This window comes from Oncorhynchus mykiss, chromosome 2 (genome assembly GCF_057628025.1).
Source record: "Oncorhynchus mykiss isolate SJ-2025 chromosome 2, ASM5762802v1, whole genome shotgun sequence".
NCBI classification, from domain to species: domain Eukaryota; kingdom Metazoa; phylum Chordata; class Actinopteri; order Salmoniformes; family Salmonidae; genus Oncorhynchus; species Oncorhynchus mykiss.
Genome location: NC_143023.1, coordinates 45,201,921 through 45,269,798, shown reverse-complemented (window position 1 = coordinate 45,269,798; position 67,878 = coordinate 45,201,921). Strand labels below are relative to the sequence as shown.

Genomic DNA, 67,878 nt, shown 5'->3' with positions numbered 1-67,878 from the left:
TACTACCAGAGGTTAATCCGGGGTTTTGGCCAAGTGGCGGCCAAGTTACCTCACTGCGGAAGGGGAGGCTGGTGTGTTTACGGTGGTCGGCCGGGGCAGATGGAACTTTCAACCAGTTGAAGGCGCTGTTTACTGACGCGCCCGTGTTGGCGCATCCGGACCCTTCGTTAGCATTCATAGTGGAGGTGGATGCGTCCGAGGCTGGGTTTGGAGCCGTGCTGTCACAGCGCTCGGGCACGCCACCGAAGCTCCGCCCCTGCGCTTTCTTTTCTAAGAAGCTGGGTCCAGCGGAGTGGAACTATGATATGGGGGACCGGGAGTTGCTACCTATGGTAAAAGCCCTGAAGGTGTGGAGACACTGGCTTGAGGGGGCTAAACACCCTTTCCTCATCTGGACTGACCACCGCAATCTGGAGTATATCCGGGCGGCGAGGAGACTGAATCCGCGTCAGGCTAGGTGACACTGAGGACCGGTCCATCGATCCTACTCCCATCCTTCCAGCTTCTAGGCTGGTGGCTCCGGTGGTATGGGAGGTGGACGCGGACATTGAGCGGGCGTTGCGGTTGGAACCTACGCTTTCACAGTGTCCGGCCGGTCTCAGGTACGTGCCGCTCTGTGTCCGTGATCAATTGATTCGGTGGGCTCACACACTACCTTATTCAGTTCATCCGGGGATTGCGAGGACAGTGTGGGGTCCTTAGCCAAGGACGCGAGGCTCTATGTCTCCTCTTGTTCGGTGTGAGCTGTTTTATGGCAGTAGTAAAATACACTGCCTCTATGTTCTGTGGTGTTCGAGATTGGAACACAGAGAGACACTTGGACAATCAAAAGTTTGAATAATTAAACAATGTTTCTATTTTTGAGAATGTGGGAATAGTCCGTGGGTATTTAAAGAACAATCCTGCCAAAGTTGTTTCATTTGGTGATCTCATGAAAGACAGGAAACACACATTGCTGTATCTCTGTTCGTGTACACTTTTCAATTATCAGATTTACATCTAGATGTTGGATAAAATGAATGAGTAAATGTTAGCCTTCTAAATGAGAGTATGGATTTTCATATAAAGTTTAACTAGTCAGTGGCCACGCCCCCTTGAGGCCAGACATTACATCAGGCATCATGGAATTGCCCATTTTTCCATAGAGTATAAAACCACTTCCTTCAAAATGTACATTAAGTCAGAGAATGTCGGGACGGATTCCCCACGTTGAAATGGCTACAATTCTATAGGCCATCATAGCTACATGTTTTCTAGTCTAATGGCCTATATCGTCAGCTGCATGATTTCTCGTCTATGTTTAAGTGACTAGGGGCAGTATTTTCATTTTTATGAATATTTTGTCAGGACAATATGCTAGAATATGCATATAATTGACAGATTAGGATAGAAAACACTCTAAAGTTTCCAAAACTGTAAAAATATTGTCTGTGAGTATAACAGAACTGATGTTGCAGGCGAAAGCCCGAGAAAAATCCAATCCGGAAGTGCCTCATGTTTTGAAAGCGCTGCGTTCCAATGCGTCCCTATTGAGCAGTGAATGGGCTATCAACCAGATTACTCTTTCTCCGTATTCCCCAAGGTGTCTACAGCATTGTGACGTAGTTTTACGCATTTATGTTGAAGAATAAGCGGCTACATTGCGCAAGTGGTCACCTGATGGCTCCCAGAGTGACTCTCGCGTAAAATACAGAGGTAGCCATTATTCCAATCGGTCCTACTGATAAACTAATTGTCCCGGGGGATATATTATCGAATAGATATTTGAAGAACACCTTGAGGATTGATTCTAAACAATGTTTGCCATGTTTCTGTCAATATTATGGAGCTAATTTTGAATATTTTTTGGCGTTTTCGTGACTGCAATTTCCGGGCGATTTCTCAGCCAAACGTGTAGAACAAACGGAGCTATTTCGCCTACAAAAATAATATTTTGGGAAAAAAGGAACATTTGCTATCTAACTGTGAGTCTCGTGAGTGAAAACATCCGAAGCTCATCAAAGGTAAACGATTTAATTTGATTGCTTTTCTGATTTCCGTGACCAAGTTTACCTGCTGCTAGCTGGACAAAATGCTATGCTAGGCTATCGATAAACTTACACAAATGCTTGTCTAGCTTTGGCTGTAAAGCATATTTTGAAAATCTGAGATGACAGGGTGATTAACAAAAGGCTAAGCTGTGTCTCAATATATTTAATTTGTGATTTTCATGAATAGGAATATTTTCTAGGAATATTTATGTCCGTTGCTTATGCTAATTAGTGTCAGTCGATGATTACGCTCCCTCATGCGGGATAGGAGGTCGCTAGAAGTTTTTAACCTCTTTGGGATAGGGGGCAGCATTTTCACTTTTGGATAAATAGCGTGCCCAATTTCAACTTCCTGCTACTCATGCCAAGAATATAAGACATGCATATTATTAGTAGATTGGTATACTTACGTACTACTGTTTGTACAGATGAACATGATACCTTCAGGCGTTTGGAAATTGTTCCCAAGGATGAACCAGACTTGTGAAGGTCTACAATTTATTTTCTGAGGTCTGATTTCTTTTCCCATGATTTCAAGCAAAGAGACATTGAGTTTGAAGGTAGGCCTTGAAATACATCCACAGGCACACCTCCAATTGACTCAAATTATGTCAATTAGCCTATCAGAAGGTTCTTAAAATAAAGTGGTGAACCTAACTGACCTAAGATAGGGAATTTTTACTTGGATTAAATGTCAGGAATTGTGAAAAACTGAGTTTAAATGTTTTTGGCTAAGGAGTATGTAAACTTCTGACTTCAACTTTATATGGGAAAGGTAATCAGGGAAGTGATGGAGTCCAGGTGAGTCTGATGATTCGCAGGTGCGTGTAACGCTGGTGACAGGTATGCTCCATAATGAGCAGCCTGGTGACCAAGAGGATGAAGAGGGAGTACACATGACAGTAACTCCTCCCCTACACGCAACTCCAGCCGCAGGACGCCAACCAAAATGACGATCCCGGGGATCATGAGCAGACCGGTCACCTCTGCTGAGGCGTGGGAAACCTGTCAGTCCAGCTGAGATGCGGGAGCTTGACGACCTAGAATGCATACATGAAGGTACCCCCTTCACGGTTTATTTTGGCTCCAGCCGCAGGACGCCAACCAAAGGGACGATCCCTGGGATCAGGAGCAGACCAGTTACCCCTGCTAATGCGCAGAATCTGTCTGGGGCATGGGAACCTGACAGACCGGCTGAGGCAGGGGAGCCTACCGATCCAGCTAAGGCATGAGAGCCTAATGAGCCGGTGGAAGCAGGGAAGCCTGGTGATCCGGCGAAGGCATGAAAGCCCGACGAGCCAGCTGAGGCAGGGGAACCTGGCAATCCGGCTGAGGCATGAAAGCCTGACAAACCGACGGAGGCAGATGAGCCTGGCGATCTGTCTGAGGCATGAGAGCCTGTAGCAGCTCCCTGACCCGACGCCATTCCCACCAACAAAAAAAAAAAAACACTCCCTGATGCTTCCCTTAGGGCAGGCGTTTTTCTGTAACAATGTGCACTGAGAGTCAGGAAGCAAATTCAGGGAGTTAGTGTTTTAATAACAAAACACAACATAATACAAAATAAGAGACACGAACAATGCACAGACATGACACAGGAACAGTAAAGTAGTGTGTGTGGCCTCCACGTGCCTGTATGACCTCCCTACAATGCCTGGGCAGGCACCTGATGAGGTGGCGGATGGTCTCCTCCCAGTCCTGGACTAAAGTATCCGCCAACTCCTGGACAGTCTGCGGTGGATGGAGCGAGACATGATGTCCCAGATGTGCTCAATTGGATTCAGGTCTGGGGAACGGGCCTGCCGGTCCATAGCATCAATGCCTTCCTCTTGCAGGAACTGCTGACACACTCCAGCCACATGAGGTCTAGCATTGTCTTGCATTAGGAGGAACCCAGGGCCAACCACACCAGCATATGGTCTCACAAGGGGTCTGAGGATCTCATCTCGGTACCTAATGGCAGTCAGGCTACCTCTGGCGAGCACATGGAGGGCTGTGCGGCCCCCCAAAGAAATGCCACCCCACACCATGACTGACCCACCGCCAAACCGGTCATGCTGGAGGATGTTGCAGGCAGCAGAACGTTCTCCACGGCGTCTCCAGACTGACTCTGTCACGTCTGTCACGTGCTCAGTGTGAACCTGCTTTCATCTGTGAAGAGCACAGGGCGCTAGTGGTGAATTTGCCAATCTTGGTTTTCTCTGGCAAATGCCAAACGACCTGCACGGTGTTGGGCTGTAAGCACAACCCCTACCTGTGGACGTTGGGCCCTCATTCCACCCTCATGGAGTCTGTTTCTGACCATTTGAGCAGACACATGCACATTTGTGGCCTGCTGGAGGTCATTTTTCAGGGATCTGGGAGTGCTCCTCCTGCTCCTCCTTGCACAAAGGCGGAGGTAGCGGTCCTGCTGCTGGGTTGTTGCCCTCTTACGGCCTCCTCCACGTCTCCTGATGTACTGGTCTGTCTCCTGGTAGCGCCTCCATGCTCTGGACACTACACTGACAGGCACAGCAAACCTTCTTGCCACAGCTCGCATTGATGTGTCATCCTGGATGAGCTGCACTACCTGAGCCACTTGTGTGGGTTGTAGACTCCGTCTCATGCTACCACTAGAGTGAAAGCACCGCCAGCATTCAAAAGTGACCAAAACATTAGCCAGGAAGCTTAGGAACTGAGAAGTGGTCTGTGGTCACCACCTTCAGAACCACTCTTTTATTGGAGGTGTCTTGCTAATTGCCTATAATTTCCACCTGTTGTCTATTCCATTTGCACAACAGCACGTGAAATTTATTGTCAATCAGTGTTGCTTCCTAAGTGGACAGTTTGATTTCACAGAAGTGTGATTGACTTGGAGTTACATTGTGTTGTTTAAGTGTTCCCTTTATTTTTTGAGCATTGTATATATCTAAACTTAATGTAGTGGAGTAAAAGTTGGTAAAATATAAATAGTAAAGTAAATTACAGATACACAAAAAAATTACTAAGGTCGTACTTTAAAGTTGTTTTACTTAAGTAATTTACATCACTGGACTTGAAAGCAACATTGTTACATATGAGGTCATTCTGAACCTGGTGTAAAAACATTGAAACTGTGCTGATACCTAGTGGACATCCAGAGGAACTACACCACACACACACACACACACACACACACACTAACCTTAAAACAGATGCATGCTTTAAATACATTGCTCTTTTTATTAGACATTATTAGATATTTCCATTCAAGAGACATTCAAAAGTACAAGTTCGAATGTGAAGTCGGAATGTAAAGCACAAACAACTGGACAGTTCTTTCAAAGCAGCTTTAGTGAGTCAAACATCAAGGTTATGTGAAATTGGTCAAAGCGTATATTAAATTGAACTCAATAACATCGTCAACACAGACACAAGTTACCTGCTATATTTGGGCAACAAGATTAACACAGAGAGGACTTGGCAAAATACAATGTATGTTTCTATAGTACCAGTATCAAATCAAATACAATTTTATTGGTCAAACACACATATTTAGCAGATGTTATTGCGGGTGTAGTGAAATGCTTGTGTTCCTCGTGCAGTACTTTCTAACAATTCACAACAATACACACAAACCTAAAAGTAAAAGAATGGAGTTTAAAAATATATACATTTTAGGACTAGCATTTTAGGACTAGCTTTGGAGTGGCATTGACTAAAATACAGTGGAATAGAATACAGTATATACATATGAAAATACTAAAAAAGTATGTAAACATTATTAAAGTGACTTGTGATCCATTATTAAAGTGACCAGTGATTTAATGTCTATGTATATAGAGAAACAGCCTCTAAGGTGCAAGGTTGAGTAACTGGGTGGTAAACGGCTAGTGATGACTATTTAACAGATGGACTTGAGATAGAAGCTGTTTTTCTGTCTCTCTGTCCAAGCTTTGATGTACATGTACTGACCTCGCCTTCAGGATGGTAGCGGGGTGAACAGGCGTGGCTCGGGTGGCTGATGTCCTTGATGATCTTTTTGGCCTTCCTGTGACATCGAGTGCTGAAGGTGTCCTAGAGGGCAGGCAGTGTGCCCCCAGTGATGCGTTGGGCAGACCGCACCACCTTTTGGAGAGCCCTGTGATTGTGGGCAGTGCAGTTGCCATACCAGGAGATTGTGCATCTGTAAAAGTTTGTGAGGGTCTTAGGGTCCAAGTCAAATTTCTTCTGCCTCCTGTTGCAACTTCTTCACCACATTGTCTGTATGGGTGGACTATTTCACAGAGTAACATGAAGCTTTTCACCTTCTCCACTGCGGTCCCGTCGATGTGAATAGGGGTGTGCTCTCTCTGCTCTTTCCTGAAGTCCACGATCAGCTCCTTTGTTTTGTTGACGTTGAGGGACAGGCTATTTTCCTGGCACCACTCCGCCAGGGCCCTCACCCCCTGTCTCGTCATTGTTGGTAATCAGGCCTACAACTGTTGTGTTGTCTGCAAACTTGATGATTGAGTTAGAGGCATGCATGGCCACACAGTAATGTGTGAACAGGGAGTACAGGAGGGGGATGAGCAGCACCCTTGTGGGGCACCCTATGTTGAGGATCAGCGAGGTGGAGGTGTTGTTTCCTACCTTCAACACCTGTGGGTGGCCCATCAGGAATTCCAGGACCCGGTTGCACAGGGCGGGGTTCAGACCCAGGGCCCCTAGTCCAGATGGGATAGGGCAGTGTGCAGTGCAATGGCGATTGCATCGTCTGTCGATCTATTGGGGCGGTATGCAAATTGAAGTGGGTCTAGGGTGTCAGGTAAGGTAGAGGTGATATGATGCTTAAAACTTGTTGGGGATAGGGGGCAATATTTTCACTTTGGATGAATTGCGTGCCCATAGTTAACTTCTCCTCTGTCCTAGATTGCTATGCATATTATTATTACTATTGGATAGAAAACACTCTGAAGTTTCTAAAACTGTTTGAATTATGTCTGTGAGTATAACAGAACTCATAGGGCAGGCAATCTTCCAAACAAGAAGTGAAATTCTGAATGTGGGTCAAATTTGACGTCATCGCCCCTTCCCTTCCAAATAATATGTGAATCTGGTAGCACTTCCGATGCCTTCCACTAGATGTCCTCATTCAGTAGAACGTGGAATGGAGCCTCTGGTGTGACCGAATGGGAGGGGAAATAGTCACTGTCTTAGCAGAATGCCATTTCCCTGTGGCACATTTGTCTGTGGGTGTCACCGTCATTCCATTTGACTGCAGATGAAGACGTATGATCCGGTTGGAAGGTTATTGGATATATATGAAAATAACATCCTGAAGATTGATTCTCTACTTAGTTTGACCAGTTTATTCGACCTGGAATATATAGTTTTGAAGTTTTCGTCCGAGTTCTCCTGGACCAGTGTCAGCTTTTGGGCACATGAGCTGAAAGTGCTAGCAAATGCAGCTTATTGGACACTAGTATTGGACATTATGGAACAAAACAACGATTTATTGTGGAACTAGGACTCCTTGCACTGCACTCTGATGAAAGATCATCAAAGGTAAGGGAATATTTATGATGTAATTTCGTATTTCTGTTGACTCCAACATGGCGGAGAAACATATTTACGTCTGAGCGCTGTTTCAGATTATTGCATGGTAGGCTTTTTTTGTAACGTTTTAAAAAAATCTGACACAGCGGTTGCATTAACAACCAGTGTATCTTTAATTATATGTAGAACATATATCTTTAAAACCTGTTATGGCAAGGCGATCCCCTAGGGGAACGTCCCCCCCATTCAGCTGAAAAGGTGGCGCAGGGAATTAAAAAATATTCTTTAGAAATATTTAACTTTCACACATTAACAAGTCCAATACAGCAAATGAAAGATGAACATCTTGTTCATCTACCCATCATGTCCGATTTTAAAAATGTTTTATAGCGAAAACACAACATGTATTTACCACCAAATCAACAAAAAAACACAGCCATTTTTCCCAGCCAAAGATAGTGTCACAAAAGTAGGATTAGAGATAAAATGAATCACTAACCTTTTGAAAATCTTCATCAGATGACACTCATATGACATGTTACACAATACATTTATGTTTTGTTCGATAATATGCATATTTATATCCACAAATCTCAGTTTACATTGACGCCATGTTCAGAAATGCCTCCAAAATATCCGGAGGAATTATAGAATGCTACACCAGATAACAGAAATACTCATCATAAACTTTGATTTTAACTAGCCTCTCAAAGCACTATATGATGACAGAAGTGAGTGCTATGGGGCGGGCGATAGTCATTTAGTTCAGTTACCTTTGCTTTCTTGGGTACAGGAACAATGGTGGACATATTGAAGCAAGTGGTGACAGCAGACAGGGATAGGGAGAGATTGAATATGTCCATAAACACTCCAGCCAGCTGGTCTGTGCGTGCTCTGAGGACGCGGCTAGGGATGCCATCTAGGCCGGCAGCCTCGTCAGGTTTAACACGTTTAAATGTCGGACGCGGAGAGCGAGAGCCCACAGTCCTTGGGAGCGGACCCTGTCGGTGGCACTGTGCTATCCTCAAAGCGGGTGAAGAAGATGTTTAGCTTGTCCGGGAGCAAATCAAATCAAATCACATTTTATTTGTCACATACACATGGTTAGCAGATGTTAATGCGAGTGTAGCGAAATGCTTGTGCTTCTAGTTCCGACAATGCAGTAATAACCAACAAGTAATCTAGCTAACAATTCCAAAACTACTACCTTAGAGACCTTAGAGACCTTAGAGTGCAGTATATACAGTGCCTTGCGAAAGTATTCGTCACCCTTAAGTTAATACTTTGTAGCGCCACCGTTTGCTGCGATTACAGCTGTAAGTCGCTTGGGGTATGTCTCTATCAGTTTTGCACATCGAGAGACTGACATTTTTTCCCATTCCTCCTTGCAAAACAGCTCGAGCTCAGTGAGGTTGGATGGAGAGCATTTGTGAACAGCAGTTTTCAGTTATTTCCACAGATTCTCGATTGGATTCAGGTCTGGACTTTAACTTGGCCATTCTAACACCTGGATATGTTTATTTTTGAACCATTCCATTGTAGATTTTGCTTTATGTTTTGGATCATTGTCTTGTTGGAAGACAAATCTCCGTCCCAGTCTCAGGTCTTTTGCAGACTCCATCAGGTTTTCTTCCAGAATGGTCCTGTATTTGGCTCCATCCATCTTCCCATCAATTTTAACCATCTTTGTCATGTATTGTCATGTTGTGTCTTTCTGTCCTTTCCTTTCACCCTGTCTCCCTCTGCTGGTCGTACTAGGTTACCGTTTCTGTCCCTCTTTCCCCCAGCTGTTCCTTGTCTTCTCTGACTACCTCATTCACCCCTTTTCCCACCTGTTCCCTTTTTCCCTCTGATTAGGTCCCTATATCTCTCTCTGTTTCTGCTCCTGTCTTTGTCGGATTCTTGTTTGTGTGTCTCATGCCTGAACCAGACTATCATCGTGTTTGCTGCAACCTTGTCCTGTCCTGTCGGAATCTACCTGTCCATCTGAGCCCACGTGTGTTCATCATTAAAGAAACTCTGTTTGTTAATTCGCTTTTGGGCCCTCATTCACGCACCTGACAGAAGAATCCGACCAAGAATGGACCCAGCGACTTCGGATCCTCTCCACTCAGCCGTCGAGATCCAGGGAGCGATGCTAGGCAGACACGAGCAGGAATTGTCTGCTGCTCGACATGCCGTTGAGACCCTGGCCACCCAAGTCTCCAACCTCACAGAACAGGTTCACCATCTCCGCCTCGATCCACCGGCCACTTCCAGGGCTTTCGAATCTCCGGAGCCCAGAATCAATAACCCGCCGTGTTACTCTGGGGACCCCACTGAATGCCGCTCGTTCCTCACCTAGTGTGATATTGTGTTTTCTCTCCAGCCCAACACTTACGCCAGGAGCACTGCTCGTGTCGCCTACGTCATATCTCTCCTTACTGGACGGGCTCGTGAGTGGGGCACGGCAATCTGGGAGGCAAGGGCTGAGTGTACTAACCAGTATCAGGACTTTAAGGAGGAGATGATACGGGTTTTTGATCGATCTGTTTTTGGGGAGGAGGCTTCCAGGGCCCTGTCTTCCCTATGTCAAGGCAATCGATCCATAACAGACTACTCTATTGAGTTTCGCACTCTTGCTGCCTCCAGTGGCTGGAACGAGCCGGCTTTGCTCGCTCGTCTTCTGGAGGGTCTCCGCGCAGAGGTAAAGGATGAGATTCTCTCCCGGGAGGTTCCTTCCAGCGTGGATTCCTTGATTGAACTCGCTATTCGCATTGAGCGACGGGTTGATCTTCGTCACCGAGCTCGTGGAAAGGAGCTCGCGTTCTCCGTTGCCCCCCTCTCCGCATCACTACCATCTTCCTCTGCCGGCTCGGGAGCTGAGCCTATGCAGCTGGGAGGTATCCACATCTCGAACGGAGAATCACCAACCGCCTCTGTCTCTATTGCGGTTCTGCTGGTCATTTTGTCACTTCATGTCCAGTAAAAGCCAGAGCTCATCAGTAAGCGGAGGGCTACTGGTGAGCGCTACTACTCCTGTCTCTCCTTCAAGATCCTGCACTACCTTGTCGGTCCATCTACGCTGGACCGGTTCGTCAGCTTCCTGCAGTGCCTTAATAGACTCTGGGGCGGAGGGCTGTTTTATGGACGAGACCTGGGCTCGGGAACATGACATTCCTCTCAGACAGTTAAGGGAGTCCACGGCCTTGTTCGCCCTGGATGGTAGTCCTCTCCCCAGGATTCAGCGTGAGACGCTACCTTTAACCCTCACTGTTTCTGGTAATCATAGCGAAACCATTTCTTTTTTAATTTTTCGTTCACCTTTTACACCTGTTGTTTTGGGCCATCCCTGGCTAGTTTGTCATAATCCTTCCATTAATTGGTCTAGTAATTCTATCCTCTCCTGGAACGTCTCTTGTCATGTGAAATGTTTAATGTCTGCTATCCCTCCTGTTTCCTCTGTCTCTTCTTCACAGGAGGAGCCTGGTGATTTGACAGGGGTGCCGGAGGAATATCACGATCTGCGCACGGTGTTCAGTCGGTCCAGGGCCACCTCTCTTCCTCCACACCGGTCGTATGATTGTAGTATTGATCTCCTTCCGGGAACCACCCCCCCCCGGGGTAGACTATACTCTCTGTCGGCTCCCGAACGTAAGGCTCTCGAGGATTATTTGTCTGTAGCTCTTGACGCCGGTACCATAGTCCCCTCCTCCTCTCCCGCCGGAGCGGGGTTTTTTTTTTGTCAAGAAGAAGGACGGGTCTCTGCGCCCCTGCATAGATTATCGAGGGCTGAATGACATAACAGTGAAGAATCGTTATCCTCTTCCTCTTATGTCTTCAGCCTTCGAGATCCTGCAGGGAGCCAGGTTTTTCACTAAGTTGGACCTTCGTAACGCTTACCATCTCGTGCGCATCAGGGAGGGGGACGAGTGGAAGACGGCGTTTAACACTCCGTTAGGGCACTTTGAATACCGGGTTCTTCCTTTCGGCCTCGCTAACGCTCCAGCTGTCTTTCAGGCATTAGTCAATGATGTCCTGAGAGACATGCTGAACATCTTTGTTTTCGTTTACCTTGACGATATCCTGATTTTTTCACCGTCACTCCAGATTCATGTTCAGCACGTTCGACGTGTCCTCCAGCGCCTTTTAGAGAATTGTCTTTTTGTGAAGGCTGAGAAGTGCACTTTTCATGCCTCCTCCGTCACATTTCTCGGTTCTGTTATTTCCGCTGAAGGCATTAAGATGGATCCCGCTAAGGTCCAAGCTGTCATTGATTGGCCCGCCCCTAAGTCACGCGTCGAGCTGCAGCGCTTTCTCGGCTTCGCGAACTTCTATCGTCGTTTCATCCGTAATTTCGGTCAGGTGGCAGCTCCTCTCACAGCCCTTACTTCTGTCAAGACGTGCTTTAAGTGGTCCGTTTCCGCCCAGGGAGCTTTTGATCTCCTCAAGAATCGTTTTACATCCGCTCCTATCCTTGTTACACCTGACGTCTCTAGACAGTTCGTTGTCGAGGTTGACGCGTCAGAGGTGGGCGTGGGAGCCATTCTTTCTCAGCGCTCCCTCTCTGACGACAAGGTCCACCCATGCGCGTATTTTTCTCATCGCCTGTCGCCGTCGGAACGTAACTATGATGTAGGAAACCGCGAACTGCTCGCCATCCGGTTAGCCCTAGGCGAATGGCGACAGTGGTTGGAGGGGGCGACCGTTCCTTTTGTCGTTTGGACTGACCATAGGAACCTTGAGTACATCCGTTCTGCCAAACGACTTAATGCGCGTCAGGCGCGTTGGGCGCTGTTTTTCGCTCGTTTCGACTTCGTGATTTCTTATCGTCCGGGCTCTAAGAACACCAAGCCTGATGCTTTATCTCGTCTCTTCAGTTCTTCAGTAGCCTCCACTGACCCCGAGGGGATTCTCCCTGAGGGGCGTGTTGTCGGGTTGACTGTCTGGGGAATTGAGAGGCAGGTAAAGCAAGCACTCACTCACACTCCGTCGCCGCGCGCTTGTCCTAGGAACCTTCTTTTCGTTCCCGTTCCTACTCGTCTGGCCGTTCTTCAGTGGGCTCACTCTGCCAAGTTAGCCGGCCACCCTGGCGTTCGGGGTACGCTTGCTTCCATTCGCCAGCGTTTTTGGTGGCCCACCCGGGAGCATGACACGCGTCGTTTCGTGGCTGCTTGTTCGGTCTGCGCGCAGACTAAGTCCGGTAACTCCCCTCCTGCCGGCCGTCTCAGGCCGCTTCCCATTCCCTCTCGACCGTGGTCTCACATCGCCTTAGATTTTGTCACCGGACTGCCTTCGTCAGCGGGGAAGACTGTTATTCTTACGGTTGTCGATAGGTTCTCTAAGGCGGCTCATTTCATTCCCCTTGCTAAGCTTCCTTCTGCTAAAGAGACGGCACAAATCATCATCGAGAATGTTTTCAGAATTCATGGCCTTCCGTCAGACGTCGTTTCGGACAGAGGTCCGCAATTCACGTCTCAATTTTGGAGGGAGTTTTGCCGTTTGATTGGGGCTTCCGTCAGTCTCTCTTCCGGCTTTCACCCCCAGTCTAACGGTCAAGCAGAACGGGCCAATCAGACTATTGGTCGCATCTTACGCAGTCTTTCTTTTCGCAACCCTGCGTCTTGGTCAGAACAGCTCCCCTGGGCAGAATACGCCCACAACTCGCTTCCTTCGTCTGCGACCGGGCTATCTCCTTTTCAGAGTAGCCTCGGGTACCAGCCTCCGCTGTTCTCATCTCAGTTCGCCGAGTCCAGCGTCCCCTCCGCTCAGGCTTTTGTCCAACGCTGCGAGCGCACCTGGAAGAGGGTCAGGTCTGCACTTTGCCGTTATAGGACGCAGACTATGAGGGCTGCTAATAAGCGTAGAACTAAGAGTCCTAGATATTGTCACGGTCAGAGAGTTTGGCTCTCCACTCAGAACCTTCCCCTTAAGACGGCTTCTCGCAAGTTGACCCCGCGGTTCATTGGTCCGTTCCGTATTTCTCGGGTCATTAATCCTGTCGCAGTTCGACTTCTTCTTCCGCGATACCTTCGTCGCGTCCACCCGGTCTTCCATGTCTCCTGTATCAAGCCCGTTCTTCGCGCCCCCGCTCGTCTCCCCCCCCCCCCCCCCCATCCTTGTCGAGGGCGCACCCATCTACAGGGTCCGTAGGATTTTGGACATGCGTCCTCGGGGCCGTGGTCACCAGTACCTCGTAGATTGGGAGGGGTACGGTCCTGAGGAGAGGAGTTGGGTTCCCTCTCGGGACGTGCTGGACCGTGCGCTGATCGAGGATTTCCTCCGTTGCCGCCAGGTTTCCTCCTCGAGTGCGCCAGGAGGCGCTCGGTGAGTGGGGGGGTACTGTCATGTATTGTCATGTTGTGTCTTTCTGTCCTTTCCTTTCACCCTGTCTCCCTCTGCTGGTCGTACTAGGTTACCGTTTCTGTCCCTCTTTCCCCCAGCTGTTCCTTGTCTTCTCTGACTACCTCATTCACCCCTTTTCCCACCTGTTCCCTTTTTCCCTCTGATTAGGTCCCTATATCTCTCTCTGTTTCTGCTCCTGTCTTTGTCGGATTCTTGTTTGTGTGTCTCATGCCTGAACCAGACTATCATCGTGTTTGCTGCAACCTTGTCCTGTCCTGTCGGAATCTACCTGTCCATCTGAGCCCACGTGTGTTCATCATTAAAGAAACTCTGTTTGTTAATTCGCTTTTGGGTCCTCATTCACGCACCTGACAATCTTCCCTGTCCCTGCTGAAGAAAAGCAGGCCCAAACCATGATGCTGCCACCACCATGTTTGACAGTGGGGATGGTGTGTTCAGGGTGATGAGCTGTGTTGATTTTACGCCAAACATAACGTCTTGCATTGTTGCCAAAAAGTTCAATTTTGGTTTCATCTGACCAGAGCACCATCTTCCACATGTTTGGTGTGTCTCCCAGGTGGCTTGTGGCAAACTTTAAACGACACTTTTTATGGATATCTTTAAGAAATGGCTTTCTTCTTGCCACTCTTCCATAAAGGCCAGATTTGTGCAATATACGACTGATTGTTGTCCCATGGACAGAGTCTCCCACCTCAGCTGTAGATCTCTGCAGTTCATCCAGAGTGATCATGGGCCTCTTGGCTGCATCTCTGATCAGTCTTCTCCTTGTATGAGCTGAAAGTTTAGAGGGACGGCCAGGTCTTGGTAGATTTGCAGTGGTCTGATACTCCTTACATTTCAATATTATCGCTTGCACAGTGCTCCTTGGGATGTTTAAAGCTTGGGAAATCTTTTTGTATCCAATTCCGGCTTTAAACTTCTTCACAACAGTATCTCGGACCTGCCTGGTGTGTTCCTTGTTCTTCATGATGCTCTCTGCGCTTTTAACGGACCTCTGAGACTATCACAGTGCAGGTGCATTTATACGGAGACTTGATTACACACAGGTGGATTGTATTTATCATCATTAGTCATTTAGGTCAACATTGGATCATTCAGAGATCCTCACTGAACTTCTGGAGAGAGTTTGCTGCACTGAAAGTAAAGGGGCTGAATAATTTTGCACACCCAATTTTTCAGTTTTTGATTTGTTAAAAAAGTTTGAAATATCCAATAAATGTTGTTCCACTTCATGGTTGTGTCCCACTTGTTGTTGATTCTTCACAAATACAGTTTTATATCTTTATGTTTGAAGCCTGAAATGTGGCAAAAGGTCGCAAAGTTCAAGGGGACCGAATACTTTCGCAAGGCACTGTATAAAGCCCTTTTCACATCAGCCAATTTCATAAAGTGCTGTATAGAAACGCAGCCAAAAACCCCAAACAGAAAGCAATGCAGATATAGAAGCACAGTGGCTTCAAAAAACTCCATAGAAGGGCCAGAACCTAGTAAGAAACCTAGAGAGGAACCAGTCTATGAGGGGTGGCCTCTTCTGGCTGTGCCAGGTGGAGATTATAACCGAACATGGCCAAGATGTTCAAACGTTCATAGATGACCAGTAGGGCCAGATAATAATAATCACATTGGTTGTAGAGGGTGAAACAGGTCAACACCTCAGGAGTAAATGTAATTTGGCTTTTCATAGCCGATCATTCAGAGACAGAGAAGGCAGGTGCGGTAGAGAGAGAGTCCAAAACAGCAAGTCAGGGACAAGGTAGCACATCCAGTGAACAGGTCAGGGTTCTATAGTCGCAGGCAGAACAGTTGAAACTGGAACAGCAGCATGACCATGTGGACTGGGGACAGCAAGGAGTCATCTGGCCAGGTAGTCTTGAGGCATGGTCCTAGGGCTCAGGTCCTCCGGGAGAAGAGAGAGAGAAAGAGAGAAAAGAGAGACAGAGAATTAGAGGGAGCATACTTAAATTCACACAGGACACTGGATAAGACAGAAAAAATACTCCAGATATAACAGACTGACCCTAGCCCCCAGACACATACTACTGCAGCATAAATACTGGAGGCTGAGATAGGAGGGGTCAGGGGACACTGTGGCCCCGTCTGACAATACCCACGGAGAGGGCCAAACAGGCAGGATATAACCCCACCCACGTTGCCAAAGCACAGCCCTCACAGCATTTGAGGGATATCTTCAACCACGAACCTACCATCATGAGACAAGGCTGAGTATAGCCCACGGCACAAACCCGAGGGGGGCACCAACCGGGGCAGGAAGATCACGTCAGTACCTCAACCCACTCAGCTACCCTCAACCCTTCCCATCTATATCTGAAGACTATCCAGTTTTGATATCTATTTGCCATATATTTATAACTGTGCTCATTCCCAAAAGGTCTTAAAATATATACATGTTAAGGACACAGTATATTTCACATTAGTTATGTTGTTTTTAGTCACACCCTTCAGTTCCACTCAACCTCCCATCAATCTCTGAACACCATCCAGTTTTGATTTCTGTTTGGACTATATTTTTCGACTCTGCTGTGATGTTTCACAAATGTTCTGAACATTTCTATTTTCCTAGTTTATACAGATTGTAAATGAAAGACAATTTTTTTTACTAAAAGTATTATTATATTTTTTATCGATTGACCTAAACTTTTTAAATCACCCAGTAGTGCTATTTGCAGAGTTAGCTCCAGGGAAAGGTTGAAATTCCATAGGCATTCCTGAACCTGCAACCAAAAACAAGCTACTTATAGACAGTACCAAAACCAGTTTGATTGATTGATTCTAATGATTGTCTCAGCAGGAAAATCTACAGAGCTGGGATGGATGTATCCCATACTGTGGGGAGAACAAGTATTTGATACACTGCCGATTTTGCAGGTTTTCCTACTTACAAAGCATGTAGAGGTCTGTAATTTGTATCATAGGTACACTTCAACTGTGAGAGACGGAATCTAAAACAAAAATTCAGAAAATCACATTGTATGATTTTTAACTAATTAATTTCCATTTTATTGCATGACATAAGTATTTGATCACCTACCAACCAGTAACAATTCCGGCTCTCACTGACCTGTTAGTTTTTCTTTAAGAAGCCCTCCTGTTCTCCACTCATTACCTGTATTAACTGCACCTGTTTGAACTCGTTACCTGTATAAAAGACACCTGTCCACACACTCCATCAAACAGACTCCAACCTCGCCACAATGGCCAAGACCAGAGAGCTGTTCAAGGACATCGGGGATAAAATTGTAGACCTGCACAAGGCTGGGATAGGCTACAAGACAATAGGCAAGCAGCTTGGTGAGAAGGCAACAACTGTTGGTGCAATTATTGGAAAATGGAAGAAATTCAAGATGACGGTCAATCACCCTCGGTCTGGGGCTCCATGCAAGATCTCACCTCGTGGGGCATCAATGATCATGAGGAAGGTGAGGGATCAGCCCAGAACTACACGGCAGGACCTGGTCAATGACCTGAAGAGAGCTGGGACCACAGTCTCAAAGAAAACCATTAGTAACACACTACGCCGTCATGGATTAAAATCTTGCAGCTCACGAAAGGTCCCCCTGTTCAAGCCAGCGCATGTCCAGGCCCGTCTGACGTTTGCCAATGACCATCTGGATGATTCAGAGGAGGAATGGGAGAAGGTCATGTGGTCTGATGAGAAAAAAATTTAGCTTTCTGGCCTAAACTTCACTCACCGTGTTTGGAGGAAGAAGAAGGATGAGTACAACTCCAAGAACAACATCCCAACCGTGAAGCATGGAGGTGGGAACATCATTCTTTGGGGATGCTTTTCTGCAAAGGGGACAGGACGACTGGCTGGGTCTTCCAGCATGACAACGACCCGAAACACACAGCCAGGGCAACTAAGTAGTGGCTCCGTAAGAAACATCTCAAGGTCCTGGAGTGGCCTAGCCAGTCTCCAGACCTGAACCCAATAGGAAATCTTTGGAGGGAGCTGAAAGTCAGTATTGCCCAGCGACAGCCCCGAAACCTGAAGGATCTGGAGAAGGTCTGTATGGAGGAGTGGGTCAAAATCCCTGCTGCAGTGTGTGCAAACCTGGTCAAGAACTACAGGAAATGTATGATCTCTGTAATTGCAAACAAAGGTTTCTGTACCAAATATTAACTTCTTCGATATAGGGGGCGCTCTTTTAATTTTTGGATAAAAAAACGTTCCCATTTTGAACAAGATATTTTGTCACGAAAAGATGCTCGACTATGCATATAATTGACAGCTTTGGAAGGAAAACACTATTATCTGTGAGTGCCACAGAACTGATGCTACAGGCGAAACCAAGATGAAATTTCAAACAGGAAATGCACCATATTTTGAAGGCGCTGTGTTCCAATGTCTCCTTATATGGCTGTGAATGCGCCAGGAATGAGCTTACACTTTCTGTCGTTTCCCCAAGGTGTCTGCAGCATTGTGACGTATTTGTAGGCATATTATTGGAAGATTGACCATTTTACACTACATCTACCAGGTGCTCGCTTGGTGTCCTCCGTCGCAAATATTGCGTAATCTCCAGCTGCGTGTATTTTTCCATTTGCTTCCGAGGAGAAACCCAACTGCCACGAATGATTTATCATTGAATAGATATGTGAAAAACACCTCGAGGATTGATTCTAAACAACGTTTGCCATGTTTCTGTCGATATTATGGAGTTAATTTGGAAAAAAGTTTGGCGTTGTAATGACTGAATTTTCTGGGTTTTTTCTTAGCCAAAACGGAGCGATTTCTCCTACACAAGTAATCTTTTTGGAAACTGAACATTTGCTATCTAACTGAGAGTCTCCTCATTGAAAACATCCGAAGTTCTTCAAAGGTAAATTATTTTATTTGAATGCTTTTCTTGTTTTTGTGAAACTGTTGCCTGCTGAACGCTAGGCTTAATGCTATGCTAGCTATCAATACTCTTACACAAATGCTTGTGTAGCTATGGTTGAAAAGCATATTTTGAAAATCTGAGATGACAGTGTTGTTAACAAAAGGCTAAGCTTGTGAGTGAATATATTCCTTTCATTTCCTTTGCGATTTTCATTGATAGTTAACGTTGCGTTATGGTAATGAGCTTGAGGCTATGATTACGCTCCCGGATACGGGATTGCTCGACGCAAGAAGTTAAGTTCTGCTTTTCTGATGTATCAAATAATTATGTCATGCAATAAAATGCTAATTAATTACTTAAAAATCATACAATGTGATTTTCTGGATTTTTAAAATATTTTTAGATTCCGTCTCTCACAGTTGAAGTGTACCTATGATAAAAACTACAGACCTCTACATGCTTTGTAAAAAGGAAAACCTGCAAAATCGGCAGTGTATCAAATACTTGTTCTCCCCACTGTATATACAGTTGAAGTCGGATGTTTACATACACCTTAGCCAAATACATATAAACTCAGTTTTTTCACAATTGCTGAAATTTAATCCTAGTAATCAATCCCTTTCTTAGGTCAGTTAGGATCACCACTTTATTTTAAGAATGTGAAATGTCAGAATAATAGTAGATAATGATTTATTTCAGCTTTTATTTCTTTCATCACATTCCCAGTGGGTCAGAAGTTTACATACACTCAATTAGTATTTGGTATCATTAACTTTCAATAATTTAATTTGGGTCAAACGTTTTGGGAAGCCTTCCACAAGCTTCATTCAATAAGTTGGGTGAATTTTGGCCCATTCCTCCTGACAGAGCTGGTGTAACTGAGTCAGGTTTGTAGGCCTCCTTGCTCGCACACACTTTTTCAGTTCTGCCCACAAATTTTCTACAGTATTGAGGTCAGGGCGTTGTGATGGCCACTCCAATACCTTAACTGTGTTGTTCTTAAGCCATTTTGGCACAACTTTGGAAGTATGCTTGGGGTCATTGTCCATTTAGAAGGCCCATTTGAAACCAAGTATTAACTTCCTGACTGATGTCTTGAGATGTTGCTTCAATATGTCCACATAATTTTCCCTCATTATCATGCCATCTATTTTGTGAAGCGCACCAGTCTCTCCTGCAGCAAAGCACCCCCACAATATGATGCTGGGATAGTGTTCCTCAGCGTGCAACCCTCCCTCCCCCTTTTTCCTCCAAACATAACGATGGTCATTATGGCCAAACCGTTCTATTTTTGTTTCATCAGACCAGAGGACATTTCTCCAAAATGTACAATCTTTGTCCCCATGTGTAGTTGCAAACTGTAGTCTGGATTTTTTGGGGCGTGTTTGGAGCAAAGGTTTCTTCCTTTGCCTAGCGGCCTTTCAGGTTATGACGATATTGGACTCGTTTTGCTGTGGATATAGATACTTTTGTACCTGTTTCCTCCAGCATCTTCACAAGGTCCTTTGCTGTTGTTCTGAGATATATTTGCACTCTTCACACCAAAGTACATTCATCTCTAGGAGACAGAACGCGTCTCCATCCTGAGCGGTATGACGGCTGTGTGGTCCTATGCTGTTTATACTTGTGTAATATTGTTTGTACAGATGAATGTGCTCAGGCGTTTAGAAATTGCTCCCAAGGATGGGCCAGACTTGTGGAAGTCAAAACATTTTTTTCCTGAGGTCTTGGCTGATTTCTTTTGATTTTCCCATGATGTCAAGCGAAGAGGCACAGAGTTTGAAGGTAGGCCTTGAAATAGATCGACAAGTACATCTCCAATTGACTCAAATGATGTCAATTAGCCTATCAGAAGCTTCTAAAGCCATGACCTAATTTTCTGGAATTTTCCAAGCTGTTTAAAGGCACAGTCAACTTAGCGAATGTAAACGTCTGACCTACTGGAAGTGTGATAGTGAAATAATCTGTCTGTAAACAATTGTTGTAAAAATTATTTGTGTCATGCACAAAGTAGATGTCCTAACCGACTTGCCAAAACTATAGTTTGTTAGCAGAAATTTGTGGAGTTATTGAAAAACAAGTTTTAATGACTCCAACCTAACTGTATGTAAACTTCTGACTTCAACTATATATATATATATGTATATATATATATATATATATGTGTGTATATATATATATATATATGTGTGTAACATTCTATTTGTTGCAAAAATAATTGTAATTGGAAAATTCTAATGTTTGAATTCCTGGAAATCTACACATTTTGCCATGAGATTGAAAGAAAAATGTGTTTTAAGTTTTAAAGCTAATTTCCTACAATTCCTTTTGCAATGGGTTATGCTATGTTTCTAGTCATTTAGCATACGTTCTCACCCAGAGCGCCTTAAAGGAGCAATTAGGGTTAAGTGCCTTGATCGAGGGCACATCAACAGAATATTCACCTAGTCGGCTCAGAGATTCGACCCAGCGACCCACTGGCCCAATGCTCTTAATCACTAGTTCATAAACCATGTGCCATGGAATTGGTTCATCAAATCTTTTCCATCTATTTTGCAATCTATATGGCACAACTGTCAATGTCTTGGTCCATAATTAAATTAAACTGGTATACTTTTTTATTTACCACAATTTTCTTTAACCAATGTTGGTCTTTAATGCAGGGCTGACAGACAGGTTCCTTACTTTTTCCCCCTTCCACTTGCAGATAAGAGATAAAGCAACACCTCTTGGCACAATGCCTCTCCCCCATTTGACCTAGATAGTTTGTGTGTATGCATTGATATGTAGGCTACGTGTACCTTTTTAAAGAATGTATGCAGTTCTGTCCTTGAGCTGTTCTTGTTTATGGATGTTCTGTATTATGCAATTCTGTATTATGTTTCATGTTTTGTTTGGACCCCAGGAAGAGTAGCTGCTGCTTTTGCAACAGCTAATGGGGATCCTAATAAAATATCAACTACCAAATTTGTACAATAGTAATAGAAAAAAAATGAAGTGGTACCGGGAGACCTTCAGAAGATTCCTAGAGAAAATCAACCGACATGTATGTGTTTGTGAGAGTCTCACCTTTCCACAAAGGGGACATATTAGTGTGTAGCCCAAACTGTTCGGACGCTACAGACAGAAGTTCAGCAGTACCGACTATAGACAAGTCCCAAGACGCTTGTGGGGGTAGTACAGCAAAACGGTGAACACCATTTTATTTGTGAGAGTCTCATTGTTCCATAGAAGAGTCATAATAGTTTGTTGGCTTAACCTACAAACTATCGGACGCAACAAACAATATCAGAAGACCAATTTGTGTTCGCACTGGGGGACCGGGTCTGGCTCTCGACCCGAAACCTGCCCCTCCGCCTGCCCTGCACCTGGGGCCGCAGTGTGTTGGGCCATTTAAAGTCCTGAGGAGGATAAACAAGGTGTGTTATAGGTTACAACTTTCTACTTGTTATCGTATTAACCCCTCGTTTCATGTGTCTCTCCTCAGGCCAGTGGTGGCTGGTCCCCTACAAGAAGGTGAGGTGCCTGAGGTCCCTCCGCCCCCTCTGGACATCGAGGGGTCCCTGGTGTACACAGTACGTGCCATTCTGGACTCGAGATGCCGGGCGAGGGGCCTACAGTACCTCATGGACTGGGAGGGGTACGGTCCGGAGGAGAGGTGCTGGGTACCGGTGGGGGACATTTTGGACCCTTCACTCTTGAGGGACTTCCACCGCCTCCACCCGGATCGCCTGGCACCTCACCTCCCAGGTCGCCCTCGAGGCCGGTGGAGGCGCGCTGCGGGAGCCGCGAGTCAGGGGGTGGTACTGTCACAACTCCCGCCGAAGTTGGCTCCCCTGCCTGTTAGAGCGGTGCTCGGCGGTCATCGTCACCGGCCACTAGCCGCCACCGATCCCTTTTCCCTTTTCTGTTAGTTTAGTCTTTTGAGTTGCACCTGTTCCTATTTGTGTTTTCTTGATTTGCTTACCTATTTAAGCTTGTGAAGCCCGTCCTTGTTTGTGTGGGATTATTTTTGTGTTCACGTTTTGAATCGGAGGTGTTATTGTGCTCTGGACCGTGTTACCCTGTGTTTTGGATTGGTCAGTGTTTTCCGCCCTGTGTTTTGGGCATGACCATTTTGTGCCGGAATAAAGTGCTTTTTTCCGTGAACCCTCTGCTCTCTGCACCTGATTCCTACTTCCACTCCTAGTCATCCGTGACACACAGATTCTCAATTGGATTGAGGACTGGGCTTTGACTAGGCCATTCCAATACATTTAAATATTTCCGCTTCAACTACTCAAGTGTTGCTTTAGCAGTATGCTTAGGGTCCTTGTTCTGCTGGAAGGTGAACCTCCGTCCCAGTCTCAAATCTCTGGAAGACTGAAACAGGTTTCCCTCAAGAATTTCCCTGTATTTAGCGCCATCCATCATTCCATCAATTCTGACAGTTTCCCTGTCCCTGCGATGAAAACCATCCCCACAGCATGATGCTGCCACCACCATGCTTCACTGTAGGGATGGGTTTGCGCCAGACAATGTTGTCCTTGATGGCCCAAAATGTTTGTCTCTTCCATATGTTTGGGGAGTCTCCCACATGCCTTTTGCCGAACACCAAACGTGTTTGCTTATTTTTTTCTTTAAGCAAGGATTTTTTTCTGGACACTATTTCGTAAAGCCCAGCTCTGTGGGGTGTACAACTTAAAGTCGTCCTATGGACAGATAATCCAATCTCCGCTGTGGAGCTTTGCAGCTCCTTCAGAGTTATCTTTGGTCTCTTTGTTGCCTCTCTTGAGTAATGCCCTCCTTGCCTGGTCCGTGAGTTTTGGTGGGCGACCCTCTCTTGGCAGGTTTGTTGTGGTGCCATATTCTTTCCATTTTTAATAATGGATTTAATGGTGCTCCATGGGATGTTCAAAGTTTCAGATATTTTTTTATAACCCAACCCTGATCTGTACTTCTCCACAACTTTGTCCCTGACCTGTTTGGAGAGATCATTGGTCTTCATAGTGCTTGCTTGGTGGTTCCCCTTGCTTAGTGGTATTGCAGACTCTAGAAAGAGGAGTGGGAGGCAAGTACATTAGAGTGGACCTGTGAGGCGTCTGTTTCTCAAACTATACACTAGTGTACTTGTCCTCTTGCTCAGTTGTACACTGGGGCCTCCCACTCCTCTTTCTATTCCGGTTAGAGACAGTTTGCTCTGTTCTGTGAAGGGAGTAGTACACAGTGTTGTCCGAGCGCTTCAGTTTCTTGGCAATTTCTCACATGGAATAGCCTACATTTCTCAGAACAAGAATAGACTAACGAGTTTCAGAAGAAAAGTCTTTGTTTCTGGCCATTTTGAGCCTGTAATTGAACCCACAAATTCTGATGCTCCAGATACTCAACTAGTCTAAAGAAGGCCAGTTTTATAGCTTCTTTAATCAGAACACCAGTTTTCAGCTGTGCTAACAATTGTAAAAGGGTTTTCTTAATGATCAAATGATTTTAAAATTATAAACCTGGATTAGCTAACACAAGAGTGATGATTGATTGGAACACAAGAGTAATGGTTGCTGATAATGGGCCTCTGTATGCCTATGTAGATATAGATATAAAAAATCTGTTTCCAGCTACAATAGTAATTTACAACATTAACAATGTCTACACTGTATTTCTGATCAACTTGATGTTATTTTAATGGACAAAATTAGCTTTTCTTTGAAAAACAAGGACATTTCTAAGTGACCCCAAACTTTTGAACGGTAGTGTCGATCAAGGACTAGATAAAGTGCATTTTTGCTACTACTTTCCCACATTTAGTCTTGAAATCTTTGGTTGTTTACTACACTACCTTACTCACTCTATTTAGCATATGGCCTCACGTTAATCCTTAAAGAGATAGGTAGGGCTAAGGCTTAAGAGGGTGTGAATTAGGCTGAATGGGTGTAGACAAAGAGCTTTCAGTATCAAAACATTCAAAGGTGTTCCAAAAAAAGTGGGGTTACAAGTTTATCAACTTTCAAAGCAGAATTACTTTCCCATTGTTCCTCAAACGCAATGTCTGGTATACCATTTTCTAGCTCTGAATCTCTTATCCAATGTAAAACAAAATGCTGCATAGGAGCCGGTCCGTCAAATATTTCCACACTATGAGGTATAATGCTGGAATAATACTGTGAACTTGTGAATGAGGATAATGCCCTTTTAGTGTAAGAGTGTTTGAAAACATCACATGAAATTCCAAACTATTTTGGTGGGATGGAATTTGACCTGCCTGGTGACATCACCAGGCATTACATCTGTTAATAGACCAATAAGAAAGATAGTTCCAAACCTCTGTCAATAGCAGCTAGTTTTCCCTTCCCAACTCAGACCACTCACAGACTGTCACGGTTGTCATAAGAACTGGACCAAGGCGCAACATACGTAGAGTTCCACATCTTTAATATAAAGTGAAACTTAAGCAAAACGAACAACGAAACGTGGCTATGTGGTGCAAAAACACAAAATAATATCCCACAAAACAGGTGAGAACAAGGAACCCTTAAGTATGATCCACAATTAGAGACAACGATAATCAGTTGCCTCTAATTGGGAACCATACTCAATCCCAAAACATAGAAACAAAATGACTAGAACACGCCCCTAGTCACGCTCTGACCTAAACACCATAGAGAACCAAGGGCTCTCTATGGTCAGGGCGTGACACAGACAGTCCTAGCAGTTTTTTTGAGAACAATCACAGTAAGGTACTTAACCGTTACCTGGAAATTATTTGAAATTGAGATAAAAACAGTTGCATTACATATCAATCCATGGGGTGGAGAGAAAAACTTGCAGTTTTAAAGCAAATTTACTACAATTCTACACATTTTACCATGATTTATGCCATGTTAATATGATACTTCTATAAGAGTGAAAGTGACTAACAAATCAATGGGGGCACCCTGGAAACAGGGCCCCTGGGCACGTGCCCGGTCGGTATTCGGCCATGATTATAACAAGTTTATATAGCTGGCTAGACAAACTTGTTCGCTGATATGGTTAGTTGAGTGCCTGTCAGTCACTCACATAACAAGAGGAAAACTGCTGATACACAACCAAATTTCAAGTTTGCACCCCATGTATTCTTCTATTCTAACTCTGAACAGTAAGTTGGTTGAGAACCTCTGACATATCCCGACCCACCGTTAACATGTCTGCCACACACTTTGGGTCTCAACCCAAACTTTAAGAAAGGCTGGACTACTGAGATCTGATTTTGACATAATGACAGTGTTTTGATGATTGATTTATAAGCGACAGTGGGCCACATCATGAACAATTTAGTTTACATTGTGACCATTGAGAAAACTGAACTGTAAAGATGCCATAATGTGTAGCTGCATTGACTTTATTCATATTGAATTCATTGTTGAGTATTGTGTGTGTTTGTCTACGCCCATACCAGACATTAACACTTCCTTAAAAATATTATTACAGTAACAGTGCTATTACAGAAATCTTAAAATATCCTATTACAAGTACATTTACTATAAGTATTATAAGAGAGCATTCCCACTGGGCACACATGGTTTCCATGTCATTTAAATGACTTTGAACCAATGTGGAATAGACGTTGAATTGACGTCTGTGCCCCGTGGGTTTATTACTATGGTTGTAGTAGTTGTAGTAGGCTAGTATAAGTAGCAGTAGTATAGCAGCAGCAGCTGTTGTTGCTGTTGTTGTTGTAGCAGCACTAGTAGTAGTAGTATAAAGGCAGTAGTAGTTGTAGTAGTGTATGTGAACAGCAGAGATACACTCCCTTCTACTTGACTAAACACAGACCATTAAGTCTCTGTGCCTGTGTGTCTGAGTGTGTATGTATTCTGCCTATTGGAGGCAAGTCAGACAACTGACATTCAATGCTTGTTTTGCTCTTAGACTACTGCAATAGCATAATAATACATGGAAAAAGCTTGCAGTGGGGGGCAAACAAAATAAACAATTTGATGCCATTTATAAGTGATGCTTTCGCTTTAAATTTGTGTGTGATCAGTCTCAGCTGGTCTATGCGCTCTGAGCGATCTGGTGGTGCAGACTACCGCATCCTTTCATTTTTACTTTCCATCCCTCCTCTACGAACCTGAATTGGAAGCATTAATCTCCCCTCCTCCAGACTTCACATCCGGGTCACCCACTAGTAGCCTATCTCCTGTGTCTTGCCTGTGTGTGTGTGACAGCGTAGTTCTCCACCCAACTGTACTGCAGACCTCTACCCTAATACGCTGCATGCTAGACGGATACTATGCCTGGCATGTGTTGGTGATGGAGCTACCGGTGGCGCTCTGAGCTGGTGAGAGCCGAGACCTGCACGACACACACAGGCAGGGATGAGACATAGACTATCGGATAGGCACCCCGGATTGATAATACTAGCTCAATGATGTCCAATAGCCTGAAGAAGAAAAATCACTGGACCAACAAAGTCCACGAAGCGGTTGTCATCAGGAGCAAAGAAGGGGAATTTGGCTTCGAGCTGAAGGGGGGCGCGGAGATTGGGCAGTTCCCCTACTTCGGCGAGGTGAAACAAGGCAAAGCGGCTGTCCAGAGCGGAAAGCTGGCTCAGAGTGAGTTGCTGCTGGAGGTCAACAACACAGCGGTGGCTGGGCTCACCACCCGAGATGTTCTGGCCATCATCAAACACTGCAAAGACCCGGTCCGCTTCAAGTGTGTCAAACAAGGTGAGGTATGCCAGACAGTGGGCTAAAGGCGCAAAAGCTAAACATTGAACAAGTGTGAGTGTGCCGCCGCCACCTTCAATATATAAGGACCTGCCTGTCTGGTTGTAGCCTATTTTATGTCTGTCTGCTCATCAGAAATAACCTATCTCTATGTCATCAATGGGTGGGGCTATTGTAAACTATGTCACTCAAAACTGCAAGGATGAAATCGTGGTGTAGATATTGGGGAGGGGTATTTTGAGTGGCATATGGAGGGATATTTGAAAACACATTATAAGTGGAAGGATATGTTGTCACCATCATTAATTAAGGCATTTCTAGGCAAATATTAAGAAGACAAAATATGAAGACTGAGTTGTATTATAATGATACAGATGCATATCTATTCATATTAAGAAGACATAGATGAAGACTCCGTTTTATTATAATGATGCACAAAAATATTTACATATAAAATAGTTCCTGCAATTCTACAGTTTGACATGACTTTATGGTATAAAAACACTATAAGTGGAAGGATAAGTCACCGTCAATGAAAGTATTTCAAGGCAAATATTAAGAAGACAGAAAAGATGAAGACTGAGTATAATGATGGACATGAATATGTATATAGGATATAATTGACTAAAATTATCATACATTTGAGTATCAAGTTTTGTAGTTTACATAGATTGCAGGTGGAAAACATACACTTGAGGGGCTGAGCTAAAATATACCTTCCAGTTTATTTAGAGTTTTGATATTCAGTCTAACAAACTGATGTCATTTAAGACAATAGTTAAAGTGGCTTCAAGATATTTCACTTAGGGTTCAGGGTGGTCTGAGTTTAACTAAGGAGAGAGCGAGACCATTGTATATACATGCTTTTTGTACTTTAACAATTTGCACATCGTAAAACACTGTACATTGCCTTAATATGAAATTAGAACATTAGTGTGTGTGTGCCAGAGGAGTGTCTCCATTGAAGCTGTAAATAAGTCCAGGAGTAATATTTAATGTACTATTACTGAAGCTTGAGGGTTGATGTAGTCTGAAGGTGTCTGACAGAGCCTGGACTTGACCTTTCTAGGAGGCAGACAGTGGCTGGGCTCTGAATGTGGTTTACTGTTCTGGACTTTGATGGCGGCAGACATTTTCTGGGCTCTGAATGCAGCTGACAGAGACTGGACTGGAGTTTTCTAGAAGACAGACAGCTGGACTCTGAAGATGGCTGACAGAGCCTGGACTGGACTAAACTTGGAAGAAGGCAGGCAGTGGCTGGGCTCTGGGGGTGGCTGACAGAGACTGGATATCTCTAGGAGGCAGACAGTAGCTGGACTCTGAAGATGGCTGACAGAGACTGCACTAAACTTGGCTGGTTGAATTTGACGGAGGCAGACATTATTTGTTTCCATCTTCAACATCAGTAAAATATACACATTGACAGGGACCACAGTTTTGTGTTTTTTTTTTTAGATAATTAACTTCTTTGGAAGAGGGGGCAGCATTTTCACGTCCGGATGAAAAGTGTGCCCAGAGTAAACTGCCTGCTACTCAGGCCCAGATGCTAGGATATGCATATTAGTAGTAGAATTGGAAAGAAAACACTCCGAAGCTTCTAAAACTGTTTGATTGATGTCTGTGAGTATAACAGAACTCACATGGCAGGCAAAAACCTGAGAAAAAATCCAACCAGGAAGTGGGAAATCTGAGGGTTGTAGGTTTTCAAGTTTTAGCCTATCCAATATACAGTGTCTGTGGGGTCATATTGCACTTCCGAAGGCTTCCACTAGATGTCGACAGTCTTTCGAACCTTGTTTCCGGCTTCAACTGTGAAGTGGGAGAGAATGAGAGCTGATTGAGTCATGGGTCTGTCAGAAGGCCATGTGCTCAGTCAGGCGCGCGCCCGTGAGAGTTAGCTTTGTTCCCTTTCATTTCTAAAGACAAAGGAATTCTCTGGTTGAAACATTATTGAAGATTTATGATAAAAACATCCTAAAGATTGATTATATACATCGTTTGACATGTTTCTACAAACTGTAGTATAACTTTTTTGACTTTGTCTGGACCTAGTGCCTGCGCATTTGGATTATTGTACTAAATGCACGATCAAAAAGGAGGTATTTGGACATAAATTATGGACTTTATCGAACAAAACTAACATTTATTGTGGAACTGGGATTCATGGGAGTGCATTCTGATGAAGATCATCAAAGGTAAGTGAATATTTTCAAGATATACCTTCACAGGGACCACACAGTTTTGTGACAGTTTATTTTCACTTTAGGGGATAAATAATCTCAGTCACCTGTAGATCAACACTGCTGCTGCCCCTGCTTGCACTGACATCATTCTCTTCACTGTCACTTGCTCCCGATCACAGCAGACATGGATATATACAGTGACCCAGACAGAGACAGTGAACAATGAAGTTTACTTTACAGGACACATTTACTGTGAGTTCAGCAATCACATTTAACTAGGACTACATTTTTTTATTTAACCAGGCAAGTCAGTTAAGACCCATACAGCCTGGAATCAAATTAAGGTCTGTAGTGACGCCTCTAGCACTGAGATGCAGTAACTTAGACTGCTACGCCACATGAATCTTTCAAGATTGTAAATGACATGACCAAACAGTTTCCATCCCCCTCTGAACTTCTGTCTTCCACTGAGTTCACAGTGTGCACTGCTCAGTGAGACAGAAGTTCCAGCTCAGTGGGACAGAAATTCTGAGGGGGGATGGTCATGCTGCTAACTTTTCTTTTAGGTTGATGCCCAAAGACAATGCGGATACCTGGTCCCTTTCTTTTACCTGGCGGTGGCATGTCGAGTCAGACTAGGCTGAGACTCACTACTCACTCACACTGTGAATAAATTAATGTAGCTAGTAACCTTGTCCCAAGGCTCGAAATCCTGGCACATAGAGCATGGTAACACTATGCCTACAGCCCTGCACAGCGATAAAATCTGACTGTAGTTTTAACACAGCCAGATCAACAGTCGGGGCAATAGCATATACAGTGCCTTCAAAAAGCATCCAGACCCCTTGACTTTTTCCATTTTTTGTTAGGTTACAGCGTTATTCAAAAATAGATTCAATTGTTTTATTCCTTCATCAGTCTACACACAATACCCCATAATGACAAAGCAAAAACAGGTTTTTATAAATTGAGCTAAAAATGGAATTATCACTCCTTTCGGGAAAGTAGGCATATGTCGTGTGTCACTTCTTGACAGCAGAGCCATTTAAACGTAAACCTATTTTTATTTATTTAAAAAAGTCTATGCGTTTTTTGGCATAAATGCCTTCTGGAACATGTGAACTTTCATGTGCCTTAATAACAAACGTGTATGCTGTCTGTAAACATGAATACAATTGTTAAATTAGGTGCCCAGTTGGTTTATCCAAGGACAAAGTGAGCAACCTTTCTGCTAGCCTAGATTGATTGAGATAATGAGTGGGCTGGACATGCCGAGAGATGGTTTGGATTGGTCTGCCATCAGGCAGGCTGCTGTTTATAACATGAGCAGTATGTGTAGGTAATCCTTTCTAACGTGGCTTTTTTGAAAGATATGAAGTAGTAAAACTGCATAAGTGTTGCTCTCCACTTTCTGGTGGACCGCATTTTGATATCAGTGGAATTATATCAGGCTAAGATGGAGAAAATTCTGCCATTTGATTGTGAATATGCAGACGAAGTCGAAAAGAGAACACACAGAAGGCTGTTGTATAAAACACCTGTCTCTGGATTACATCTTCAAACTAAGGGCAACCATGGCATCCGTGACAGGGAGGGAGAAGCGTCCATTTTCAGATATTACACGTTCCAATTTTTGGCAGAAAGTCATTTTCATTTCAAGTTAAAGTGTACTGTTAGCTAGCTAGCTAATGTTACGTGTATGTAGTAATATTATTCATATCTCAGAGACAGCTAGCTAACATTGAACCTGGTTGGTTAGCTACCTGCAGATACATGCAGGGTAGTAATGTTATGAGTTGTGATTATGGTTTATTGTTTACCTAGCTAGCTAAATGTCTGAACAAAAGACTTCACTGTGCAAGTAACTATTTCAATAGAATGTTTATTATGTCACTGCTACAACTGTCGATAGACGTAGCTGGTAAATTCACTCTGGCTATCTACTCCGATTTCAGAGCACTCTCTAAATTGTTGCCAGCAGCACAGTTGCAGTCACCAATGCTCTGGATAAAATAACATAGCCTAACCAGCTCTGCTAGCGTGTGTAAAATGGTCAGTGAGCTGTTCTCTCATTTGTGTCTGGAAGTAGCTAGCAAGCTAGCCAACGTTAGCCAGTTAGCTTGGGTGCTTGACTGCTGTTGTTAAGGCCAGAATGCTACTCCTCGGCCAGAGCACCCAGTGTATGCTCTGAACGCTTCGAGTGAAAGGCTCTGAATTTACGAATGGACAATCTGACAACATTCTCAGTTTATGAATGCATAGAGCACGCTCTGGCACTCCAGATTAAATTTACGAACACACCTGTAGTATAAACCAGTGTTTAGTCTTGATATCTTTGGTTGTTTAGTTCATGGCCTCACATGTGAATCCTTAAAGCTTAAGAGGGTGTGAACAATGCTGAATGGTTGTAGACAAAAAAAATTCTCAAAAGTGAGGTTACAAGTGTATCAACTTTCAGAGCAAAATTACTTTCCCACTGTTCCTCAACTGTAGTGTATGATATACCATTTTCTAGCTCTGAGTCTTTACTTTCATCTAATGTAAAATAAACCATTTAAAATTTTGCTACATGAGACCGATCGAGCCGGTCAATCACATCTCATTTTAGTGGCTAAAGCTCATCAATAAGCTCATTAACAACTAAGTGGTTACTGTAATAGTGTGGTGCTTATGTGTAAAACCTGATTGGTTTACATTCAAAATATTTTTCTCAGATAAGAAAGAGAAAAGTTGTACATTTACCAACGATTCAAGAATTAGCCCAAATAGAAGTTTTGACTATCATTTCTTGGATCATTCAGCAAATTGACCCAATCAGCATCCAGCCCAATATAACTGTAAATAGGCTTAGAAGTTATTTTAAAAATGCATGTAATCATAAAATGGTGATTACATGCATCAATTATGACAATTTTTGCGTAATGTGGCCACTGGCTGAATTAATTTGTTGTGGCATAGAGGAGGACACAGAACCCTTCATGGATGTGAGATGCATAACATGTTTAGCATCTCCAGGTCTCCGCACATACAAGCCATTGATGAGCGCCTTTAGAACATCTACATTTCAAGATGTCTAATAAATCAATTTAATATACACAATCACAATAAATCCATTATTTATTTTAGGCAGGTTTAAAGAAGCATTATGATATGGAGAAAATGTATTTCAGAAACACAGAATATGAATTGGCCTACTGTATGTTGTCATGACCGGCCTGTGAGGATCAGGTTACAGTGGATCACAGTTCTAGAGGTATCTCTCCCTCCCACAGAAGGGGAGAGGAATAGAGGGATTGATGGGGGAGGGGTGGGGGTTATGACCTCACGCCCATCATAAATTATAAGACAGCAGCCGTGGTCTCTAGTGTGAGAGACTGGAATGTCTGTGTGCCCAAGGAAGAGATTACAGCCCAAAACTACAAAACATCAAATAAATTGACTTTGGGACATTATATTTTATCAGCCAAAATGGTGGTAGCAATGATAGATGGAATATGAAAATAAATGTCGATTTTGTGATGTCATAAAGTTAGATAAAGACGTTATAACAAAAACATTGTAACTTGAAGAGTTTTCATAATGTGCACAGTGGGGCAAAAAAGTATTTAGTCAGCCACCAATTGTGCAAGTTCTCCCACTTAAAAATATGAGAGAGGCCTGTAATTTTCATCATAGGTACACACAATCCAGAAAATCACATTGTAGGATTTTTAATGAATTTATTTGCAAATTATGGTGGAAAATAAGTGTTACTGAGTTAGTTGTTACATGATTAATTTAGTCGCGTAATAATGAACATAGTTATTATTCGATAAATAGTATGTCATCACATTAACGACAACATTGTCATGACGTTGCTATCTGGCTATGCGCCATGCCATAGGCTTTTCCACATTTTCACTCATCCCCGGTAGGCTACTCCAGATATTTCACTCCACACATCAACCATTGTTTGAGGAACATGCAGCCTCTTGCTCCAGGTGATATTCTGCCCGAACTCTGTATGCCATGGCCTTTCCAACCCTGTTTCTGCAGCTACCCAGCACTTCATTTGGGAAACCAAGTGAACTCTGTTTGGAAACATTGATGGTAACATGTTTCCACAACAAAACATATTTAATTAAAATGTTGACAGCCCCTGTGCGTGCTCGCGGAAGGAATTAAGGAAATAGGGGAGGAGATGGAAATGCACAGGGGTGACATACTCTGAAGCTAAAGGTAATGTATCAGCCTATTAATTATGAAAATATAGGCAATTCAAAACCAAATTCCCTATAATTGTAGGCTTACTCTGTTAGACGCCCACCCTGCACAGTCAATGAACCATCAATGAAGCATCGCCTAGGCCTATACATTCTCTCCCAGACTCGTGGATATGAAGTTTGGAGCATAGAATAAGGTAACCAGTCCATCCGGTATGCATAATAATAGTCAACACTCAGAGGTGATTACTAGAATTTGTTCAATTTTGCTATATAGGCTAGACCAATTATGTACCAAAGATCTTAAATCAGGTTTTTTTAAATGTTTTTCTACCATGCGTAATAGGCTATGTATTGTATAACCGTGCAGGGGTGGGCAATTCCAGTCCTTGACTGGAGGGCCTGATTTGGTGTCATAGTTTTTCCCCAGTACCAGCTAACACACCTGACTCCAATAATCACTTAATCATGATCTTCAGATTGGAATGCAATTTTATTAATCAGCTGTGTTTGCTAGGGATGGAGAAAAAGTGACACCAATCAGGCTCTCAAGGACTGGAGTTGCCCACCCCTGCATAACGGCACAATTAATGTTTTAATTCTGTTTTTTGGGTGGGTGGGGGCTCATATATAGGCCTGTGCTATCCATAAGCTTTAATATACCACTAACGCATGTCCAGAGTGCATTAAAGGAGATTAACGTGACCCAACGGTCACATGGAATTTTATTCCGGTCATGACTCATGATGTGGTGTGGCGGTAATACAGTTACCACAGCCCTAGCCTCTGTTCCTCCTCTCTGGTCTCCCACTGTGCAGTACCATTGTAATCCTCCTGCCATAGAGATAGAGTGAAGCCCTGTTATGAAGGTGGTCTGACACACACTCAAGGCTCACTGAGAAATCATCTAGAAAGAATCCACTCGCTCAGCTAGTACGAGGCTACACGCATGCACGCACAGATAGCAGAGTGCTCTTTCTATAACTCACTTCAATGAGACTGAAGGCTTAATGGAGGGTGATGCCAGAACTGTGTGTGTGTGTAGTTGTGTGGATGGTGCTGTGGTTGTGAGACATAAATAAATGTGGCTTCTAGTACTCCATTGGCAGGACCAACACACACACACACACACACACACACACAAAGGCTTGCTCCCAGAGGGAGTGTAGCGCTCATGTTGTGTGCCGCTAGTACATCCAGCGTTGCTGTTGAGCATTGCTTTGAAGTCAACCTCTGTCCTTGGCCTGACCTCCACATAATGACAGAGGAGAGGCTCAGACAGACATCTGCCTAGGCTTGGGCAGTTTAACTTACATACCGTATACCGGGGTATTTGGAAATAGTCATGGGGTGGTTTTTCAATACCGTTGAAACAATTTTCTTGAAGTTTTTCAATAAAATGTTATATTTATAGCTACGTTTTAAGTAAATACCTGCAGTCAACATGTGCAATACAGAGATAAAGCAGATTGCGTTCTTCATTTCAACTATCAAATTATTTTACATTATGTAGTTCTCCAGAACATTTGAGCCAGTCACGTGTTTGTTTGTAAATAGCACAACGGGCGAAAGCGGGAGCAGGTGAGTCCAGTTGTGTATTGACAGGGGTTGTATTTTATGTTGAAAGTCAACGCTCTATTGGAGAAAAAAAAATACTGATCAGGGGCGTGTAACTATAATTGTCCTTCACCGAAAATACCTTAGTGCGACATTTCTGCTCAGCATCAAACACATTTTGTGCTTCAGCTGCATTTCTCCATTCAGATGAGGACTCACAAACAGGAATTATATTTCTGCAGAGGGAGAGGGGCAGAAATAGATGGGTCAGAGAGTGTGTGTTGGGGGGTGGGGGGGGGGGGGTTGGGCAGAGAGAGAAAGAGGGGCATAAAGCCATAAACAGGAAGGAGATGAGGGGAAGAAAGAGAGAAGACTTGAATGGGGGAAAGTAGTGAATGTGTGTGTGTGTGTAGGCTCTGCTCTAATTTATGTGCTCTCTGACACAAGGAGTTGGCAAATGGTATTTGAGGATATTTTTCTCAAAAAATATTTTTTTATACAGTACCATTTGAAAAGTTTGGACACCAACTCATTCAAGGGTTTTTCTTTATTTTTACAATTTTCCACGTTGTCAAATAATAGTGAAGACATCAAAACTAGGAAATAACACATGTAGAATCATGTAGTAACCATAGAGGTGTTAAACAAAAATATATTTAACATTTTAGATTCTTCAAAGTAGATATCCTTTGCCTTGATGAAAGCTTTGCACACTCTTGGCATTCTCTCAACCAGCTTTATGTGGTAGTCACCTGGAATGTATTTCAATTAACAGGTGTGCCTTGTTAAAAGTTAATTTGTAGCATTTCTTTCCTTCTTAATGTATTTGAGCCACTCAGTTGTGTTGTGACAAGGCCGGAGTGGTATATAGAAGATAGCTCTATTTGGTAAAAAACCAAGTCCATATTATGTGCTCAAATAAGCAAATAGAAATGACAGTTCATCATTACTTTTCATCAAGGGGTTTTAAAATTCAAAATCAAATAGCAAAATTATTATTGGTATGAACTTTAATTTGAACTTAAAACAATTCCATTGTGAGGGGTGTGTACTGGCGGCAGAGAAGTCAGACGCAGGAGAGCAAAAACTGTGTTTCCAAATGGCGCAGTTACATTTAAAAAAAAAACACAACAATCAAATAATGGGTACATAACCCGATGCACACCAGCACAGACGTGCACAAGCACTTACAATAAACAATCACCGACAAGGACAGGAGGAAAAATAAACCCTCACGTCCTTAGCCAAGGTAGGCCACGGGTACATACCGCTTAAACAGAGCACTGTCCGACCGATTCCAAGATGACCAGAGGAGGGTGACATGTGGGCCCAATAGATCAACCGGTCACGAGCAGCAGACGGGACGTAAAGACGCCCAGCGTCTGGACGGAAGCGCGCTCTGCACGTAACGCCTGCTCAATGTCCGTGTCCAGCGGAGTGGGATCCATGGGCCGCACCTCTGTGTCATACAGCCGGGACAATGCGTCTGCCTTAACATTCTGGGAGCCTGGTCTATAGGAAAGGGAAAACACAAAACGGGTGAAAAAAAACATGGCCCACCTTGCCTGGCGAGGGTTCAGTCTCCTCGCTCGGATGTACTCCAGATTGTGGTGGTCAGTCCAGATGAGAAAAGGGTGTCTAGCCCCCTCAAGCCAATGTCTGCACACCTTCAAGGCCTTGGCGACAGCCAACAGCTCCCGGTCCCCCACATCATAGTTTCGCTCCACCGGGCTGAGCTTCTTCGAGAAGAAGGCACAGGGGCGGAGCTTCGGTGGCGTACCGGAGTGCTGAGAGAGCACAGCTCCTATTCCAGCCTCGGATGCGTCCACCTCCACTATAAACGCCAAAGAGGGATCCGGATGGGCCAGCACGGGAGCCGAGATAAACAGAGCCCTCAGGTGATTTAACCTCTTGAAACTAGGCGGCACTATTTTTAATTTTGGAAAAATAAGTTCCCAAAGTAAACCGCCTATTTCCCAGGACCAGATGCCAGAATATGCATATAATTGACAGCTTAGGATAGAAAACACTCTAAAGTTTCCAAAACTGTAAAAATATTGTCCGTGAGTATAACAGAACTGATATTGCAGGCGAAATCCTGAGAAAAATCCAATCAGGAAGTGACTCTTATTTTGAAACCCCTGTCTTTCTATGCATCCCTATTGCCCATTGAAAGGGATAACAACCATATTTCTTTTTCTGTGGCTTCCCTAAGGTGTCTACAGCCTTTAGACATAGTTTCAGGCCTTTATTTTGAAGAATGAGCGTAAACGACTACATTGCCTCAGTTGCCAGCTGAGGGCTCTCAGAGTGATTCTTACGTAAAAGACAGAGGTAGTCATTTTTCCTCTCGCTCCTACTGAAAAGCCAATTGTCCCGGTTGATATATTATCGAATAGATATTTGAAAAACACCTTGAGGTTAGATTTTCTTTTAAGTTGGCATGTTTCTGTCGATATTATGGATATAACTTGAATTTTTGGGGGGGCGTTGTCGTGACCGCTATTTCCGGTGGATTTCCGAACATAACGTGACAAGCAAACGGAGGAATTTTGGGTATAAAAATCATCTTTATGGAACAAAAGGAACATTTGCTGTCTAACTGGGAGTCTCGTCAGTGAAAACATCCGAAGATCATCAAAGGTAACCGGTTAATTTGATTGCTTTTCTGATTTTCGTGACCAAGCTTCCTGCTGCTAGCTGGGCATAATGCTATGCTAGGCTATCGATAAACGTACACAAACACTTGTCTTGCTTTGGCTGTAAAGCATAATTTCAAAATTTGAGATGACAGTGTAATTAACAAAAGGCTAAGCTGTGTTTCACTATATTTCACTTGTGATTTTATGAATATGAATATTTTCTAGTAATATTTTTTGACCGTTGCGCTATGCTAATTAGTGTAGTTGATGACAATTCTCCCGGATCTCAGGCATGGGTAGTTCCAAGAGGTTTTAAGGCTCTGTCCACCTCAGGTGACCACTGCAAGCGTTACCGGGCCCCCTTTCACCAGTGATGGTGGGAGCCGCTACCTGGGAGCCGCTACCTGACCAAAACCCCGGATAAACCTCCGGTAGTAGTTGGCAAACCCTAAGAACCACTGCACATCCTTTACCGTGGTGGGAGTCGGCCAATTACGCACTCCTGAAATGCGGTCAGTCTCCATCTCCACCCCTGAAGTGGAAATGCAATACCCTAGGAAGGACATGGACTGTTGGAAGAACAGGCACTTCTCAGCCTTGACGTACAGGTCAGGCTCCAACAGGCGACCAAGCACCCTGCGCACCAGGGACACATGCTCGGCGCGTGTAGCGGAGTATATCAAAATGTCATCAATATACACCACCCTACCCTGCCCATGCAGGTCCCTGAAAATATTGTCTACAAAGGCTTGGAAGACTGATGGCGCATTCATCAACCCGTACGGCATGACGAGGTACTCATAGTGCCCTGAGGTGGTACTGAAAGCCGTCTTCGACTCGTCTTCCTCCCGGATACACACCTGGTTGTAAGCACTCCTGAGATCTAGTTTGGTGAAGAAGTGCGCCCCGTGCATTGACTCAATCACTGTGGCTATGAGCGGTAGCGGTAACTATACCTCATAGTGTTCTGATTCAGACCCCGATAGTCAATACACGGGCGCAGACCTCCCTCCTTCTTCTTCACAAAAAAGAAACTTGAGGAGGCGGGTGAAGTGGAGGACCGGATGTACCCCTGATGCAGGGATTTTGAGACATATGTTTCCATAGCCGCCGTCTCCGCCTGTGAGATGAGATACACGTGACTCCTGGTAAGTGCAGCTTCTACCAGGAGATTTATTGCACAATCGCCCCTTCGATGAGGTGGTAATTGAGTTGCCTTCTTTTTAGAGACGGTGAGAGCCAAATCGGCATATTCAGGGGGAATGCGACCTGGTCTGGACTCTCCACCGCTGTAGCACCAACGGAAACCCCTAAACACCTACCTGAGCACCTACCTGAGCACTCTCGCAACCACCCCGTGAGAGCCATCTGTGACCAAGAAAGAGTGGGGTTATGACAAGCTAACCAGGGTAGGCCCAGCACCACGGGAAATGCAGGAGAGTCCATAAGGAAGAGACTAATTCTCTCCCTGTGACCCCCCTGCGTCACCATGCCCAAAGGAGCTGTGACCTCCCTAATCAACCCTGACCCTAATCGTCGAACGGGGAAAGGCGTGAACGGGGAAAGGCACAGCCACGGTAACAATGGGGATTCCCTAAACTATAGCCTAACGCTCTATCAATACAATTCCCTGCCGCTCCTGAATCGACGAGCGCCTTATGCTGGGAATGCCGGGAAAATTCGGGGAAAGTGATATACACAAACATATTTGCAACAGAGGGCTCTGGGTGAGAATAGTGCCGGCTCACCTTAGCCCTGCCTGCTGCCTCGTCCCCCAGAGGAACCAACCCGGCACCGACCGGCAGTGGGACTTCTGCGGCCACAGATGGTTTACAAGCTGGAACCCCCTCCACTCTCCCTGTGCACCGCCCGTCCCAGCTCCATGGGTATCGGAGCGGGAGGTTGGAACCACCAGACCCCGATCAGAACGTCCTCGGGTAGCCAGCAGGTTGTCCAGCCGGATGGACGAGTCCACCAACTGGTCGCACGTGAGGGTGGTGTCTCTGCAGGCCAAGTCCCGATGGACGTCCTCACACAGACTACAGCGGTCCAGGGCGAACTCCTAGGTGCTCCTCGTCTCCTGCCTCAGATGGAAGAGGTGCTCACCCGCCACTCTACCCTCGGGCGGGTGAAATGGCGGGTGAACTCCTCAAACTGGTCCTACGCCGCATCTCCCTCTCTCCACACAGCGTTGGCCCATCCCATGGCTTTCCCGGTGAGGCACGAGACGAGGGCGGACACCGTCTCACGGCCTAATGGAGCCGGATGGACAGTGGCCAGGTATAAGTCCAGTTGAAGAAGGAACCCCTGGCAGTTCGCAGCCTTTCCGTTGTATTCCTGGGGCAGGGAAGGATGAATCCCACTGGGACCAGGAGGAAGAGGGGCGCTCAGAGGAGACCCCGGTTGTGCTGGTGGAGGCGCTGGAAGAACTCCCTGTCTCTCCCAGCGGTCCATAGTCTGAACAATGAGGTCCATGGCGGTGCCAAGATGGTGGAGCATTACTGCGTGCTCCCGGATGCTTTCCTCAACCTACCCGGGGTACCTGCTCCTGCTGACACCATAGACAGGTTGGTGATTCTGTCCTCCAGTGCATACTGGCAGCAGAGAAGTCAATAACAAAAAAAAACACTGGAATACAGAACAATCAAATAATGGGTACATAACCCGACGCACACCAGGACAGACGTGCACAACCACTTACAATAAACAATCACCGACAAGGACTTGAGGGGGAACAGAGGGTTAAATTCACAACGTGTAATTGATGGGATTGGAACCGGGTGTGATGGAAGACAAGAAAAAAACTAAGGAAAATGAATAGAGGATCAGCGATGGCTAGAAGGTCGGTGACTTTGAACGCCGCCCGAACATGAGAGGGACCAACTTCGGCAGAAGTCGTGACATCCATAAAGCTTAGGAGAACCACCGATTTTATCGCCTGTTGAAATTGCAGAGGAGGTTCGACAGTTTTTGCACTGATGGAGCTAGTGCTTCAGACACCCTCGAGATCCGGTGATCTGAGTCCAAAGGAGAATCAAAATCCTTGGGAAGTAGTCCGGATAGGTGCTGGGACCTCCGAAGCCAGGAGGGCGAAGCTGTTCAACAACTGTATTTGGGTCACGCCAAAGAAACCCCACTCGCCATAGGCCACTTCTCGCCAGCTGATCTACTGCGGGTGACATGCCTCCATGGTTGGGCAGAAGAAATGGCGAAAGTATCATCAACTAAATCCACCAGAAGCGAAGGTCTTGCTCCAGACTTCTTCGGGGAGGTGTCCCTGGAAGGCATTTCCCATTCCGTCAATGAGTGTTGAGATGGCAGCGATACTCTCAACACATCGGAACGGCGTCCAGCCTGTGGTGTTGAGAATGAGTAGGTAGGTGGTGCTTTCCCCAGTAGATTGTGTAAATTCTTAATCTGTTTGCTAAGAGTAGCCACTTCTTCTCTATAGTCCTCCGTGAGTAAACTATTGTTTAATCGGAAGTCTGGTTGGTCCACATTGTCCCGGAAGAAAGCATAGTAAATGCAAATCACAAAACGCAACAATTTTCCTCTGAATGTGGAAACCTCTATGTGTCGCAGAGATAACAATTTAAAGGCAGAGTAAAAAAAAGAAGTAACAATAACTTATGCATTTCTCCGGACCTATACAGGCTGTTGGTAAATACAAGCAAAACAAAAAATAAAATGAAACGAAGTAGACTCTAGCCTGTTAAACTTAACTTTCTGCAACAAACAATTCATTCTCAAACAAATTCTTGAGCTCGCTCTCCTTCCAGTGAAAGCCAAGCTTGTCCCAACCTCCCTTCTTTTCCCATCCCCCCTTCCTCTGACACACTTACAACCATCCATACATCAACTTACTCGTCCATTCTAATTCATTCACACACAACATCTACCCTATGCATCCACACAATCGTTCTCTCCCACCCTCCTACACATATTCATATTCACCCTCCCTCACACACACATTCATAAGCACACACACCCATACACATCCTAAGCGTGAAGATATTTCTACGTCATGTTAAGACGATAATAGGCTACACTAATAACTTGTGCTTGGCTGCCAAATGCATAGGTGTCCCCATAATATTTAAATTGAAGTGTGATCAAAATTTAGCTATTCATGGTACACGTCCTTCCTAATAACAATGCCCCACATCCTGCTGATTTTGAGCTGCTGAACCATATTTGCCTAGGACAGGGCTCTCTAAACTTGTTTGTGGAGATCTACCATCCTGTAGCTTTTAATTCCAACCCTAATCTAGCGATCCGATTCAATAATTAACTGGTTGATAAACTGAATCAGGTTAGTTACAACTGGGGTTGGAGCGAAAAACCTACAGGGAGGTAGCTCTCCAGCCAGGGTTTCATTAAATAAGCCATAGGCACAATATGGTTTATTGCACATTTAGGCCTAATTAAGCTGATGCATATATAATTTAATATACTTTTGGTGAATTTACAAGGCAGATTACCAAGATATAGCCGTTGCACACGGTTCCGATTGTCTGTCTGCCTGCCCCGATCCACTTTCAACCTTGCTGGGTCGCCTGTTCTTTCTCTTCGCTATGAAAAACACTAGTGTGTGTTTGGTCTTCAGTCTGTTGCATGTAGAAAAGCTCACCCTACTCATTGATAGCCCCTACTTTAGTGAACTTGCACAAGACATTGTAAGCCAAGAAATTGCGTGATACAGCATTGCGTCAGCCGAAACATCTTTTGATTACCGATGCAATGTTCTGCCTGGTGGCTGACATGCCTGACAATGCCTCGCTGTGCCCCTCCCCTCTCTCTCCTTTTCACTTTCTTTGCTGTGAAAGATGTGAGAGTTTGTGTTCTCAGAAGTAGCCTTCAGCAACTAGTTTCCTCTGTTACAAAAATACAGAATCTTAAAATCGAGGAGTCAATTCCTAGAGGAATCTAAGCTTGACACCCAGAAATGAGAGACAACACCGGGATTTGACGGGCAAGCAGTCAAGGAATTTATTAATTTGGAGTCGACTCCCCACCATTATTTGTCACTTAAGGCTCCTCTGTCAAATGACACATCCCGCTCCCTGCTGCTGCGGATATTGAAAAGATCCATTGGATTTACTTATCATTTCATAAGTGCAGCTTCAGCGTTCAATACCAGCGTTGTCCTGAATACAGCTGCTGGTATCAACACAGCTTTGTCTTCTGTGGCTAAAGCAATATGTACTGGTTGAAGCCAAGTGGGAAAGATCATTTTGAAAGTGTTTCAGTATGCTGTGAATCATCATAATCCATACACCGGTAAGAGTCTACAGTTAAAATGCCATCATGTACATACATTATTGTCTCAACTGTATTAAAACGTTTTTTTTTTAATTGCTAACTACTGTTTGCTATTTAGTTAGCTAGCTAGACAGTTGCATACAGGTGCCATTTTAGATTGCTTGGTCCCACAACGAGCCATTGTTCAGCGATGGCTCATTGCAGGGCAATGCAACGTCAAGACAGCAAGCTGAGCTTTTCATGTTTGCCAGTTTGTCATGTTTAACTAGCTAGCTACCAAAAATACCCCCTTTGGTGCGAATGCTAATCGATTAGCAAGCTAATCAAACCCCATGTTTCATTATAGGGACACATGCTAAGTTTGCTAGTTCGCTAAACAATTTCAAAGATTATACTGAGTTACAGTTCATATAAGGAAATCAGTCAATTTAAATCAATTCATTCAGCCCTAATCTAAGGATTTCACATGACTGGGAATACATATATGCATTTGTTGGTCACAGATGCCTTAAAAAAATGGTAAGGGCATGGATCAGAAAACCAGTCAGGTGTGACATCCATTTGATTCATGCAGCGTGACACATCTCCTTCGCATAGAGTTGATCAGGCCGATAGTGGCCTTTGGAATGTTGTCCCACTTCTCTTCAATGCCTGTGCAAACTTGCAGGAAGTAGGCAGGAACTGGAACATGCTGTTGTACACTTAGATCCAGAGCATCCCAATCATTCTCAATGGGTGACATGTCTGGTGAGTATGCAGGCCTTGGAAGAACTGGGACATTTTTAACTTCCAGGAATTGTGTACAGATCCTTGCGACATAGGGCTGTGCATTATCATGCTGAAACATGAGGTGACGGCAGCGGATACATTTTTTTATTGTTTTTTAAATGTAACCTCTAGGCAAGTCAGTTAAGAACAAATTCTTATTTACAATGGCGGCCTACCCCGGCCAAATCCGGACCATGCTGGGCCAATTGTGCGCCGCCCTATGGGACTCCCAATCATGGCCGGATGTGATACAGCCTGGATAAATGGCACAACAATGGGCCTTAGGATCTCGTCACGGTATCTCTTTGCATTCAAATTGCCATCGATAAAATGCAATTGTATTTGTTGTCTGTAGCTTTTGCCTGCCCATACAATAACCCCACCGGCACAATGGGGCACTCTGGTCACAATGTTGACATAAGCAAACCTCTCACCCACACAACGCCATACATGTGGTCTGCGGTTGTGAGGCTGGTTGGACATACTGCCAAATTGTCTGAAACGATGTTGGATGTTGTTATGGTAGAGAAATGAACAATTAATTATCTGGTAACAGCTCTGGCGGTCATTCTTGAAGTCAGCATGCTAATTACATGCTCCCTCAAAACTTCAGACATCTCTGGCATTGTGTGGTGTGACAAAACTGCTCATTTTAAAGTGGCCTTTTATTGTCCCTAGCACAAGGTGTACCTGCGTAATGACAATGCTGTTTAATCAGCTTCTTGATATGCCACACCATTCAGGTGGATGGATTGTCTTGGCAAAAGAGAAATGCTCACTAACAGAGATGTAAACAAATGTGTGCACAATATTTGAGAGAAATAAGCTTTTCGTGCGTATGGAACATTTCTAGGATCTTTTATTTCAGCTTATGAAACATGGGACCAACACCTTACATGTTACGTTGACATTTTTATTCAGTGTAGCTAGCTAGCTATTGGATTATAGATTTCGAGGTTGATTTTTGTTTTGCATGTTCAACTAGCAGCCTAACTAGATTGAATACCATTTTTATCTAGCCAGCTGGTAATTATGAAGCAAAATGTTATCTATTTAGTTATCCTGTGTCTGCATTGCTATTGTTAGGCTGGGGTCAACAGGCAATAACAAGCTATAAAACAAATTAAGTTTTAACCTATTTTTCTGGAATTTGTCTTTCAGCATAAACTTGATCTCTGCCACCGGTGATCTAGGGTGAACAAGCAACACTTCAGGTATTTTGTCTTCGTACTATGAGCTTTTTGCTTGGACTTGGGGGAGAAGCAATAATGTGCACTGACTCCTTACATCACCTTACAATGCCCTTTGGATATCACCTCCTGATGAACGCAGATTGAGGAAGAGCTCAGTTTAGTTTTTTTTAACGTTTGTTACTTGAAAGTGTATTGGAATGTTCTTGGTAGCTAGCTAGCTCCTTAGTTTGGATCCCGCGACGCATTTGGCATCAGTTGCTGGGACTGCTTGTGTCTTTCCAGTGATCCTGCCGGCCAAGGACGGGTCTGAGGAGCTATTTGGCGTCGCAGCTACCCTAGCTGCTAGCTAGATGCAAATCAAGCTAGCGGGTTTTCTTGAATTCAGCCCGCAATACGGTTAGCCATTGTGGCTGGGACCGCGGATTATCCTGGCTCTGGTGCTGTCTAGATCCCTGCTGTTTGTTGTTTTCAATCGTTCCTGTGACCTGCCCTGTCTGGAACTGCGAGGAGTAATAGTGTAACCTACGTTGCTAGCTACCGTGACAAAGACCAACGTCGGCGGGAGTACCATTGAGGACAGTGGTGTCTCTGTATCATACGTGAAGTATCTTTTAAACGAACAAAAAGAGACTTGCAAGCTGTTTTTATGACAACAAGAAAATCGCTTCAAGTGTTTAGTCCAAATACTTGGATTCAACTAATTAATAAAATGGACGACCTGATCAGAGAGGTCTAGGACCTGAAGAACAGTTTGCAGTTCTCCCAAGGTCAGCTCAATGAGTTGAAACAGAATGGCAATATGACAGCAATCTGTAAGTCATTGAGAGACACAGTTCTGTGTGTGAATCCATGACAACAATGACAGATAAATCAGGGGGACAATCAAGGCGGCGCAACATGTTTGTGGACGGACTTGCAGTCTCCACATGTGACCTGGACTGAGTCTGAGGACAAAGTGAGGGAAATGATCTCTGAGAAATTGAAGATGGACCACAGGAAGATTGAGGTGGAGCACGCCCACAGGACTGTAAAACCCACCACCGTCCCAGGTGATAGGCCCAGGCCGATAGTGGTCAATTCTTGAGGTTTGAGGACAAGGTAGCTGTTCTGGAAAGAGCCAAAAACTTGAGCGGAAGGTATATCGTCCTCAACAAGGACTATCCTGAAGCTGTGCGCCAGAAAAGGAAAGAACTGATCCCAGCCATAAAAGCTGCCTGAGCCTGTGGGTACATTGCTTATATCCGCTATGACAGGCTCATTGTCCGCCCTCTGTCCCAGAAGCCTGAAGGGATGAGAGAGCCAAGCCTATGGATTTGTAGCTTCAACCCCGCAGCACGCACGCACACACACACACACACTCACACACACAACAATTGATAAATGGACTGCTGAACGTATATTTTTTTCTCTTGCTTTGTTTGCTCTTTTCAGTATTATGTCTATCTCTGATAAGCTACCCAGGAAAGGGCTGAAAATAGCCCATATTAATACAGTGCCTTGCGAAAGTATTCGGCCCCCTTGAACTTTGCGACCTTTTGCCACATTTCAGGCTTCAAACATAAAGATATAAAACTGTATTTTTTTGTGAAGAATCAACAACAAGTGGGACACAATCATGAAGTGGAACAACATTTATTGCATATTTCAAACTTTTTTAACAAATCAAAAACTGAAAAATTGGGCGTGCAAAATTATTCAGCCCCTTTACTTTCAGTGCAGCAAACTCTCTCCAGAAGTTCAGTGAGGATCTCTGAATGATCCAATGTTGACCTAAATGACTAATGATGATAAATACAATGCACCTGTGTGTAATCAAGTCTCCGTATAAATGCACCTGCACTGTGATAGTCTCAGAGGTCCGTTAAAAGCGCAGAGAGCATCATGAAGAACAAGGAACACACCAGGCAGGTCCGAGATACTGTTGTGAAGAAGTTTAAAGCCGGATTTGGATACAAAAAGATTTCCCAAGCTTTAAACATCCCAAGGAGCACTGTGCAAGCGATAATATTGAAATGGAAGGAGTATCAGACCACTGCAAATCTACCAAGACCTGGCCGTCCCTCTAAACTTTCAGCTCATACAAGGAGAAGACTGATCAGAGATGCAGCCACGAGGCCCATGATCACTCTGGATGAACTGCAGAGATCTACAGCTGAGGTGGGAGACTCTGTCCACAGGACAACAATCAATCGTATATTGCACAAATCTGGCCTTTATGGAAGAGTGGCAAGAAGAAAGCCATTTCTTAAAGATATCCATAAAAAGTGTTGTTTAAAGTTTGCCACAAGCCACCTGGGAGACACACCAAACATGTGGAAGATGGTGCTCTGGTCAGATGAAACCAAAATTGAACTTTTTGGCAACAATGCAAAACGTTATGTTTGGTGTAAAAGCAACACAGCTGAACACACCATCCCCACTGTCAAACATGGTGGTGGCAGCATCATGGTTTGGGCCTGCTTTTCTTCAGCAGGGACAGGGAAGATGGTTAAAATTGATGGGAAGATGGATGGAGCCAAATACAGGACCATTCTGGAAGAAAACCTGATGGGGTCTGCAAAAGACCTGAGACTGGGACGGAGATTTGTCTTCCAACAAGACAATGATCCAAAACATAAAGCAAGATCTACAATGGAATGGTTCAAAAATAAACATATCCAGGTGTTAGAACTGTCATGTACTGTCATGTTGTCTTGTCTCTGTCCTTTCCCTTCACCCTGTCTCCCTCTGCTGGTCGTGTTAGGTTACCTTTTCTCCCCCGCTTTCCCCCAGCTGTCCCTTGTCTCCTCTAACTACCCATTCACCCCGTTCCCCACCTGTTCCCTTTTTTCCCTCTGATTAGGTCCCAATATCTCTCTCTGTTTCTGCTCCTGTCCTTGTCGGATTCTTGTTTGTTTGTGTCATTCATGCCTGAACCAGACTGTCGTCATGTTTGCTGTAACCTTGTCCTGTCCTGTCGGAATCTGCCGGTCCATCTGAGCCTACCTATGTTTGGTAATTAAAGAAGCTCTGTTTAAGTTGATTCGCTTTTGGGTCCTCATTCACGCACCGTAACAGAAGAATCCGACCAAGAATGGACCCAGCGACTTCGGATCCTCTCCACTCAGCCGTCGAGATCCAGGGAGCGATGCTAGGCAGACACAAGCAGGAATTGTCTGCTGCTCGACATGCCGTTGAGACCCTGGCCACCCAAGTCTCCAACCTCACAGAACAGGTTCACCATCTCCGCCTCGATCCACCGGCCACTTCCAGGGCTTTCGAATCTCCGGAGCCCAGAATCAATAACCCGCCGTGTTACTCTGGGGAGCCCACTGAATGCCGCTCGTTCCTCACCCAGTGTGATATTGTGTTTTCTCTCCAGCCCAACACTTACTCCAGGAGCACTGCTCGTGTCGCCTACGTCATATCTCTCCTTATTGGACGGGCTCGTGAGTGGGGCACGGCAATCTGGGAGGCAAGGGCTGAGTGTACTAACCAGTATCAAGACTTTAAGGAGGAGATGATACGGGTTTTTGATCGATCTGTTTTTGGGGAGGAGGCTTCCAGGGCCCTGTCTTCCCTATGTCAAGGCAATCGATCCATAACAGACTACTCTATTGAGTTTCACACTCTTGCTGTCTCCAGTGGCTGGAACGAGCCGGCCTTGCTCGCTCGTCTTCTGGAGGGTTTCCGCGCAGAGGTAAAGGATGAGATTCTCTCCCGGGAGGTTCCTTCCAGCGTGGATTCCTTGATTGAACTCGCTATTCGCATTGAGCGACGGGTTGATCTTCGTCACCGAGCTCGTGGAAAGGAGCTCGCGCTCTCCGTCGCCTCCCTCTCCGCATCACTACCATCTTCCTCTGCCGGCTCGGGTGCTGAGCCCATGCAGCTGGGAGGTATCCGCATCTCGACTGAGGAGAGGGAACGGAGAATCACCAACCGCCTCTGTCTCTATTGCGGTTCCGCTGGTCATTTTGTCACTTCATGTCCAGTAAAAGGCCAGAGCTCGTCAGTAAGCGGAGGGCTACTGGTGAGCGCTACTACTCCTGTCTCTCCTTCAAGATCCTGCACTACCTTGTCGGTCCATCTACGCTGGACCGGTTCGTCAGCTTCCTGCAGTGCCTTAATAGACTCTGGGGCGGAGGGCTGTTTTATGGACGAGACCTGGGCTCGGGAACATGACATTCCTCTCAGACAGTTAAAGGAGCCCACGGCCTTGTTCGCCCTGGATGGTAGTCCTCTCCCCAGGATTCAGCGTGAGACGCTACCTTTAACCCTCACTGTTTCTGGTAATCATAGTGAAACCATTTCTTTTTTAATTTTTCGTTCACCTTTTACACCTGTTGTTTTGGGCCATCCCTGGCTAGTTTGTCATAATCCTTCCATTAATTGGTCTAGTAATTCTATCCTCTCCTGGAACGTCTCTTGTCATGTGAAATGTTTAATGTCTGCTATCCCTCCTGTTTCCTCTGTCTCTTCTTCACAGGAGGAGCCTGGTGATTTGACAGGGGTGCCGGAGGAATATCACGATCTGCGCACGGTGTTCAGTCGGTCCAGGGCCACCTCTCTTCCTCCACACCGGTCGTATGATTGTAGTATTGATCTCCTTCCGGGAACCACCCCCCCCCGGGGTAGACTATACTCTCTGTCGGCTCCCGAACGTAAGGCTCTCGAAGATTATTTGTCTGTAGCTCTTGACGCCGGTACCATAGTCCCCTCCTCCTCTCCCGCCGGAGCGGGGTTTTTTTTTGTCAAGAAGAAGGACGGGTCTCTGCGCCCCTGCATAGATTATCGAGGGCTGAATGACATAACAGTGAAGAATCGTTATCCGCTTCCTCTTATGTCTTCAGCCTTCGAGATCCTGCAGGGAGCCAGGTTTTTCACTAAGTTGGACCTTCGTAACGCTTACCATCTCGTGCGCATCAGGGAGGGGGACGAGTGGAAGACGGCGTTTAACACTCCGTTAGGGCACTTTGAATACCGGGTTCTTCCTTTCGGCCTCGCTAACGCTCCAGCTGTCTTTCAGGCATTAGTCAATGATGTCCTGAGAGACATGCTGAACATCTTTGTTTTCGTTTACCTTGACGATATCCTGATTTTTTCACCGTCACTCCAGATTCATGTTCAGCACGTTCGACGTGTCCTCCAGCGCCTTTTAGAGAATTGTCTTTTTGTGAAGGCTGAGAAGTGCACTTTTCATGCCTCCTCCGTCACATTTCTCGGTTCTGTTATTTCCGCTGAAGGCATTAAGATGGATCCCGCTAAGGTCCAAGCTGTCATTGATTGGCCCGTCCCTAAGTCACGCGTCGAGCTGCAGCGCTTTCTCGGCTTCGCGAACTTCTATCGTCGTTTCATCCGTAATTTCGGTCAGGTGGCAGCTCCTCTCACAGCCCTTACTTCTGTCAAGACGTGCTTTAAGTGGTCCGTTTCCGCCCAGGGAGCTTTTGATCTCCTCAAGAATCGTTTTACATCCGCTCCTATCCTTGTTACACCTGACGTCTCTAGACAGTTCGTTGTCGAGGTTGACGCGTCAGAGGTGGGAGTGGGAGCCATCCTTTCTCAGCGCTCCCTCTCTGACGACAGGGTCCACCCATGCGCGTATTTTTCTCATCGCCTGTTGCCGTCGGAACGTAACTATGATGTGGGTAACCGCGAACTGCTCGCCATCCGGTTAGCCCTAGGCGAATGGCGACAGTGGTTGGAGGGGGCGACCGTTCCTTTTGTCGTTTGGACTGACCATAGGAACCTTGAGTACATCCGTTCTGCCAAACGACTTAATGCGCGTCAGGCGCGTTGGGCGCTGTTTTTCGCTCGTTTCGAGTTCGTGATTTCTTATCGTCCGGGCTCTAAGAACACCAAGCCTGATGCTTTGTCTCGTCTCTTCAGTTCTTCAGTAGCCTCCACTGACCCCGAGGGGATTCTCCCTGAGGGGCGTGTTGTCGGGTTGACTGTCTGGGGAATTGAGAGGCAGGTAAAGCAAGCACTCACTCAAACTCCGTCGCCGCGCGCTTGTCCTAGGAACCTTCTTTTCGTTCCCGTTCCTACTCGTCTGGCCGTTCTTCAGTGGGCTCACTCTGCCAAGTTAGCCGGCCACCCTGGCGTTCGGGGTACGCTTGCTTCCATTCGCCAGCGTTTCTGGTGGCCCACCCGGGAGCATGACACGCGTCGTTTCGTGGCTGCTTGTTCGGTCTGCGCGCAGACTAAGTCCGGTAACTCTCCTCCTGCCGGCCGTCTCAGGCCGCTTCCTATTCCCTCTCGACCGTGGTCTCACATCGCCTTAGATTTTGTCACCGGACTGCCTTCGTCAGCGGGGAAGACTGTTATTCTTACGGTTGTCGATAGGTTCTCTAAGGCGGCTCATTTCATTCCCCTTGCTAAGCTTCCTTCTGCTAAAGAGACGGCACAAATCATCATCGAGAATGTTTTCAGAATTCATGGCCTTCCGTCAGACGTCGTTTCGGACAGAGGTCCGCAATTCACGTCTCAATTTTGGAGGGAGTTTTGCCGTTTGATTGGGGCTTCCGTCAGTCTCTCTTCCGGCTTTCACCCCCAGTCTAACGGTCAAGCAGAACGGGCCAATCAGACTATTGGTCGCATCTTACGCAGTCTTTCTTTTCGCAACCCTGCGTCTTGGTCAGAACAGCTCCCCTGGGCAGAATACGCCCACAACTCGCTTCCTTCGTCTGCGACCGGGCTATCTCCTTTTCAGAGTAGCCTCGGGTACCAGCCTCCGTTGTTCTCATCTCAGTTCGCCGAGTCCAGCGTCCCCTCCGCTCAGGCTTTTGTCCAACGTTGCGAGCGCACCTGGAAGAGGGTCAGGTCTGCACTTTGCCGTTATAGGGCGCAGACTGTGAGAGCTGCTAATAAGCGTAGAACTAAGAGCCCTAGGTATTGTCGCGGTCAGAGAGTTTGGCTCTCCACTCAGAACCTTCCCCTTAAGACGGCTTCTCGCAAGTTGACCCCGCGGTTCATTGGTCCATTCCGTATCTCTCAGGTCATTAATCCTGTCGCAGTGCGACTTCTTCTTCCGCGATATCTTCGTCGCGTCCACCCGGTCTTCCATGTCTCCTGTGTTAAGCCCGTTCTTCGCGCCCCCGCTCGTCTTCCCCCCCCCCCCCCCATCCTTGTCGAGGGCGCACCTATCTACAGGGTCCGTAAAATCTTGGACATGCGTCCTCGGGGCCGTGGTCATCAGTACCTAGTTGACTGGGAGGGGTACGGTCCTGAGGAGAGGAGTTGGGTTCCCTCTCGGGACGTGCTGGACCGTGCGCTGATTGATGATTTCCTCCGTTGCCGCCAGGTTTCCTCCTCGAGTGCGCCAGGAGGCGCTCGGTGAGTGGGGGGGTACTGTCATGTACTGTCATGTTGTCTTGTCTCTGTCCTTTCCCTTCACCCTGTCTCCCTCTGCTGGTCGTGTTAGGTTACCTTTTCTCCCCCGCTTTCCCCCAGCTGTCCCTTGTCTCCTCTAACTACCCATTCACCCCGTTCCCCACCTGTTCCCTTTTTTCCCTCTGATTAGGTCCCAATATCTCTCTCTGTTTCTGCTCCTGTCCTTGTCGGATTCTTGTTTGTTTGTGTCATTCATGCCTGAACCAGACTGTCGTCATGTTTGCTGTAACCTTGTCCTGTCCTGTCGGAATCTGCCGGTCCATCTGAGCCTACCTATGTTTGGTAATTAAAGAAGCTCTGTTTAAGTTGATTCGCTTTTGGGTCCTCATTCACGCACCGTAACAAGAACGGCCAAGTCAAAGTCCAGACCTGAATCCAATCGAGAATCTGTGGAAAGAACTGAAAACTGCTGTTCACAAATGCTCTCCATCCAACCTCACTGAGCTCAAGCTGTTTTGCAAGGAGGAATGGGAAAAAAATTCAGTCTCTAGATGTGCAAAACTGATAGAGACATACCCCAAGCGACTTACAGCTGTAATCGCAGCAAAAGGTGGCGCTACAAAGTATTAACTTAAGGGGGCTGAATAATTTTGCACGCCCAATTTTTCAGTTTTTGATTTGTTAAAAAAGTTTGAAATATCCAATAAATGTCGTTCCACTTCATGATTGTGTCCCACTTGTTGATTATTCACAAAAAAATACAGTTTTATATCTTTATGTTTGAAGCCTGAAATGTGGCAAAAGGTCGCAAAGTTCAAGGGGGCCGAATACTTTCGCAAGGCACTGTATATGTAGCCTTAGAAAAAAGGTTAATGAAATCAACAACTTGCTAACATCAGATAACATTCATATATTAGCCATTTCTGAGACTCACTTAGATAAGTCATTTGATGATACAGCAGTAGCAATACAAGGATTTAACATCTATAGAAGCGACAGAAAAGCTTATGAGGGAGGTGTTGCTGTATCTATGGTTGGTTTATGGCCTTGGTTTCTCAAATGATTGCCTCGCCTGGTTCACCGACTACTTATCTGATAGAGTTCAGTGTGTCAAATCAGAGGGCCTTTTGTCCGGGCCTCTGGCAATCTCTATGGGGGTGTCACAGGGTTCAATTCTTGGACCGACTCTCTTCTCTGTATACATCAATGATGTCGCTCTTGCTGCTGGTGTGTCTCTGATCCACCTCTACGCAGACCACACCATTCTGTTTAATTCTGGCCCTTCTTTGGACACTGTGTTAACAACCCTCCAGACGAGCTTCAATGCCAAACAACTCTCCTTCCGTGGCCTCCAATTGCTCTTAAATACAAGTAAAACTAAATGCATGCTCTTCAACCAATCGCTGCCTGCACCTGCCCACCCTTCCAACATCACTACTCTGGACGGTTCTAACTTAGAATATGTGGACAACTACAAATACCTAGATGTCTGGTTAGACTGTAAACTCTCCTTCCAGACTCACATCAAACATTTCCAATCCAAAGTTAAATCTAGAATTTGCTTCCTATTTCGCAACAAAGTATCCTTCACTCATGCTGCCAAACATACCCTCGTAAAACTGATCATCCTACCGATCCACGACTTCCGTGATGACATTTACAAAATAGCCTCCAATACCCTACTCATTCAATTGGATGCAGTCTATCACAGTGCCATCCGTTTTGTCACCAAAGCCCCATATACTACCCACCACTGCGAACTGTATGCTCTCGTTGGCAGGCCCTCGCTTCATACTCGTTGCCACACCCACTGGCTCCAGGTCATCTACAAGACCCTGCTAGGTAAAGTCCCCCCTTATCTCAGCTCGCTGGTCACCATAGCAGCCACCACCTTTAGCACGCACTCCAGCAGGTATATATCTCTGGTCACCCCCAAAACCAATTCTTCCTTTGGCCGCCTCTCCTTCCAGTTCTCTGCTGCCAATGATTGGAACGAACTACAAAAATCTCTGAAACTGGAAACACATCTCCCTCACTAGCTATAAGCACCAGCTGTCAAAGCAGCTCACAGATTACTGCACCTGAACATAGCCCATCTATAATTTGCACCCCATTATTTATATCTCTACTATGCACATTCTTCCACTGCAAATCTACCATTCCAGTGTTATACTTGCTATATTGTTGTTACGGTTTTCTTGAGTTGAAGGAGAGGCGGACCAAAACGCAGCGTGGTTATTATTCATGGTTCTTTAATTAAGAAACTATACATGAAAATACTAACAAAACAATAAACGTGACGAGAAAACCTAACAGCCTATACTGGTGCAAAACAAACACAGAGACAGGAACAATCACCCACGAAACACTCAAAGAATATGGCTGCCTAAATATGGTTCCCAATCAGAGACAACGATAAACACCTGCCTCTGATTGAGAACCACTCCAGACAGCCATAGACTATGCTAGAAAACCCCACTAAGCCACAATCCCAATACCTACGAAAAACCCCAAGACAAAACACATCACATAAAAAACCCATGTCACACCCTGGCCTGACCAAATTAATAAAGAAAACACAAAATACTAAGACCAGGGCGTGACAGAACCCATAGGGGAGGGTCCGGGTGGGCGTCTGTCCACGGTGGCGGCTCCGGCGCGGGACGTGGACCCCACTCCAACAAAGTCTTAGTCCATTTTCCTCGCGTCCTTAGTAGGCGACCCTCGCCGCTGACCTTGGCCTAGTAGCCCTCACCAAGGGCCCAACTGGACTGAGGGGCAGCTCGGGACTGAGGGGCAGCTCGGGACTGAGGGGCAGCTCGGGACTGAGGGGCAGCTCGGGACTGAGGGGCAGCTCGGGACTGAGGGGTAGCTCGGGACTGAGGGGTAGCTCAGCACTGAGAGGAAGCTCAGGCAGGTAGTTGGCTCTGGCAGATCCTGGCTGGCTGGCGGTTCTGGCAGATCCTGGCTGACTGGCGGTTCCGGCAGATCCTGGCTGACTGGCGGATCTGGAAGAGTCTGGCTGACTGGCGGATCCTGGCTGACTGGCGGCTCTGGAAGATTCTGGCTGACTGGCGGATCCTGGCAGACTGGCGGCTCTGGCTGCTCCATGCTGACTGGCGGCTCTGGCTGCTCCATGCTGACTGGCGGCTCTGGCTGCTCCATGCTGACTGGCGGCTCTGGCTGCTCCATGCTGACTGGCGGCTCTGGCTGCTCCATGCTGACTGGCGGCTCTGGCTGCTCCATGCTGACTGGCGGCTCTGGCGGCTTCTCGCAGACTGGCAGCTCTGGCGGCTTCTTGCAGACTGGCAGCTCTGGCGGCTTCTTGCAGACTGGCAGCTCTGGCGGCTTCTTGCAGACTGGCAGCTCCTTGCAGACTGGCAGCTCCTTGCAGACTGGCAGCTCCTTGCAGACTGGCAGCTCCTTGCAGACTGGCAGCTCTGGCTGCTCCTTGCAGACAAGCACCTCTGGCTGCTCCTTGCAGACTGGCAGCGCTGAACAGGCGGGAGACTCCGGCAGCGCTGGAGAGGAGGAAGGCTCTGACTGCGCTGAACAGGCGGGAGACTCCGGCAGCGCTGTAGAGGAGGAAGGCTCTGGCAGCGCTAGATAAGCGGGAGACTCCGGCAGCGCTGGAGAGGAGGAAGGCTCTAGCAGCGCTAAACAGGCGGGAGACTCCGGCAGCGCTGGAGAGGAGGAAGGCTCTAACTGCGCTGAACAGGCGGGAGACTCTGGCAGCGCTGTAGAGGAGGAAGGCTCTGGCAGCGCTAGATAAACGGGAGACTCCGGCAGCGCTGGAAAGGAGGAAGGCTCTGGCAGCGCTAGACAGGCGAGGCGCACTGTAGGCCTGGTGCGTGGTGCTGGCACTGGTGGTACTGGGCCGAGGACACGCACAGGAAGCCTGGTGCGGGGAGCTGCCATCGGAGGGCTGGTGTGTGGAGGTGGCACAGGATGGACCGGACCGTGAAGGCGTACTGGAGAGCTTGAGAGCAGGGCTGGCACAGGACGTGCAAGGCTAGGGAGGTGCACAGGAGGCCTGGTGCATGAGGCTGGCACAATCTTCACCAGCCGACTAACACGCACCTCAGGACGAGTATGGAGCACTGACCCAGGTGCCATCAAATCCCCGACACGCTCCGTCTGGCGAATTCCATGCCTAATGCACCAACACAGCAACTCCCTCATAACTCTCTCCTCCAATTCCCCCATTAACTCCTTCACAGTCTCTGCTTCGCTCACCTCCAACACCGGCTCTGGTTCTGGTCTCCTCCTTGGCTCCTCACGATAAACAGGGGGAGTTGGCTCAGGTCTGACTCCTGACTCTGCCACACTCTCCCTGTGCCGCACCCCAAGACATTTTTGGGGCAGACTCTCGGGCTTCCTTCCACGCCGCCGTGTTCGTCTCTCCAACTCCATTCTCCTATAACCCTCTTCGCACTGCTCCAGCGAATCCCAGGCGGGCTCCGGCACTCTCCATGGGTCGACCGCCCACCTGTCTATTTCCTCCCAAGTCGTATAATCCAAACTTTGTTGCTCCTGCTGCCGCTGCCTGTCACCACGGCGCTTGGTCCTGTTGGTGGGTGATTCTGTTACGGTTTTCTTGAGTTGAAGGAGAGGCGGACCAAAACGCAGCTATTATTATGGTTATTATTCATGGTTCTTTAATTAAGAAACTATACATGAAAATACTAACAAAACAATAAACGTGACGAGAAAACCTAACAGCCTATAAAAAATAATTTATTAACTTCAATACAATTCATTCTTTACAACTCATAATTTTCATTCATACTCCAACAATGGTATTTTAATTTAATTAAACAAAAACCCCAAACAAAACCTCAGGGGAGCATCTTCCCTCCCCGTCATCCTACAAACTACCTTTCCCTATCTCCCCGTCCCTAATCTATCCCTTTACAAATCTAAATGACACCCAGCCCTAAACCCCCCTTACACCTCTCCCGAGCAGCATGCTGCCCCCACTTCTTCTCCTCCCTCTTCATCCTCCCCCTCAAATCTCCTTCCACCCTCCTCACTATCCCTTCCACCCCCCAATCTCTCCCTGTCTTCACCATGTTCTGCCTGGCTTCCCACAGCCCCCGTTTAAAGAGACTCATGAGAAGCCAGAGCAGAAACCTGTCCCTATCCGTCCCTCTCGCTCTCCCTACACCTCTCTCTAACCTGGCCCACGTCAATACAAAATCCCCCCTTACCAAACCTAACAACACCCGTGCCTTAGCCCATACTACTCCGGCAAAGGCACAGTCCCAAAAGACATGGCACACATTCTCCTCCCTGCCACAAGAGGATCTTGGACAGGTGGGGGATTGCGCCAAACTATGCCGGTACATGATGGAACGTACCGGCAAGCACTTATGGAGGCTCAACCAATTCAGGTCCTTGAGCCTGTTGTCCAGACCCCGCGCCTGCACTCCCTCCCAGACCACTGCCGAGATGCCCACTACAGGCGCCGGACTCCCTGCCTGTCTGACCTCCTCGTACAGGTGATCTAAACCTACTCGGGCAACTTCAACCTCAGGGTGCGCACGCAGCCACTTGGCCGCATGACCAAAGTGCCATGGCAGCTGTTCCGCCCGAGGACCCGTGTTAGACCACACCATTACGCTTCTCGCCTGATACGAGAAGAACACCCGCAGGAGGTAACCGGACGGGTGCATCACTGGATGAGCAAGCTCCGTTAACAAGAAAGAAACAAAAATTGCGTCCAGCTTGAGGGGGAGATGTGGTACCCCCCTACCTCCCTCCCCGATGGGACAGAGCATGCGTGCCCTGGCGACCAACTCGTACCTGCCACTCCACATGAACTGGAACACAAGCCTCACTAGAGGCCTCCTCAGACAAGCCGGCAATGGGTAGATGTACGCCAAATACAAAAGAGACGGCAACACATCCACCTTTAGGACCAGGACTTTGCCCATAAAAGACAAATACCTAGCCTTCCACATTGCTAGCTTCCTCTGTACCACTGCGATACGCATGTACCAGTTTAGCGTCGCTGAGCCGGAGGTCTCAAAATGGACCCCGAGAATCCTCAGGGCCCCCTCACAGAGAGATAGCCCCCCGGGCACATCCGTTCTACCGCGCCATCTTCCGAAAAACTTGACGGAAGACTTTGCATGGTTCAGAACCGCTCCCGACGCTCGGGTGAAATCCCCAAAGATGGCAAGGGACCTTGTCAGGCACGAGTCCTTGCACAGCAGCAAGGAAGTGTCGTCGGTGTACTGCGTCATCTTAACACGCAGCCCACCACTTCCAGGGATCAACAAGCCTTCCACCCCTGTGTCTGCCCTAATGGCAGCCCCCAGAGGCTCCATGTACAGAACGAAGAGGAGAGCCGAGAGTGGGCACCCCTGCCTGACCCCAGACGAGAGGTCAAAAACGTCACCCAAGTGACTATTTACACTAACTCGGCACCCCGCTCCGACATATAATGTACGAATCCATCCTATGAACTTCTCCCCAAATCCTAATCGACCTAACACTCTGAATAAAAATGATCTATTCACGCGATCAAGGCTTTCGCCTGATCTAGCGCTGCTACCATTAAAGGCTGTCCTCTATCTTCAACCCAAGCGATGGAGTCCCTGATTAACTGTAGGTTCCATCTAATAGAGCGGCCCTCTACCCCGCACGTCTGATCCTCATGGACGACGTAAGGAAGGGCTGTGCGCAACCGGTCTGCTAAAACCTTTGCAAGTGGCTTGTAATCTACACACAGCATGGTCAACGGCCGCCAGTTGCCAAGGTCTGTTACTTCCCCCTTCTTATATAAAAGTGACAGCACACCAACAGCCATTGATCCCCCCGGGACCCCCGTCTCAAGGATGGCCTTCAAGACTTCGAGGACCACTGGTCCAAGTATACCCCAAAACTTGAGATAAAACTCAGCCGGCAGCCCATCCATCCCAGGCACCTTCCCTTTTCCCATCCTCCTAAGAGCGCTCTCAACCTCTTCTAGTGAGATCTGGGCCATCACTTCTCTAATGTCCTCCGGCAACCGCCTGGACAAGTGTTCTAAAAACACATTTCCCTGCTCTACATATATTTCCCTTTCCTTAAATAAACCTTGGAAATGATCAGTTGTCACCCTGACCATTTCCTCTGGTTTTCTAACTATACTACCATTTTCTTCCCTAACGCCATGCATTACCTTCCTACTCTGTCTGGCCCTAACCAACTTAAAGAACATAGCAGAACAAGTCTCATTGTGTTCTAGAAAGCCACTATGCGCACGCTCCAGGAAAGCTCGAGCCTTTCGCTCCTCCAACTCCCTGAGATGCGCCTTTAGGGTTGCGGATCTCTCCCAGTCAAACGACCCACCGAGGTTGCCTGCCTCGGACTCGAGTTCAATTAACCTTTGGATACGATCCACCTCCCTCCTCTCCTCCCTTTTTTTCCTCTTGCAATACCCTATTATAAAAGCCCTAATCCTCACCTTAACTAATTCCCACCACTCTAACACCCCCTCGCACATGGACCTGAGCTCTTCAAGCCTCCAAAAGAAACCAAAAAAAACGTCAACAAAAGCCTGCTCCTCCAGCACATCCCGATCTAACTTCCAGTACCCCCTACCAAAGAGGCAGACTGGCGACCCCACCTGCAGGAGCACCCCGTCGTGATCCGAAAATAAAACAGGCAACAGTCGCCCAGACAACTTACCCAAAGACCTGGGTTCAAAAATATAGTCGAGCCTCCGCGCAACCCCCCTGGAGTTGCGCCATGTAGGACCGGCCATTTTCGGAGTAGTGTGCAGGCCACCATCAACCAGATCATGGCAAGCCATTAACCCAGTGATGGCGCCTGCACTGCTATCCCCCCCCCTATTCCTAAATCTGTATTAAAATCTCCCCCTATCACTAATTTCCTATTTGTGACACACAGGGGTGCCAGACAGTCCACCATCTCCCTCCTGTCTGTCACCACCTGTGGCCCATACACCACCACTAATCTAAATTTACAATCCCTTATCGTGACATCCACCCCCATAACCCTCCCCTGCATCACCACAAAAGAACACTCCACTTTTACCTCCCTATGCCCACACAAAATCCCTACCCCCGATGAGTGCACCCCCCCAATACCCCAAACCGACTCCCCCTTGTCCCACTCCTTCTTAAACCTACTAACATCCCCTCCATCCCTCAGGTGAACCTCCTGTAAAAAACAAAAATCAAACCCCACACCCTCCAAATAACTAAATTACCGCCCTCCTCTTTAACAAAATCCCTTAAACCCCTTACATTTAAACTAACAAAAGTAAAATTAGACCCCATGAAAGAATAAAATAAAAACATGTAATACACTCAAATACTAAACCAGACAGAAAAAAAAAAACAGGAGACTCACCCGATGCTCCCCTGCTCCATATCTACCGGTGATAACACCATCCGTACTCCCGACGTCCCCCCCTCTTCCTCCATCTCACCAACCCAGGATGCAGGAATAGTGTAGGCTCTGGTGTGCCCTGCACCCTGGGTCTACCCCCACACTCCTCCCCCTCCCCAGCGCTGCAGCTGGTTTGGAAAAAAATAGGGGAGGCTGAGTCCCCAAACAAAAAACTCCCCACCTCCTCCTGCACCCAGTCCTGAGTCTTGTTAGGTGTGTCCCCACCCAACAGAAGTTGAGGGCCTGGGGAAACCAGCAGCAACCCAGAGGTTTCTCCCACCCCCATCACCCTCTTGGCCATCCCTCCCTCTCACTGTCGGCCAATCGCACCCTCCTCTTCATTCTCTTCTTTGGTGATGGCGGCAGTGGAGAGATACCACCCTCCCCCCCGCCAGCTCCTCCACCATACCCCTCATCTCTTCCACCAGGGCACTTTCCCCCCACTCCACTTGCTCTTCCACCGTCTCCTTCTCCACCACCCCTCCCTCGCTTTCTTCTCTCTCATGCTCCTCCACTCACTTGCCTTCTTCCGCCGCTTTTCCTTGTTCTCCTACTCCCGTGCCTTCCGTTTCCTTCTCTCTTCCATCCGCCGCTTCTTGCTCCTCCTCCTTCCTTGCGACCTTCCCCTCTGGACCTGTTCTCTGGTCATGAGGCATGCTTCCTTCCCTCCTCTTCTTCCCCCCCCCCCCCCCCCCCCCCCCCCCCCCCCCCCCAGCCACAGACGCGTATAACCTCTGACGAGCCGGGCAACCCCGCCACAGATGTGCTGACGAGCCACACCCGTGGCACGCCTTAGGCTCGTCACAATCCTTCGCCTCGTGCTCCCCAGATCCACAAAATCTGCACTTTCTTGCACTGCACGAGGCGAAGATGTGGCCATAGGCCATACAGCGCCTGCAAAATGGAGGCTGACGTGCATAAAACAACGTTCCCCTGTCAGCCCCCAGGGAGAACATAGCAGGAGGATGGAGGTAGCCACCATGTCCCTTTGGGTCCTCCTCTTCGTCCTTAATGTATGGGTTGTAAATGTTGACAGTTACAACCCTAAAGTTGTTCCTCGCCAGGCTTGTTATTTCATAGTGGCACATCGGCCTCTCACCTCCCACTGCTCTTGCCCTTCTCAGGATATCATCGTGTTTCTCCTCTGTATGTAGTGCCACGTCGTATGCTCCCTCCAACGAGTTGCCTTGGAAGCAAAAACACGTCCTTCTCCGTCAACTTTAGAATCCCCATCAATATTGTCCTTCCAAAAGTTTCCCGTCCTAAAGGCTCCAACTCCTTTTCCTTCCAAGCAAACCGAATCGTGTTGGCCAGCCCAATCCCAGGGACCGACCGTGTTGATGGATTTTGCACCATCTCCGCAAGGAGAATGGCGCACCCGGCTCACGTTCTCTTCCAAAACAAGGAAAAAAAGAAATCCAAAGTGACTGAGCCTATACTGGTGCAAACTAACACAGAGACAGGAACAATCACCCACGAAACACTCAAATAATATGGCTGCCTAAATATGGTTCCCAATCAGAGACAACGATAAACACCTGCCTCTGATTGAGAACCACTCCAGACAGCCATAGACTATGCTAGAAAACCCCACTAAGCCACAATCCCAATACCTACGAAAAACCCCAAGACAAAACACACCACATAAAAAACCCATGTCACACCCTGGCCTGACCAAATGAATAAAGAAAACACAAAATACTAAGACCAGGGCGTGACAATTGTATTTACTTCGCCACCATGGCCTTTTCTTCCCTTTACCTCCCTTATCTCACCTCACTTGCTCACATTGTATATAGACTTATATAGACCTAATTTGCTCACATTGTACATAGACTTGTTTATACTGTATTATCGACTGTATGTTTGTTTTACTCCATGTGTAACTCTGTGTCGTTGTATGTATCGAACTGCTTTGCTTTATCTTGGCCAGGTCGCAATTGTAAATGAGAACTTGTTCTCAACTTGCCTACCTGGTTAAATAAAGGTTAAATAAAAAAATAAAAAAACAAACAATTATTGACCTAACTTGTTGTTGAAAAAACTTGTGTTATGGCTTTTCAACCTCTGCCATATCGTGGATTCAGAGCTATCTATCTAAAAGAAATCAACATATTTTCTTTAATGGATTCTTCTCTAATGTCAAACATATAAATTGTGGTGTACCGCAGGGCAGCTGTCACGACAACTGCCGAAGTCGGATCCTCTCCTTGTTCGGGTGGCGCTCGGCGTCGCTGGTCTTCCAGCCATCATCGATCCACTTTTCATTTTCCATGTGTTTTGTCTTGTTTTTCCTCACACCTGGTTTCAATGCCCTCAATTAATTGTTGTGTAAACGCAACCCAGCATCTCTCTAGGCCCTACTCTTTTCTATTTGCAGTCTATTTTGGAATGGGTGGCCAGTAATAAACTGGTCCTGAACATCTCTAAAACTAAGAGCATTGTATTTGGTACAAATAATTCCTTAAGTTCTAGACCTCAACTGAATCTGGTAAGGAATGGTGTGGTTGTTGAACAAGTTGAGGAGAATAAATTACTTGGCGTTACCTTAAATTGTAAACATGGTCGATACATATAGATTCAATGGTTGTAAAGATGGGGAGAGGTCTGGCCGTAATAAAGAGATGCTCTGCTTTTTTGACACCACACTCCAAAAAGCAAGGAAAGAGCTAGTTAACCTGTCTACGATACTGGTTCCCAATTGGGAATCAACCCTCCCACGTTCAGCTGAAACGGTGGCGCATGGAACGCAAAAATATTCTTAAAAATATTTAACCTCCACACATTAACAAGTCCAATAGCTCAAATGAAAGATAAACACCTTGTTCATCTAGCCAGCAAGTCAGATTTCTAAAATGTTTTACGGCGAAAACATAGCACATATATATGTAAAACCACCACCAGACACAGCTCATTTCAATAGCCAAAACATGCAATCAACAAACGCAGGATTAAAAAATAAATCGCTCACTAACCTTTTGAAAATCTTCATCAGATGACAGTAATATGACATATTACACAGTACATATTTTTTTTTTTCAATAATATGCCATTTATATCCATAAATGTCCATTTACAGTGAGTTCACCTTCAGAAATTACTCAAAAATACCCGCAGGAAATCTATGTAGCGCGGCAAGATAACGTAAATAGACATCATAAACTTTGACTAAATATACATGTTCTACATATAGTTAGAAAGATACACTGCTTCTTTATGCAACCGCTGTGTTAGATTTATTTTTAACGTTACAGAAATCGCACACTATTCCATATGCTGAGACAGCGCTCAGTTCCAAGCTACATTTCCACGTAATGTTGGAGTCAACAGAAACACAGATTTAAGCATAAATATTCCCTTACCTTCGATGGTCTTCGTTCAGAATGTTCTGGAAGGCTTCATACTTACCCAATACATCGTTTGGTTTCAAGTCTTGCGTCTTTGTATTAGCTACTGCTAATAACATCAGCTGAAATGCACCCAAAACGTCCTCTGGTCCGGAAAAGTTGCGCATCAAAACTTCAAAATTACATATTATATGTCGACTAAACAGGTCAAACTAAGTGCAGAAGCAAGCTTTATGATGTTTTAGACACGCAAAACAAACTTCAATTCAATCGGCCATCGTCTGCTCTTCTCTTGAGTGCTGGAACAAAGGAATGGCTGGGACCAATTCGCGCCCATACGCACAGCCTATTCTCTCGTGGCACGCACTAATTTCACTCCCATAGGGTCAATTCTCGCGGGATTTGAACGATTCAAAGCTCTAATGAAAGAGGACATCTAGCGGAAGAGATAGAAAGTGTCCAGAATCATAACTGGTTGGGAAGGGTGGGGGCCATGACGTCAAAGTTGCTCCAACTTTCATGGCCACAAAAACTAGTTTGGAAGAATGCCTGCCCTGTGAGTTCTGCTATACTTACAGACATAATTCCAACGGTTTTAGAATCTTTAGAGTGTTTTCTATCCAATAATAATTTTTATTTGCATATATTAGCAATTTTTGACATATTTTTTTTCCAGTTTACTAGGGGTACCCAATCTCTCCAAAGGGGGCGTATGTCTGCCATATCCTTAACAGGTTTAAGCTTCAGCTGACCCAGAACAGAGTGGCACCTTCTGCTCTTTATTGTAGCTGATATAAATACTATGCATGCCAGTCTCTCTTGGCTAAGAGTTGAGGAGAGACATACTGCATTACTTCTTTTTATAAGAAACATTGTGTTGGAAATCCGAAATTGTTTGCATAGTCAACTTACACACAGCTCTGACACACACAAGTATCCCACCAGACATGCCACCCAGGGATCTTTTCACAGTCCCGAAATCCAGAACAAATTCAAGAAAGCATACAGTGTTATAAAGAGCCCTTATTGCATGGAACTTCCTTCCATCTCATATTGCTCAAATAAACAGCAAACCTGGTTTAAAAAACTGCTAAAGCAACACCTCATGGCACAACGACTCTCCCCTATTCGACCTAGAAAGTTTGTGTATGCATTGATATGTAGGCTACAACATGTGCCTTTAAAAAATGTATGTAGTTCTGTCCTTGAGCTGTTCTTGTCTATTGATGTTCTGTATTATGTCATTCTGTGTTTTGTTTTGTGTGGACCCCAGAAAGAGTAGCTGCTGCTTTTCCAATAAAATATCTCCTCCCAAAAAAGAAAACAATATTATTGTTGTTATGCAAGTTTTAATGTCTTGTCTAATTTTGTCTGCTTTCCTCCTTTACAGCTTTAATTGTCTGGAGCCTGGTGTTGTTGTGGCCAAGGAGCTTTCACTCAGATGGAACCAGGTTTCCGCTGCTGTGCAATGTTGACGCCCTTCCTCCCAGAGATATGAAGGCATCCCCCGGACTGGACACAACCAGGCAAACATATACGTTTGCAATGAAAGGCCATGGACATTTCTGTCCTGACCTTTGGAGCAGGACATGTAATATGCCCTCAGACTAGATTCCTTTGTCCATAACATAACCTGAACCAAAGTTACTCAAAGGATCTTGTGATATAAGCCTAGGTTTAGATATTGTTTTTACCTAAGCCTTTGTGTGTTTGTGTGTTTTTAAGTTTTTCATAATTGTAGGCTACTACTAATAAATCATTTTATTGTTGAAACTTTTTTTTTTTTTTAAGCACTACCTCACTGCTTTAGCACATGGCCACATTCACAATTGTTCCTATGTGAATTATTTAAGAGATGGTGTGTCTTGGGCTTTAGAGCAGGCCTGGGTAATTATTTTCCATGGAGAGCCACATTAGAATATATTTTTGCCATCGCGGGCCAGAATCATATTACAGGATTATACATCATGTGTATGACTGTGTTGACAGATATCTACTGTAACATGCACAGTAACATGCACAGAAATAAACCACATCCATGTTCTCCTTTTGGTAGGTATTTTCATTATTAAACATGCAGTGAACTACACGGAGGGAAAAGTACACTGTGCATTCAGCACCACGGACAGAACTCTTGTTAACGGGTATGCACAAAAACACGAGAGAGACCTCAACACATTTAAACTACCCAATCAGTGTGAGGAGTGAAGTCTCTGGGCATTGACTAAAGCAGTGAAGTCAAGTATAGTTTCTGACGTCGCTATGCACATGATTGCTGAGAGGTGAGAGATTATCTGTGCCTTGACTTGTTATATTTCATCACTGAAAATGTCTGTTCACATACATAGGTTGACCCAAACAGTACAAACATCTTCTGAGCATGACTCCTAATCTTTGGAAAAAAAATTGTTCATCAAGAGATGCATAGAACCTTGTCAGTGACATTGTTTTGAATAGTTCTCCAATCCCTGCATCAGACTGAAGATCGATAAGAACAAGTTGCAGGTCAGTGGGAGCGTTATCCACATTGAAGGTGAAAGGAGAAGAAACCAACAGCATATCATTTTCCAACACTTTGAAATCCTCAATACAATGAGAAAACTCACTGTTCAAAACACGCAGCAGTGATGTATACTTCTCCCGCTGGTCATCTGATAGGGAACAGACTAGTAGTGTCGGAAGGTGGGTGAGATTTTTGGCTTCTACTTGGCGGGTCAGGAAAAGTAATTTTCCCTTCAAGGCTTTGACAAGGCTGTACATCTGATGTGCAAAAAGGCACTTCCCTTGTAGTTCACTTATGAGGGCCATGATATCCAAGGTGAAGGCAAAATCAGTCAACATTTTTTTTGCAGTTGAGGGAAATCCACATATTTTCCTTTAATTTGCAATAACGCAGCCATCTCTGACTTCAGGTCCCACACCCTTTTAAGCACCTTCCCCAAACTCAGCCATCTCACGTTTGTGTGGTAGGGGAGATCTGCATGGCCCAACTCTTCGAACAGTGAGACAGATTTTGCTCTTATGAAGTTTTTCACTTTAGTGACTGTATCCACAACATGGCTCATTTTCAGAACACATTTACAGAGCAGCTCTTGATGAATAATGCATTGCAGGAAAATAATTTTCTGATCTAGGTTCAGCTCAGCTACTTGATCTTGTATCCCTTTCAAAAGGCCAGTGTTTTTTCCTGTCAATTTTGGGCACCCAACAGTGGCACTGGATAACTTTACAAAGTTTCACACTTATTAACCTCCTACAATACATTTTTCCCTGTGGTTGTGCTCTTCATTGACTGCACCACAATCATCTCTTTTGCCTTGATCACCTCTCGGTTGTTGTTCTTGCACCCCACGGGCAGGTCTCTTACCTCCCTATAGGCTGTCTCATCGTTGTAGGTGATCGGGCCTACCACTATTGTGTCATCAGAAAACTTAATGACGGTGTTGGAGTCGTGCCTGGCCATGAAGTCATGAGTGAACAGGGAGTACAGGAGGGGACTGAGCATGCACCCTTGAGGGGCCCCCGTGTTGAGGAGCAGCATGGCGGATGTGTTGTTACCTACCCTTACCACTTGGGGGAGGCCTGTCTGGAAGTCCAGGATCCAGTTGCAGAGG

The 67,878-nt window shown here is 45.8% G+C and overlaps 1 protein-coding gene across 2 annotated transcripts; it reads left to right on the top strand.

The window, feature by feature from the left end:
- The first annotated feature begins 26,736 nt into the window (after positions 1–26,736).
- On the top strand, positions 26,737–66,303 carry LOC110490531 (membrane-associated guanylate kinase, WW and PDZ domain-containing protein 2). Of its 2 annotated transcripts, XM_090200783.1 has the most exons (3): positions 26,737–27,399; positions 45,175–45,227; positions 65,655–66,303. In XM_090200783.1, exons 1-2 carry the CDS (start codon positions 27,099–27,101, stop codon positions 45,177–45,179), a joined length of 306 nt encoding a protein of 101 aa, XP_090056909.1. In that variant the 5' UTR covers positions 26,737–27,098; the 3' UTR covers positions 45,180–45,227; positions 65,655–66,303. The 2 variants fall into 2 exon arrangements, with proteins under 2 accessions (XP_090056909.1, XP_090056907.1); XM_090200781.1 differs by lacking the exon at positions 45,175–45,227 and having other exon boundaries at positions 26,785–27,399.
- Positions 66,304–67,878: the final 1,575 nt, after the last annotated feature.

What these genes read in the sequence shown, in the direction of transcription:
- LOC110490531 (XM_090200781.1), top strand. Translation starts at nt 27,099, where the DNA reads ATGATGTCCAATAGCCTGAAGAAGAAAAATCACTGGACCAACAAAGTC. An exon ending in CTTCAAGTGTGTCAAACAAG is followed by an intron (nt 27,400 to 65,654) that starts GTGAGGTATGCC and finishes CCTCCTTTACAG; the next exon opens with CTTTAATTGTCTGGAGCCTG.